This window comes from Lathyrus oleraceus, chromosome 4, assembly GCF_024323335.1.
Source record: "Lathyrus oleraceus cultivar Zhongwan6 chromosome 4, CAAS_Psat_ZW6_1.0, whole genome shotgun sequence".
NCBI classification, from domain to species: Eukaryota; Viridiplantae; Streptophyta; class Magnoliopsida; order Fabales; family Fabaceae; genus Lathyrus; species Lathyrus oleraceus.
The window spans coordinates 233,500,562-233,572,650 of NC_066582.1; the positions used below are offsets into that span (position 1 = coordinate 233,500,562).

The 72,089-nt window shown below is 37.5% G+C and overlaps 2 protein-coding genes across 10 annotated transcripts; one reads left to right on the top strand and one right to left on the bottom strand.

The window, feature by feature from the left end:
* Positions 1 to 59: 59 nt before the first annotated feature.
* Positions 60 to 915, top strand: LOC127136826 (uncharacterized). Its single transcript, XM_051063344.1, has 3 exons — positions 60 to 284; positions 327 to 446; positions 532 to 915. The coding sequence occupies exons 1-3, from the start codon at positions 60 to 62 to the stop codon at positions 913 to 915; spliced, it is 729 nt and encodes a 242-aa protein (XP_050919301.1).
* A 12,953-nt stretch (positions 916 to 13,868) lies between these two features.
* Positions 13,869 to 50,976, bottom strand: LOC127074777 (protein GET1). Of its 9 annotated transcripts, none has more exons than XR_007786110.1 (9): positions 50,621 to 50,976; positions 49,185 to 49,264; positions 47,803 to 47,873; positions 46,552 to 46,610; positions 46,383 to 46,464; positions 46,096 to 46,145; positions 35,988 to 36,123; positions 34,235 to 34,303; positions 33,899 to 34,146 (listed from the first exon to the last, which is right to left on the bottom strand). XR_007786110.1 is itself a non-coding variant. In XM_051016132.1 (7 exons), the coding sequence occupies exons 1-7, from the start codon at positions 50,732 to 50,734 to the stop codon at positions 36,040 to 36,042; spliced, it is 540 nt and encodes a 179-aa protein (XP_050872089.1). In that variant the 5' UTR covers positions 50,735 to 50,976; the 3' UTR covers positions 35,612 to 36,039. The 9 variants fall into 9 exon arrangements, 1 of the variants encoding a protein (XP_050872089.1); XR_007786112.1 differs by having other exon boundaries at positions 34,235 to 34,309; XR_007786114.1 differs by lacking the exons at positions 33,899 to 34,146; positions 34,235 to 34,303 and adding an exon at positions 13,869 to 14,244.
* Between the last annotated feature and the right edge of the window lie 21,113 nt (positions 50,977 to 72,089).

A 72,089-nucleotide genomic window follows, 5' to 3' on the forward strand; every position in this document is an offset into this window, starting at 1 on the left:
CAGAAGAGGCTGGCTTTGGAAAGGGAATTAACTCAGAATGTCCTACCTGTAAGGATATTATGGATCTTATTCAAGAGGCTGGTTTAATGAAGACTGTGACTCAGTTTTCAAAGTACTATGAGATGTTGGTAAAGGAATTTATTGTTAATTTGTCTGAAGAATGTGCTGATGGCAAGTCTAAGGAATTCAAGAAAGTGTATGTGAGAGGCAAGTGTGTAAAATTCTCTCCTTCAGTGATCAACAAGTATTTGGGAAGGCCTGATGAAGCTCAACCTGAGCTTGAGGTGACTGACAACAAAATCTGTCAAGTCATCACTGCTAATCAGGTAAGGAAGTGGCCTCTCAAAGGAAAATTGGTGGCAAGTAAACTGAGTGTCAGGTATGCAATGCTGTACAAGATTGGAGCTGCTAACTGGGTGCCCACCAATCATAAATCTACAGTTGCTGTAATGCTTGGAAATTTTATATATGCTGTTGGAACCAAATCCAAATTTGACTATGGCTCCTATATTTTTTTATCAAACTTTGAAGCATGCAGAAAGCTTCAGTGTGAAGGGTCCTATAGCCTTTCCTTCTCTCATCTGTGGTATTGTTTTGAATCAGTTTCCAAACATCTTAATTGAGAATGATTTTGTGAAGAAAAGAGATAGGCCTATGTCTTTCAATCATAAGTTGTTCCTAGGTACCCATGTCCCTGACATTGTCATGACATCAGGTGAGACATCACGTGTAAGCAATCAGCCAGGTAAAGCTGTTGTCATTGGAATGCTCAAAGAAACCTGCAGGGAATTAGAGGCAAGGAAGCTGAACTTGGAAAAATTGATTAGCTCTTTGGAGATGACTGAAGGTGATGTGCTAGCTGATGGTGGAGAATTTGGTGAAGCTGCTGCTGTTGCAGAAGAAGCTGAAAGATAAGGTGAAGAGGGAGAAGCAGATGCCAGTCCTGCTGATGGCACAGATGATGATGCTGACTCTGAGTCAGATGACTAGAACATTTCTTGTGTTTCTGATAATTGCTTGTATTTTTATTTTTATTTTGTCTGTAATATTAAGTGTTGCTTTGCAACATTTTTGACAAAAGGGGGAGTAACACTTGTACCCCAGGACAACAGATTTCTTTGAAGTTGAAGGTCCTCTAAACAAGAGGTTATGTTGTTGTTTGCTCTCTGCTTGATCTTCTCTTGTGCTGCTGCTGTTTGAAGTTTAACTTCTATGTTTGCTAAGTGTATTAGCTAATTTGATTCTCTGCTTGGATGTGTGCTTTCTGCTGCTGTGAACTCTGTTATGATGCCAAGTTATTTTAGCCAAAAATTTACCAAAGGGGGAGTTTGTATATGTTTTTTATTGGTTTCATTTTATGTTAAAACACTTACTGTACTCAGATGTCTTGACTGATGTCATGACATGCTTAAGTAGTATGCTGCAGGATTAGCTAATACAGGATTTACTGGATGTCAAACTGAATGTTATGACATTCATTCATGACAGCATTTTCTGGATGTCAAACTGAATGTTATGACATTCATCCCTGACAGCAGATGCAAAAGTATAGGCTAATTTTTCTGTTATGTTTCAGTATTTATCTCAGGCTGATTTTCAGGAAACTAAACTGTGCTAAAATTAAGAGACCTAGCATATAGCCTATTTGTTAGCACCCTAATGTGTGGAAATTAGGTTAACTTGCTTAACCCTAGTTTTATGAAATTAAAGTTCAAGGCCCAAGTACTGCATTATAAAAGGATGACAATCCTACTTTCAGCAATTCAGCGATTTGAAGCGTGAAGAATTCAATATATCATTATATATCATTGTTGTACTTTCATTGTGTCTTGAATTAGGTTTTACTTGTGAGCCAAGCAATTATCACCTAGATGATTGCATTGGACTAGGGTGTTTATTGAGTTGTAATTGTTGTGTCACTCTAAGCTTTTAAGCGTGAGTGATGTTTTTCTTGATTAAAGCTTTTAAGGACAATCAAGAGTTGTTTGAAGTATATCTTCACCACTGACTTTAAAATTCTTAATGGTTAATGCTGTGATTGAGGGGGAGTGAGTAGGTACTCAGGTCTTAGTTTAGATTGAAATTGCATTGGGTAGGTCTTAAGTGATAGGATTAAACTGGTGGTTTAAGTCCTGAATTAATACCTCTTATAGTGGACTTCCTCCCTGGCTTGGTAGCCCCCAGAGTAGGTGTGTTTGTCACCGAACTGGGTAAATAATTCTCTGTGTCATTTACTGCTTTTTACATTTACTTTCTGCATACATTACCTGTCTGCGCATAATTGGATGTCATAACATCCAATGTGACATTGATAGTCTGTTACTAGAATTTCATATATATATATATATATATATATATATATATATATATATATATATATATATATATATATATATATATATATATATATATATATATATATATATATATATATATATATATATATATATATATATATATCTATATATATATATAATACTTCATACATGCATCATTCTCTGGTAAGATTTCTATAGTGAGTAAAACCTACATGAATCCGGGATTTCAAAGCATCTAATGATATTCAATTCAATCTATGCATACATACAATCAATTTACACATAATCATTTTTTGATTGGGTGCCATCTAGATTAGGATTGATAAAATCCAATTAGGTTTGTTGTACCGAGAATATTGGGTTGAGATCTTTGAGGGATTCAAATCAGAAAACTAAGGTGAGATTTTCCTTCGAGATCTTTAGGGTTTGAAGGTTTTGGACAAGATTGTGTAAATCGAATCCGATAGAGTGAAATCCTTGGGACTAGGTGTGTCGTGCAAGGGATAGCGTGAAATAGTGGATCGTGTTGACAAATATTGGGTCCAACAAGTGTGTGTGGGATTAATTCAGTCGGATGAAATCCTTGAGACAAGGATGTCGTACAAGGAAGTAGCAACAACAAGTGAATTGAAGTGGCATTGTTGGTGTCTTGATCAATCTTTGATCAAGGGTTTTCGAGGTGTTAGAGTCAAGAACAAAATTAGGGTTTATGAGATTTGATCTCTCATCTCTTGTATACATACATTTGCAAAGTAAGATTTATTATAATAATATATCAATTCAAATTAGAATTAAGGGCAGACATACCCATAGCGAGGTCGATTGGAGAACTGCCTAAACAAATCCTTGTGATTCCTTTTAGCTTCTTATTCGGACATCTATTCACGATATATGTTGCAGTCGACACAATCTCACCCATAGTTCATTAGGTAAATGCTTGTCGCTTAGCATACTCCTCACCGTGTTCATGATGTTTCTATTCTCCCTCTTTGTAGTTCCATTTAGATGCAGAGTGTAAGGTAGCACAAACTCATGCATAATCCCCTCTTTCTTACATAATGCATCGAAATCTTTTAGCATATTCTCCATCACCACTAGTCCTCAAAGTTTTAAACTTTTGACCACTTTATCTTTTCACCATATATTTAAACATTGTGAACACCTCAAGCACATCGGTTATATTCTTGATTAGGTATGTCCATAGTTTTCGACTAAAATCATCTATGAAATATGCTTAATTGTTTAATTGTAGTTCTTGTAGTTCTTAGAAATTTGGTAGTGATTTCTATGTGATTACAGGGTTTGATCTTTTGATGTTTGTAGTAATCACATACCATTTGGTAGTGATTGGATTTCTAAGAACTACAATTACTTTGATCTTTTGATCAGTATTGTTTGGATGATAAGTTTTGAATCATCTATGAAATATGCCTAATTGTAAACATTGGAGATAGACTTTTACTATTGTAGAGTATTCAATGAATTATACTTAATTGTTGTTGATTGACTTGTGGATTATTATCATAACATTGACACCTTTACGCATATACAGGCTATTAAATAGTAGGTTTGGTTAGACAATTTTTGATCCAGGAAATATTTGAAACTTGCTTCCGCGCCATAAATTTTTCTAAGTCAAATTTTCGGATGAATATTTAACTTGGATCTTTTCACCCCTCTAGATCTAGACCTATTGTCTAACAAAAACAAAACAAGAATAGATTCAGCAAAGATGCATGAAGCAAGTCGAAGGAAATTCTGAAGTCATATATTCAGATGTGTGTGGTCCTATCTAGGTAGATTCGATTGAAGGTAAACGATACTTTGTCACATTCATAGATGATTTCAGTCGAAAACTATGGACATACCTAATCAAGAATAGAACCGATGTGCTTGAGGTGTTCACAATGTTTAAATATATGGTGAAAAGATAAAGTGGTCAAAAGTTTAAAACTTTGAGGACTGGTGGTGATGGAGAATATGCCAAAAGATTTCGATGCATTATGTAAGAAATAGGGGATTGTCCATGAGTTTGTGCTACCTTACACTCTGCAGCTAAATGGAACTACATAGAGGGAGAATAGAAACATCATGAACACGGTGAGGAGTATGCTAAGCGACAAGCATTTACCTAATGAACTATGGGTGAGGTTGTGTCGACTGCAACATACATCGTGAACAAATGTCCGAATAAGAAGCTAAAAGGAATCACACCAGAAAAATGTTCATCTGGTGTCAAGCCTAGCTTAAGTAATCTAAATATGTTTGGACTTATAGCACATAGATATGTGTCTGATCGGTTGAGAAGGAAGCTTAATGACAAGTCTACCCAATTGATCATGATAGGATTTCATTCAACTAGTGGATACAGACTGTTCAATCCCTTGAACAAGCAAGTTGTGATCAGCAGAGATGTGATCATAGATGAGCTGAATGAGTGGGATTTGAAAAACAATGTCAAGAAGGATTAAGTGAGAATCCTATGTGATGAACCAACTAGTGATGGTTACAAAGAAGTTCGACAAGAAGAAGCCAGAGGTCAAGCAGACCTCAAAGAACAAGAAACATGCCTACAAGGTTGCAAAAATATGTGATTACATCAGATGATATAGTCGATGATGAAGGAAAACTTGTCCAATATGATTTCTCTGCAGATATTGAGCCAATAAATGTAATTGAGGCATTGAAGGACTCGAAATGGATGCATGCAATGAATAATTGAAGTCAATAGAAGTTAACAATACCTGATCACTGGTGGAATTTCCACAAGGCAAGAAGGAAATTTATGTGAAATGAGTATATAAAGTGAAGTTGAATCCAAAAGGAGAAGTAACCAGACACAAAGCAAGACTTTTAGCTAAAGGATTTCTTCAGAGAGAAAGAATCGACTTTGATGAAGTCTTTTCATCAGTTGCTAGGATCGAAACAATCAGGTTGGTTATTGGTCTAGCAAACATGAATAACTGGTATATGTGTTAGATGGATTTGAAATGTGCATTCCTATATGTCTCTATGTCGATGACCTATTGATAAAATATACTTGCAAGAAGGAGATCGAAGACTTTAAAAGCGATCTGAGCAAGGAGTTTGGAATGTATGGTCTGGGAAACATTTCATACTTCCTTGGTGTCGACTTCTACAAGAGTAGTAGATGCTTAATGATGCATCAAAGAAGATATGCAAGCGAAATACTCAAACAATTTGAGATAGAAGACAACAATGCAACTTCGACACCTGTTGAACCAAGACTGCAACCGTCAAAGGATTAAGATGAAAATAATGTCGATCTTACATAATATAATATAGAAGACTCATTGGATTATTAAGATACCTTTGTCACACAAGGCATGATCTAGCATACAATGTAAGTATGGTGAGCAAATTCACGCAGAAGCCAAAGGTACCACACCTTGCAGTCACAAAGAGGATACTAAGGTATCTCAAAGGAACTCTCGACTATGGCATTTTGTTTCCTGCCGCAAATGAAGGAAAATAATACAAACTAGTGAGATACACCGACTTAAGTTGGTGTGGTGATGTTGAGGATAGAAAATCCACAGTTGGATATGTGTTTATGTTAGGTGGTGCACCAGTTGCTTGAAGCTCAATAAAAGAATCAGTAGTAGCATTATCATCATGTGAGACTAAGTACATAGATGTCTCTCTTTGTTCATGTTAAGCAACGTGGATGGTGAACCTGATCAAGGAGATTTCAAGAGAATACCATGGAGAAATAATCAAGAAGATCGATAACATGTCTGCTATCAACCTAGCCAATAACCTGATAACACGTGGAAGAAGAAAACACATTGAAATGAGGTTCCATTATCTTCGAGAGCAAGTAGGAAATGGGAAACTGATCTTGGAACACTGCAGAACTGAGAATCAAATTGCAAACATCATGACGAAGGTTGTGCAAGTCTAATTGTTCAAAAGATTGAGAATTGTGATGAATGTAAAAAGCTTAGACACAATGAATTAGGTGGTGTGTTAAATATATAATTCTTTGTGTTAAGCATGTTGTAGGATTTGACGGAGTCAAAGTCGATTGTATTCGATAGTCAAAGTAGAAAGTTGTCGAAGGAGTTAACCTCGACAACGTTAAACTTAGCTTTTATCTTGTTTTTTTAGTTAGTTAGTTAGATATTACTTGGTGTGCAAGTAATCTCGTCTATAAATAGGGAGACACCCAATTATTGTAAGTACACAGAACAAGAGAAAGTTAGTTAGAATAAATGCAGAGAGAAACTATGTAGAATTTGATTCATCTTCTTTCTTTTCTCCCAAAACCCTAATTTCTCTTTTCTTCCTAAATTAATTCTCACGAATTTCTTTTCTTCTCAAATTATTGTGCGGCAAAATCATCTTGCAACCAAGGTGTAGTTGAATCACTCGAGTGAAGAGTGAAGAATGATCAATAAAAAAGATTGATTCTTATTCATTAAAATTGATTTGAATTATCTTTAAAATTGAGAATATTATACACGATCATAATTAAATGTGTTAAAAATAAATAAATAAAAAATTGAGAATTAACATACAATCAGAAAATGATTACCATGTATAATGTGTGATTGCTTGGAAATTACATAGACAAGTTATTATCAAAGCAATTATCATGATTTAACATTATATTAAGAATAATAAAGTACGGTAATATAATACACTAAATTTAAATATTCCATTCGTTTTAAAATGATTATCGTTTTAATAAATAAAATTAATTTTAAAATAATTATCATCTCATTTTTTAATATAAAAATAAAAATTAATTTTTAATTATTAAATTTTATACTATTTCTAATACATATTATAATTTAGTAAAAATATTTTTAATATCTTTTAACAATATCATTACCTTTTCTTAATCTATAAAAAAAAATTTAAACAACAGTAATAATATTTAAACAAATCAAATCATAATGAGAGAATGAAATAAACAACGACGGGAACTACAGATCATAAGAAACGTGTGCCAATGATCTATGATATTTTATAAATAAAAAGAAATAGTCGGACCATGCATAAATCGGCAACAGATAACATCATTAATACACAGTTTTCAGTCACATACAACAACACAAGCTGATTTAAAGAATAAAATAATAGAAAGAATCCTTATATTAATCAAAATAATGTTTGTCACCATTATAGTACAGCAAGTATATGTGTTAAGGAAACAAAACAAAACAAAATTAAACCTTTGAATAATTTGAGAAATTACGGATCATCCAACAACATAACGTGGTGGTTACATGGGCATTGCTGTTATTTTCTATTTTAATTAGAATTGTGTTGAATTAGGGTAACAATAAACTGTTTTATTGTTTTATTGTTCCGGTTTTAAAATATATTTCCGGTAAACATGATTTCTAAACAATTTATAAGAAAAAATCTTTTAAAATTTATGATTTCATGATAGTATTATCAATTGATAGATCATTAATTGATTGATGAAAAAAGTCACGAATAAATAAATCCTTTATAATTAATATAGAATAAAAGATAGGCATATTCATCTTTTATAATTAATATAGAATAAAAGATAGGCATATTCATCCTTTATAATTAATATAGAATAAAAGATAGGCATATTCATCGTTCATATTAACATATTTTTCAGGGATGAAAATTGATAGGATTTGGATAAAGTCCTATAATACTCATCCTCATATCCATGATTTAAAAAATCTTTGTGTTCGAGCCCATATCCGTTTAAGTGTCAAAGTAAGCACTCGTACTTGTGTTCTATGGGTATATAAGTATCCATACCCGTACACATGACTCGCATTCCTTATTAAAAATAAATAGATCAATTATAAAATATCATATAATTTAAAAAAATTTAAAACATTCAAAAGTTTTCAAATAATTTATTGTTGAAATGAACGAACATTTATATTAAATACATAATAATTTAACATTGATATATGTTTTATAATTGATAGACATACATTTTTATATAATAATATAAATAAAAATATATAAATATATAGTATGCGGGTATGAGACGGAGTGGGTACCAAGGTGCCAATATCCGCATCCATACCCGCTTATTTTTGTGGGTAATTACCCAGGTCCATGCCCGTACTCATTTTTGCGGATTTTTACCTTATCCGTTGTGTGTAAATTTTCTGGTGCCGATTGAGGATGAGTCAAATTGTCATTCCTAATATTGTTTCACAAAATATATTCCAGATGGTAGCAACATCAAACAATAGTTATATCAAATATATTTAATTAAGCTATGATATCAATGGAGGGATTTGATATTTAGATTAAATTAAGAATTTAAAGTTATACGTTATAGCATATTGTTATTTTAAAAAATAATTAAGAATGACGCGTATCTCCTAGGATTAGAAAAATTGCTATTAGAAAGAGTGACTATGAAAGGATTACTATATCTAGGATTTTTGAAGTATATTAATCGTCTAATAAAATAATGTTTAAATAGTTAAACAGTTGAGGGTAGAGACTTTTCATTTGGTTCAATTGAATTGTTCAACACATCAAAGTCCTTTCAGGCACAAAACTCAACCAAATAATTATTTATAATTAGTAGTATTTGTTAGTGCGTGAGACACTTTTGTGAATAGAGAAAGAGAGAATGTGAAAAATAGGGATTACTATTATTGAAGAATGACTATGTTCCAAACTGATTTACATATGCATGTATTAATATACAAAGTCACTTGACTACTAAGTAATAAACTATAACAAACTAACTAACAAACCTTAAACCCTAATTATCTTTGAGCTTGGACGACACATAACTTGAATTATATCTTATATCTCAACATACACCCCCTATAATCCAAGTTGTCAAACATCCTAATCATAGTCGATCTGAATTATTCATAATTTCTTTCTCAAATTCAAAAATTTGTCGATCTTCAATCCTTTTGTGAAAATGTCGGTCAACTGTGTTCATTTGAGCAATGTTTCACTTTAAGTTCACCTCAATTTACATTCTCCCTAAGGAAATGAAATCTAGCTTCAATGTGCTTACTCCTTCCATGTAAAATTGGATTCTTCGCAAGATTTATGGTTAATTTGTTGTCGATCTGCAACACCAGAGGTTTCTTCACTTCGACCTCAATTTCTTCAAGCACATATCTGATCCAAATAGCTTAATACGCATCATATGATCCTGTTATATATCCAGCCTTACACGATGACAATGCCACCACAGGTTGCTTTTTCGAGCACCATGAAATTGGGGCACCAAACACTTGAAAGAAATAACCGGTTATGCTTCTTCAATCTTCCTTATCTCCACACCAATCAGCATTTAAATAGCAAGTAACCATAGCTTATTTGCTTTCAGAGTCTCGTCGAAATAGAACTCCATAGTTTATTGGTCCTTTTAAGTATCTCATGATTCTTCTTGCAACCTTCAGTTAGTTCGTCAACAATCTCTAGCTTTCCTATAAGAGGGTTACTTGCAGGACCGACTACAAAGTCTTGGACTTAGTGTTTGAGCGTATGGTGTTTTGGTAAGCAATGTCTTTGAAAAGTTAAAAAGGCATAAATATAACTCTTGATGAGTTAGGGATGTAGTAAAAAGTATGACAAACAAAAATGTATTGAAAGTAAAGTAAGAAAGTAAAGGCAAATTTGGTAAGTTTAAATGACTTATGAATGTAAATGAATGCAAAGGTGCATTTTTGTAGGGAGATGACTATTTTCTCGTAAACACTTTGGTACTTCAAGTTTACTCCTACTGCAAATGCTAAAAATTCCACCCCTAGAATCATCCCTAACACTTGTTTAAATACTAATAAAAAGTAACTGTCGGGTGGTTACGAACCTATCTTGCGATGACACGTGTCAGTCCATTTCCCCCATGTCTGTAGATAACTACCCACGTTCTTTGGCTGTCCACGATCGCCCTCTCCATTCAGGCATTTTGACTTCGACTGGGACTGTAAGTGTCGACCCATGGATTTGTTCAACTTCCTTTCGATGATGTTCTGACGGGTTCCTTAGTTGAAATGATTTTCCTTTTTTGGCCGAAATTTGTCAGCTAACAAATTGCCCCCTGAAAAGGCTGGTTTCGACATGAGCTCGTCGATCGAGGAACTTGCCTTTTGATTACCCTAATTTCGGCTAGCCGTCTTATCACTAATCATGACCTAGCATGTGATGATGATTTTTCGGCTGTGCAGTTCCCCAGACACTCCACCATCATTAGCAGCTATCCCTAGGTCGTGGGATTCCAACCGAACCCACTAACTCTTCTTACTACTTTCTCGCCAGCCATTTGTCAATCGACCAGTGCCCGACTGTTCATCTTGCCAGCCTATAAATAGTTCTTTCTTCCCCCTCAAACATTTTCTGCTTCCATAACCACGCATACTTCCTGCTCATTTCTTCAAGCAACTTCTGCAGTGCAAACTGTCACCCAGAATCCTCAAACTCCAAACATTTGTTTCATCTCTAAATGGATTCTTCTTCCCACGTCAAATAACTCACTACCTACGCTACCGGCAACAACCCCATTGCCTTCAAACTCACTGATAAATAGGGCATAAATCGCATTCCTCAACCTCAATCTTCTGATGAAGCATTGATAAAGAACTGGCAACGCCAGATGTTGATTCCTTTTGTGGTTGATAGGAAACTATTCGTGTTCCACGGGCCTCTCGCGGATCAGAAATCTTCGCCGAAGGCTGTTGCAACCTTTTTCCCTGGATACAAACTCGCTGCTCCTCCTGCCTTCGACAAATCTGTCACACTTGACGTCAGATTCATGGAGGCTAAGGCCAGAGTTTTCAAGTCCATTCCTACTCCTGGAAACAAAGAGTATATGGCGTGGCTTAACAAATTCCAACGAAAATGCCAAGATCAATGGCGGAGTGCATGGATCTACGACCTTATTTAGATATCGAGGTACGCTCATCGCGTTAATCCCTGTATGTTGCTGGCGTCTCTCAATTTCTAGGAAGGTTCTACCAACACATTTCAGTTGCCTTGTGGGATGTTAACACCCACACTCTTCGATGTGGCGTCGATCACCGGTCTTTCTCCGTTGGGGGAAGTCTTCGACCCCACACTTTCGACGAAGAACACCTTCACGTTCAATCGAGCCAGTCTCCATAACTACATCGAAGATCATTACAACAAGGACTCTGTCGAGGTGTCCGATGAAGAACATATATCCTTTCTTACTTTATGGATTTCATATTATGTATTATGTCCTGGCTCTTTGCAGATAGCAAAAAGCTATATTACCCTGGCGATCCAGATCCATGAGGGTCGACAGGTCTCTTTAGGTAAACTGCTGCTAGCCTCCTTATACCAGTCTTTGGGGCTGGCAGCCCTGAAACTAAATTTTCTCTCCAACATTCCTAAGGCCTTGAATCTGTCGGGTCCTTTATGACTTTGACAACACCGGCTAAATGCCACTTTTGAGTATCAGATGAGATACCCCGTGTCGGACCCCATCGTGAGGCTGACTGAAGATCGACCAATCGAAGGGGCCAGGTTGGCTCTGACGACCTGCCAAGAGACTCCCAACACACATCTCTTCATGAAGTACTTGAATATGTTCATTGAAGCAGATAAATTCGCTCCTGGTATGACGTCGTTTACTGATCAACCCTTTGGCCCTAAATGGTTCAAAGATCCTTTTCCAGGTGACTCTCCACAGGCTGCAACACAATCGAACGCCATATGGAGAGCCTTTTTGACTCCTACCTTGTTGTCCTATAGAATTGAGCCAGGGTTGAAGGGGTTCGGTTTCATGAGCTATCAACAGAATCTGGTGGCTCGCTAGTTTGGTTTAAGTCAGATGGTTTCTAAGCCTCTGGTTTTGCATGAATCGATATTGTATGGTCTGGTCGAATATTAACCGCTGATGATCACAAAGCCTGTCTCCGTTTCTGTAAATCCACTCACCGTTATGAACTTCCGGTGTTGAAATTTCAACAATATTTTTTAACAACAATTGATTTCGATGAGTGGTGGGGTTCCTACCAGAGTCATTCTTTCCCCATTGACCAATTTCTCCAGAACATGGTTGACGCTCTCTCCACCATCACCGGTGAAGTACCGCCTCTGCCTCCATCCGTTAATGCTCCCGATCCAAAAATCCAAACTTCTCAAGTTGACGAAGCCCCCCAAAAGGTACATGTCACTGATTTCATTTCCTCTTTTCTTGGGGATGTACAACACTAACAGTTTCTGCTTATCAAGGTCGAAAGAGGGTCATCCCCTCTATTGAGCCGACTCTAGCGAAGCCCTCGAAGAAGCAACGAGCGCCTTCAACCCCCACTTCGCAGGTATTACATATCCACCTCATGAACATATTATTTAACTTAGCGTTTTCCATTACCTCTTCACCCATTTTGAGATTCAGGTACCTGAAGAAGTACTTGTAGTGGACGATGAGGACTCTGACGGGAGTGCACACTCACACATTTTTCCACGTCGAAAGCACCGCCCAAAATGCCTCTCACTCCTATGCAGAGAAAAAAGGCTTAGGCCAAGAAGACTCCATCAAAGGTGGCTCCAACGACTTCGACCCCGTCAATCCAAGGTGACCTCGAGGATGCTTTTACTCCTTGTGATTCATAGAGGACCCATACCGCTTCTCCAACCCTTGTGGATCTTCAGGTATTCGTCGACATTTATCTCCACCAACTATGGGTTTCTTTTCATCGTGTAATCTAATAATTCTATCTTTCAGGGACCTGTGGGTTCTCCAATTGAGGTTGAAATTGTGGTCGAAGATAAGACCGACCATCCTTCTACCGACATTGTCTTGAGTCCCTAGCGGCAAGCTGAGTTTCAAAGCGCCTCTCCAGTGGTTCCACAAATTCTTATTTCCCCGCCAACTCTAAATTCGCTGAACACTATCAACGAAAGTGTGTCGACAGGTGTGTTAACTTTGGGAGAAATAAGGATTATCAAGCAACGGAACCCTGCTGAGGCCCTTCGGAAGTTACAACAGATCCGTCGTCTCTCAACCGATGCGCCACTTCCCTTTTCGACCGTCGTTCCTTCTTCGGATCTAAATACTGAGGCCACCTTCATACTTCAACAACTGGAGGTGTCCCTTTTCGAGAGCGACTTTTTACATGCTCCTGAGACATAGGAAGGGCTAGCTCGCGATATTTTCAAATTCCTGGACTCACTCGCCCTTCAAGATCTTCCTACTCCAATGGTCAAGTATTTTGTCAAGTTTGAGACCTTCTTCACCCAGTTTGTCAAGGACCTTAACCTTCGTCAAAATGCTGACCTTCAGATCAAAATGAAACTTAACGAGGTGAGGTTAAAATGGGACTCCAATGAGGCCTATGAACGAAAGCTCGACGAGTTTGAACACAAGAAGGAGGAACATCTTCGTCAACGGGAAGCCTTCGACCAGTAGATCTCTGACTATTGTAACACCCCTTTTTCTACCCCAAAATACTTAACATATAATCAGAGTAAATAAGCACGCATATAAACAAAAGGGCATCACATCGACGTTTTCAAAAACTAAAAGCTTTCAAAAACCAACATCATTCATCATCAATACACAATACACCTGGTCATTTAAAATAACACATTTCAATTATCATGAATATTCAAGAATATGCGTTCGCAGCGGAAAATAATGAATACTCATGCATTTCATAAAATGATCCATGTCCCATACCATGATCATCTCTCAATAATCTCCTCAAGAAAAAATAAAATAATATCCAGAATATTTGGCACGATGGCCTCTCCAACAACAATTGCAATCAAAAGCGTTCACAAGTAATAACGTAAAGCATATCCAAATAAGATATGAGTTCAATACTAACAATCTACCCCGTGTTACATGACCAGAGGATTGACTCATTACCTAGTCCTTAACTAAAATACGAAAACTCTCCGGCTAATCTCGAGTGAGCTACCGTCCACTTACTTCAGCAATACTACTCCGGAGTATCTGCACGATGCCGTGTAAAGCATCATTCCAACAAAAGGGTGAGAATTCAAATCATTATGAAGAAGTATAATAAGGCACAATTATTAAATCAACAATTAAAGGAATTCATCACACTTCATATAACCATGTAAATAATACTAACCAATATTTATTTCACATGTTTCAAACATCCATCAAAACTCAAGAAGTATAATATTCAAATCCAATATTATATTCACAAATATACACACAACTACAACTATAACATAATCACATATTTTGCCAAATTATGTATCCAAACATCACCAAATTCAATTACTAAATCTCATACGCACCTCACAATCACATCAATGCAAACATTCAATTATCACACGACTCTAATGTGACTCAATGCAAGACATGTGACTCTATGCATGTGGTACCGCAATGTGAACCCAACGTTTCACCGCTTTCCGATTCAATATCTAGAATCCAAGCCACACTTCCGATCCGGACAAGATCAAAGCCACTACGTTTATTTCCAATTAAGGATCAACGTCTACTACGCCTATTTCCAATTAAGGATCAACGTATGCTATGCCTATTTTCAATTAAGGATCAACGTCTACTACGCCTATTTCCAATTAAGGACCAACGTATGCTACTCCTATTTCCAATTAAGGATCAACGTCTACTACGCCTATTTCCAATTAAGGATCAACGTATGCTACCATGTGAACCCACAATTTCACCGCTTCCACCATGAAGCCGACCATGCCATGAATGAATGTACAAATACCAACACATATGCAATTAAGATCATCTCTACCATCTTAACATTCCACATATCACCATAATTCAACTCTATGAATTATCCACCAATGGTATATATACACATTCATAACAATATATCATTCACAAATATAGGCTAATTATCAACTACGCACACTAGATCTCATTGCAAATGAATATAACTTTTTAAAATCTCAATTTTTCATTTTTCAACAGTGGTAACCGGTTAACGCTCGATGGGTAACTGGTTAACACAAAACAGAATGTAATTTCCTAGCAATTTTCAACAGTGTTAACCGGTTAATGTTTTTGGTTAATCGGTTAATGCAAAACAGAACATAATTTCTAACAGGTTTTCAACAGTGTTAACCGGTTAACGCTTTTGGTTAACAGGTTAACGCAAAACAGAATGCGTTACCACAAAACAGAATGCATAATTTTTGGGCAGATTTTTAGCAAGTAACCGGTTAACACCCCTAGGGTAACCGGTTAACACAAAAACAGGATGCAAAATTTTCTGCGTTTTTCATCGTTGGAGAACTTTCGGACATCCGATTTCAATTCTGTAAAAAGCCAAACGTTCAGAAAATTATAACTCACACAATACTCTAAATATATAACGTTAATTTGCAGTTTTAACACAATCAATTACCACAATTCAAGAATACTTATCAAAACCTAACAATTCCAAACAACCATACAAAATTAGGGATTTTAACCTAACATACTTCTACCCATTGACCCAATCATACTAACCCATAATAATAAGGATTCTCCCCTTACCTCTTCAATTTCCTGGAAACCCTAGCTTCTCTCTTGTTCTTCCCCTCTTCTCCTTACTTTTCCTCTTTTCTTTCTCTGTTGCCGTCAAATGATCAAACTAATCCTACTCCTCACTCTCCTCACCTCTTATATACTAGTATTATATTTGGGCTTAAAGAATGATACCTCTAATTTAATTAATAGGCCCAATAAGACCTAATATTTAAATATCTCTAATTAGTTTAATTAAATTAAACTAACACAATATGCACACCAAGTTAATTAATTCAATTATTCATTATATCTCATATCAACTAAATAATTAATTAACACACCAAATTAATTAATATAATCAATTATTATACTACCTAACAATCAATTAATTAATTAACACTCTAATTAAATAAAATAAAATTAATAATAATAATATAAGAAATAATTACTAAAATTGGGTTGTTACAACTCTACCCCACTTAAAAGATTTTCGGCCTCGAAAATACCTCAAACGAACAACTTCGGATACGATTCCTTCATCTTATCCTCGAGTTCCCAAGTAATATTGTCATTGGCGACTCTGCCCAATATCACTTTCACCAAAGCAATCTCCTTACCACGAAGCTTCTTCACTTCTCGATCTTCGATTCGCATAGGTGATGTATCAACCGTCAAATTATCCCTCACTTGAACATCATCTAATGGAACAACATGCGATGGATCCGCGATGTACCTCCACAATTGAGACACATGGAACACATCATGAAGATTAGAAAGTGATGATGGTAATGCAATCCGATATGCCACTTCACCTACCCTCTCGAAAATCTGATAAGGACCAATGAAACGCGGCGTCAACTTACGCGACTTCAAAGCTCTACCAATACCCGTTATTGGCGTAACTCGAAGAAACACATGCTCATCTTTATCAAACTCAAGAGCTTTCCTCCTTTTATCATGATAACTCTTTTGACGACTCTGAGAAGCCTTCATCTTCTCTTGAATCATCTTAATCTTATTCGTAGTCTCTTGAATCAACTCGGGTCCAACCACAACACTCTCTCCCGATTCGTACCAACACAAAGGAGTTCTACACCTTCTACCATAAAGAGCCTCAAAAGGTGTCATTCCAATACTCGAATGGAAACTGTTGTTATACCTAAACTCGATCAAAGGAAATAAATTATCCCAATTCCTCCTTGTTCCAAAACACAAGACCTCAAAAGATCTTCAAGTGACTGAATAGTCCTCTCCGTTTGACCATCAGTTTCCGGATGATATGCCGAACTCAAACGCAACTTCGTACCCAAAGCACTTTGCAAACCTTCCCAAAATCTCGAAGTGAACCTCAGATCTCTATCCGAAACAATGCTCGACGGAATACCATGTAAACACACAATCCTTTCGATGTACAACTTAGCAAGTCTCTCCATCGAATAATCCATCCTCATCGGAATAAAATGAGCACATTTCGTCAACCTGTCCACAACGATCCAAATCGCCTCACAATTACTCAATGTTCTAGGCAAACCCGAAACAAAATCCATAGAGATAATATCCCACTTCCACTCGGGAATAGATAACGGTTGCATCAAACCAGACGGCTTTTGATGTTCAATCTTTGACTTTTGACAAGTCAAACTTGAATACACAAATTCCGCTACATCCTTCTTCATACCTTGCCACCAAAACATCTTTCTCAAGTCTTGATACATTTTAGTAGCACCAGGATGAATACTCAGACCACTTCTATGCCCTTCCTCAAGAATCCTCTTTCTCAAATCTGCAACATCCGGAACACAAACTCGATCACGACACCTCATGATACCATTCTCATTAATCCGAAAGTCACCACCTTTGCCTTGATTAATCAATGTCATAACATCGACTAATTTAAAATCTGACTTCTAACTTTCTCTAATCTCGTCAAGAATGCCACACGTAAGCTTCAACATACCAAGTTTAACACACGAAGGCGTCGCTTCACAAACCAAACTCAAATCTCTAAATTGCTCAAACAATTCAAACTCTCGAATCATCAACATAGACATGTGCAATGACTTCCTACTCAATACATCGGCTACAACATTCGCCTTTCCAGGATGATAATTCAAACCAAAATCATAATCTTTCAAGAATTCCCACCATCTCCTTTGCCTCATATTCAATTCCTTCTGATCAAACAAGTACTTCAAACTCTTGTGATCACTAAACACATCAAATCTCGATCCAAATAAATAATGTCTCTAAAGCTTCAACACAAATACAACGACAACCAACTCTAAATCATGTGTCGGATAATTCCTCTCATGAACTTTAAGTTGCCTTGAAGCATAAACTACCACTTGCCCTTTTTGCATCAAAATACCTCCCAAACCCAACAAAGAAGCATCACAATACACAACGAAAGTTTCTAATGGATCCGATAAAATCAAAATAGGAGTCGTAGTCAATCTTCTCTTAAGCTCTTGAAAATTCGCCTCACACTACGAAGTCCAAATGAAAGCTTGACCTTTCCTCGTCAACTGCGTCAACGGTAACGACAACTTAGAAAATCCTTCAATGAACTTCCTATAATAACCAGCCAAACCAAGAAAACTTCTAATCTCAGCCACAGACTTAGGAGCTTCCCACTGAGATACAACTTCAATCTTCGTAGGATCTACAGAAATACCACCACTCGAAATCACATGTCCAAGAAAACTTACTTCACTCAACCAAAACTCACATTTAGAGAGTTTAGCAAACAACTTCCTCTCTTTCAACACCGATAACACAACCTTCAAATGCTCGGCATGATCCTCTTCCCTCTTAGAATAAATCAATATATCATCGATGAACACGACAACAAACTTATCCAGGTAATCATGAAAAATTCTATTCATATACTCCATAAATACACCAGGTGCATTAGTCACACCAAAAGGCATCACGGAGTACTCGTAGTGACCATACCTTGTCCGAAAAGCAGTCTTTTGAATATCCTCAGCCTTTACACGAATCTGATGATACCCAGACCTCAAATCAATCTTGCTAAACACACAAGCTCCAACCAGCTGATCCATCAGATCGTCAATCCTCAGAAATGGATACTTGTTCTTAATCGTCACTTTATTCAGTTGTCTATAGTCAACACATAATCTCATAGAACCTTCTTTCTTCTTGACCAATAGAACAGGTGCACCCCACAACGACACACTAGGATGAATAAACCTCTTCTCAAGCAAGTCTTCAAGTTGACTCTTCAACTCTTTCAACTCGGAAGCAGACATCCTATAGGGAGCCATCGATACAGGACTAGTATCAGGAACTAAATCAATCGAAAACTCAACCTCACGTTCCGGCGGTAAATCACTTATATCTTCAGGAAATACCTCCACAAACTTACAAACTATTGGCAATTCTTTAATCGTCCTCTTCTCACGAATATCCAAAGTTGCCAACAATATAAACAACTCGGCACCATCTTGCACCGATTCAACAACTTGCTTAGCAGACACAAACCAATCTTCCTTAGCACCAACCTCAGGAAAATAACAGTCTTCTCAAAACACCAACCAACACCATCCTCGAATCCGACCTCTCTTCGGGTTCAGGAAAAACACAACATTCTCAAAACAGGTTAACTAGCCAACACTGCACTCTTGCATGCAACAACATAACGTCCAAGCTCGATACAATTGGAACATTCAAGATAAGCAGACGCTTCTCCCCCACTTATTTCATTCCCAACCTGCCAATGTAGAATAAAACAAGCATCGACAGTGTTCTCACACACATGTCGCATACTCGGGAACAAACATAATTAAACAACCTGGCCGGACGGACCGACCTGCTCTGATACCACTAATGTAACACCCCTTTTTCTACCCCAAAATACTTAACATATAATCAGAGTAAATAAGCACGCATATAAACAAAAGGGCGTCACATCGACGTTTTCAAAAACTAAAAGCTTTCAAAAACCAACATCATTCATCATCAATACACAATACACCTGGTCATTTAAAATAATACATTTCAATTATCATGAATATTCAAGAATATGCGTTCGCAGCGGAAAATAATGAATACTCATGAATTTCATAAAATGATCCATGTCCCATACCATGATCATCTCTCAATAATCTCCTCAAGATAAAATAAAACCATATCCAGAATATTTGGCACGATGGCCTCTCCAACAGCAATTGCAATCAAACGCGTTCACAAGTAATAACGTAATGCATATCCAAATAAGATATGAGTTCAATACTAACAATCTACCCCGTGTTACATGACCAGAGCATTGACTCATTACCTAGTCCTCAACTAAAATACGGAAACTCTCCGGCTAATCTCGAGTGAGCTACCGTCCACTTACTTCAGCAATACTACTCCGGAGTATCTGCACGATGCCGTGTAAAGCATCATTCCAACAGAAGGGTGAGAATTCAAATCATTATGAAGAAGTATAATAAGGCACAATGATTAAATCAACAATTAAAGGAATTCATCACACTTCATATAACCATGTAAATAATACTAACCAATATTTATTTCACATGTTTCAAACATCCGTCAAAACTCAAGAAGTATAATATTCAAATCCAATATTATATTCACAAATATACACACAACTACAACTATCACATAATCACATATTTTGCCAAATTATGTATCCAAACATCACCAAATTCAATTACTAAATCTCATACGCACCTCACAATCACATCAATGCAAACATTCAATTATCACATGACTCTAATGTGACTCAATGCAAGACATGTGACTCTATGCATGTGGTACCGCAATGTGAACCCAATGTTTCACTGCTTTCCGATTCAATATCTAGAATCCAAGCCACGCTTCCGATCCGGACAAGATCAAAGTCACTACGTCTATTTCCAATTAAGGATCAACGTCTACTACCCCTATTTCCAATTAAGGATCAACGTATGCTACGCCTATTTCCAATTAAGGATCAACGTCTACTACGCCTATTTCCAATTAAGGATCAACGTATGCTACGCCTATTTCCAATTAAGGATCAACGTCTACTACGCCTATTTCCAATTAAGGATCAACTATGCTACCATGTGAACCCACAGTTTCACCGCTTTCACCATGAAGCCGACCATGCCATGAATGAATGTACAAATACCAACACATATGCAATTAAGATCATCTCTACCATCTTAACATTCCACATATCACCATAATTCAACTCTATGAATTATCCACCAATGGTACATATACACATTCATAACAATATATCATTCACAAATATAGGCTAATTATCAACTACGCACACTAGATCTCATTGCAAATGAATACAACTTTTTAAAATCTCAATTTGTCATTTTTCAACAGTGGTAACCGGTTAACGCTCAGTGGGTAACCGGTTAACACAAAACAGAATGTAATTTCCTGGCAATTTTCAACAGTGTTAACCGGTTAACGCAAAACAGAACACAATTTCTAACAGGTTTTCAACAGTGTTAACCGGTTAACGCTTTTGGTTAACCGGTTAACGCAAAACAGATTGTGTTAACATAAAACAGAATGCAAAAATTTTGGGCAGATTTTTAGCAAGTAACCGGTTAACGCCCCTAGGGTAACCGATTAACACAAAAACAAGATGCATAATTTTCTGCGTTTTTCATCGTTGGAGGACTTTCGGACCTCCGATTTCAATTCCGTAAAAAGTCAAACATTCAGAAAATTATAACTCACACAATACTCTAAATATATAACGTTAATTTGCAGTTTTAACACAATCAATCACCACAATTCAAGAATACTTATCAAAACCTAACAATTCCAAACAACCATACAAAATTAGGAATTTTAACCTAACATACTTCTACCCATTGACCCAATCATACTAACCCATAGTAATAAGGATTCTCCCCTTACCTCTTCAATTTCCTGAAAACCCTAGCTTCTCTCTTGTTCTTCCCCTCTTCTCCTTACTTTTTCTCTTTTCTTTCTCTGTTGTCGTCAAATGATCAAACTAATCCTACTCCTCACTCTCCTCACCTCTTATATACTAGTATTATATTTGGCCTTAAAGAATGATACCTCTAATTTAATTAATAGGCCCAATAAGACCTAATATTTAAATATCTCTAATTAGTTCAATTAAATTAAACTAACACAATATGCACACCGAGTTAATTAATTCAATTATTCATTATATCTCATATCAACTAAATAATTAATTAACACACCAAATTAATTAATATAATCAATTATTATACTACCTAACAACCAATTAATTAATTAACACTCTAATAAAATAAAATAAAATATAATAATAATAATATAAGAAATAATTACTAAAATTGGGTTGTTACAACTATCACGCCCAGATAGATGAACTTAATAAAAAGATTGCTGAGGTGGAAGCACAACAAGCTTCCTTGGATACGACTGAGGAAATTCTGGCGCGAGAAGCTGTCGACCGTTAGGTCCTAAAGGGGATATCCCATGGGGAAAAAGCCCTCAAGATTGAGGCCGACATAAAACACTTGCGTGGGAAGAAGGTTTCTCTAGACAATAGGATTATTCATGACATAACCTCTTTTGAGGACTTCAAGTCTAAATTTCATGTTTAATCCTTTTCTTGTTTTTATTCCTGTAAGGAATGTCGACCACGTTTTGTAATGTCCTTTGGGCCATTTTACGGAATCAAAGAATTTTGTTATGTTCAGATTTGGACCTATTTTAGCATAGGTTTATATTTCTTTAAATATTTCCCATTTACTCTACCAAGCTCTTTGATCTCATAAGCATTGTTGGTGAATGTTCGGATTACCTGAAATGGCCCCTCCCACTTTGGAGACCATTTACCTAGAGTTCGATCTCGACGATCCATAAGTAATATTACTTTCCAAACATAATCATCAATAGTAAAGGTTTTTTCCCTTACCTTTCTGTTGTACACTTTGGCTACACGTTCCTTTTGTCGTGCCAGCATTTCCACTGCAGCCAATCTTTCTTCGTCCAAATCGACTTGTTCGTCGAACATCATTTCCCAATATTGCTCCGACTGGAGATCATTTTGGCTTTGTACTCTGACGGACTACAAACAGATCTCTAATGGTAATATGGCGTAGTGCCCAAATGTTAGTCGAAAAGGTGTTGAGTTTGTCGCTTCCTTTGGGAATGTTCGACAAGCCCAAAGGATTTGGTCCAAAGTCTTGTGTCAATTCTTTGAATTTTTGGAAACATATTTTCTAATCAAACTTATTATCACTTTGTTGGCTGCTTGGACTTGGCCATTTAGTTTTGCGTAGTAAGGCGTAAAGGTAACCAACCTGAAACCTGTTTCGCTAGCGAACTCTTGCATCCTTTGCCCCACAAACACCGACCCTTGATATGTGGTAATGGTCTCTGGGATGCTGAATCTATATATTATATGTTTTTGAGTGAATTCAATCACCACCTCCTGATCTACCTTCACTAGAGGGACAACTTCGATCCACTTAGTGAAGTAGTCTATCCCAACTAGGATGAACTTCTGTTGCTTCGACGAGGCTGTCCGGATCTCTCCAATGACGTCTAACGCCCACCCCCTAAAAGGTCATGGCTTAATAATCGCATGCAACTCACTCACCGACATGTGTTGAACACATGCATGCACCTGGCATTCTTGGCATCCCTTGGCGAACTCGATGCAATCCTTCAAAATACTTGGCCAATAAACACCCTGACGAAACAACAATCACTTCATCTTATGGCATGCTTGGTGTGCGCCACATGCTCCACTATGTACCTCATATATAGCTAAGTATGCTTTGGTGTCCCCCAAACATTTAAGTAATATCCCTTCTGGTGTTTTCTTCAGCAACTCGTTCCCCAATAACACATAGCTCAAAGCCCTGTATTTGATTCTCCTATCAGTGCCTCCGACTGGATTCTCTAAATATTCCACGATTGGTTTCCTCCAGTCCGTTGGTGATGAACCGTTGACAGTGAAAACTCCATGTCCCCAGGACTTCTTGAATCCACGGGCTTCCTGACATTCTTCATTGAGCCCTTCATTACAATTGTCATTCTTGTTGAGGATATCTTCCGTCAGTGGCGGTGAGTCCGACACCATCTTTTCCCGAACTTCAATCATATCTTGGAGTTTCTACTTAGACATCTTATATCCGGAAGCGATCTGGGCCAACTCGCTGGCTTCTTGGTTTTTTCTTCTCGGTACATGTCTTATGTCTGAAACCTCGAAGTGTTCCAATAGTTGCATCGTAGTCATAAAATACTTCAACAGACTTTCCTTGATGCACATGTACTCGCGTTTGACTTGCTTGATTACCAACTCCGATTCTCCCCTTAATTCAATTTGGCTGGTTCCTAACCCTTTCAAGAGTTTAAGACCAATTATTAAAGCCTCGTACTCGGCTTCATTGTTGGAACACTTTTCGCTGATCTTGCACTTAAACTTTATCGGGTCATCCTGTGGGGATAATATTAATACCCCTACTCTCGTTTCGTCCTTGTAACTCGACCTATCAAAATACAAACGCCATGGTTTGGTGTCAACCACGTTTAGAGATGATTCGACCATGGCATGGCCCACTATAAAATTTGCCACGATCTGGCCTTTCATAGCCCTTAAAGGTTTAAACGTCAGAGAAAACTTTGTTAAAGCCAATGCCCATTTTCCAATTCGATTGTGCAGAATAGGTTTAGACAACATATGTTTAATAATATCATAATTAGACGAAACATAAACATCAACTAGTTTTATATATTACTTTAATTTCATACAGGCAAAGTACAAGCATAGGCACAGTTTCTCTATGAGATTTTACCTAGTTTCAGCATCCACTAATACTCTACTGATGTAATATATGGGTCTTTCGACACCACTAATATCCTTTTGCACCAACATACTCCCTATAGTCGTATCTGATGCAACAATATTTAAACTCATATTTTTCTTCCTACTAGGAGGTAACAAAATATGAGGCTTGGTAAGGTAATCCTTGATTGCGTCGAAAGCCTCTTGTTGCTCTGGGCCCCAGTAAAAATCAATTTCCCTCTTAGACTCGATATGAACCTTCTTAAGAAGTTTATCTTCCCCAACAAAGATTGGAGTTGCTTCTTTATCGATGGGCTTTTGAGGTCTAAGATCGCCTTTGTCTTATTCTGATTGATCTCGATGCCTCGTTTGTGTACCACAAACCCCAGGAAGTCGCATGCGTGCATACTAAAAGCATACTTTAATGGATTAATTTTCAATCCATATTTCCTCATTCTATCAAACGAGCATCGAAGGTGATCCAGATGATCTCCCTGTGTTGACGATTTTATCACGATGTCGTCAATATACACCTACATAAAATTTTCAATGAAGTCATGAAATATGGAATTCATAGCCCTTTGATAGGTTGCTCCTGTGTTTTTTAAACCAAACGGCGTTACGACCCACTCATACATCCCTAAAGCTCCAGGGCATCGAAGCGCTGTCTTAGGGACATCTTCTTCGGCTATAAGAATTTGATTGTAGCCAGAGTAACCATCAAGCATGCTCAGGTATTCAAAATTTATGGCCGCATCGACCAGCATTTTTGCCACGGGCATCGAGTACTCATCCTTTGGCGTGACGTTATTCAGATCTCTGAAATTTATACAAATTCTAATAGTTCCGTTTTTCTTGATGACGGGCACTATCTTGGCGAACCATTCGACGCACCTCGCCGTTCTTGATGACGGGAACTATCTTGGCCAACCATTCGATCTCCTGCTTGATTTTCGAGGTGACGTCTGGTCTTTTTGTGATCCCATCTCCCAGATCGATCTCTTCAAGGGGATCTTGTGCTTGCATCTTCTGGGACTCATTTAATGGGTTCTTTTCGAACCCTAAAGGCTCGTTGTCATAAATACAACCAAGCCTCCGGCTTTCTGAAGCTGTTGTTTGGTCTTGCCAACCATTTTATAAACCTTCGGCCTCACATGCCAAATCCTGAAGCCCCTCCTTTTCCAGAATTGACTTCCTCTTGTTTTCAGCCAAATAGGTCAAAACTTGAGCCAAGCTTTCTGATTCAGTAGTCATCCTCATCGACTGGAGGCCACCTCGTAGGTGGAATTCTCGTCTATGATCCTGTGTCTTCCTCGTTATCCCATATGAAACTATGATCAAGGTCTAAGTTCAAAACTCGACCAGTTTTGACGGAAGTATAGGAGCCTATTTTGTCATCACATGGTGCTATATTCGCCAAGTGTTGGTCGAAAGACCTCTTGGCACCCCTGTCGTCGACCCAATAATAACTTTGATCGGCCTCAATGTTTTCCATGATGTCGTCTCTTCTTCAGATTATAAGTCTCTGGTGAACCGTCGATGGTACCACTCGTATCCCATTGATCCATTCTCGACCCAAGAGTAGATTGAAATTGGCTTTGGAGTCTATTACCATAAACAATGTTGAGTGTGTAGTTGTGCCCATAGCGAGATCGACCTGGACAACCCCCATTATATTTCTACTTTTCCCTTCATAGTTTGACAGGACCATGTTATGTTGTCGAAGGTATTCGTCACCCTTTCCCATTTTCTTAAATAGAGTATAGGGCATCAGATTGACTGCAGCGCCTCCGTCGATAAAAACCTTGTTCACCGATATTCCGTCGACCTTTGCTCTGATGAACAATGGCTTTAGATGATACATCATCCCTGGGTTGGGTCTCTCAAACATGGCTTTCTGTTCTTCCACCACACAGCTATTCATGACATAATAGCACATAGGTTTTCCTCCATTTGTCTCGTCTAGCACACAATCTCCCTCTGTTTCAGAGACTTCGAATACCATGTCATATTCAGCTAGCAACACCGATACAATGCCACAGTTGATAACGAAATCATCACCATAAATGTTATCATTGTTTTCGTTGTACATGTCTTCGTCGAACTCCTCATCGGACTGGGGGAGTATTCAGGCTCTTCTTCCTTTGGTTGGGGGGAATACTCGGGCTCTTCTTCCTTCGATTCTCCCCCGCTTATTGGCCGCTTCTCGACCTCTGACGAACATTCCATGTTTTGAGTGGCTATTACTTCTTTCTTTCCCATTGAGTCGACAATCATGGCCATTGTCTGGTTGGCCACCATTTTTCCTTGTCCTAAGATCTTTGGTATCTGTTTCTTTTGCCAAGAGGTCTCTGAAGGTTTCAACTGTGGAGTGGTAACGTCCTTCCCAGCTTTTTTGTTTTGCTGGTAGCGTCTCTATTGTGTCCTAGTCATCAGATTCTTTCCTTTGTAGTTAGGATATACTATGTAGCCCATTTTCTTCTCTAGAGATGTTGTTTCCTTCTCTAGCACTCTCCATTTTGTTTTTTCGCCCCCTTTCTGGTTGACAGACTCTATCCACTTTTCTCGTGGAACATCTATCGGCAGAATGAAGGTCTTTGGTCGGGAACGCTGAAACTGCCTTCTATAATCCTCGTTCTATTGAGGTACTCCATGCTTGTCAAACATAAATCGTGGGATAATAAGTTTCTCCTCTCTCACAACCTTGTTGTTGGCCTCCAATTTCTCGACGGTTTTCTCATCGAACACCACACTGCATTTTGGGCATATCAGAGCCTTTGACCCATTTTATTTATACTTCTCTTGGAAGTCTGATAAACTTTCGCATGGTTAGGGATATGCCGACTCAGATTTCCTTTCGGCCTTATTTCCTAAACCCTCAGTAGTTTCGACCATCAGGACTTCAAAAGATTTAGCTAACGAGGTTGCTTTGGAAACATCCATGAGACCATCAATAGTCTCGACCATCATGCATTCGAGAAGCTCAGAGTACAAAGCTTCAGCCACCTTTAGAGGATCGGAGTCCACCTGCATTTTTGGCCTTTCCCCAAACTGGAACATTCCTTCTTTCAAAGCTTTTTGCACCAAATCCCTGAAAAGAACACATTGGTGAGTTTTGTGACCAAGGAAATTAGGAAATTTACAGAATCCCATTTTCTTCTTTTGTTCTATGGGGGATCCTTTAAGCCCTGAGGGACAATAATCTGACCATCTTTTACTAACAAATCAAAGATCTCATCATACTTAGACACATCAAAAGTATAAGTCTTAACTATGTATTTATTTGTTTTTTCGGCTTCGACTGGGTTTTTCCCATTCGAAGGTTTTAAGACCTTACACGCATACGGAGGTACGGGCTTAAGTTCCGCCACATTAACCTCACTCCTATCGATTATATCCTCGTTGTCGGAAGAACAACCTTTGACTGCGATATAAGATACTTTTTCTTTCTTATGATATCTACCCGTCTTGGACTTCACAACCTTCAGGCGTTCGATGCGTCGAACCCTGTCGGCCAATTGGGCCATATCTCTAAGATACTGAGTATCCAACTTTTTCCTTGTAGAATAATCCAAACCCCCAATAGATATCTCGACTAATTCATGCTCAGGGACTTGAGTAAAGCATTGCACTTTCAACAGTCTAACCCTGTTTAAGTACTGATCTACCGATTCAACAATTTTCCGCTTAATGCTAGCTAGTTCTTTGAGGCTAATCTTTGATTGTCCTGTGTAGAATTGTTTATGGAACAGTCTCTTCAACTGTGTCCACATTTGGATCGACTGTGGAGGCAGCGTCGTGAACCATGTAAATGCATTCTTCGTAAGAGAGCTAGGGAAGTATTTTAACTTCAAATCTTCATTGTTCGCTTGGCCACGTGTTCGACGGTGGACTCCTCATTATCCCTAGCGAACTTGGTAAATTTCGGGACTTTCCACCCACTAGGCAGTTCTGTCAGTAAGACAAAATCTGGCAAGGGTGAAGAGTAAGTCGGCCGTTGTAAGCGTGAACTTATTTTGTTTCGTATTATGATCCATTTGACGATAGCTTCTAGGTTTTGTTCCCCCACGACTACTTCGTGTCGAACTTGCCTGACCACTTGGTCAGGATCCTGGTTACGGTTAACCATTACCACGGGGGACCTTTGTGCCACCCTTGGGATCTATTCGAATTCCTGATAGTCTTGTTCGACAGTATCGTCTGTCATTTCCTCTTGTCATTTGGGTTGCCAATTACTGGTAACTCCGCGTCGAATGTTGGATCAAATGCCTCAATATGGTACCCATTTGCTGGGTTAGCATGTGTAACATTTCATGATTACTCTCGTCCATCTGTTGTCTCATAACGATGATAGAACTTGATGTAAAAGTTGGGAATGACTGAGACGTCAGTCCGAAACTTGGGGTTCGACCAAATGAGGTTGCCAAAGGTCCAAACCTCTGGTAACGAGGAAATGACGATGATGAGGTTTCGCTGTAAGTCGAACTGAGGTTGTGCATACTTGCCATAAACTCAGTTGACATTCCCAATGTTCGGTGCATGGGGATCGTGAAACTGGGCATGTGTTGCCCATTAGTTCCCATGGTTGTTGGTGTCAGCATTTGTGGCTGACACGGTGTCATAATTGGCCCTACAAATGTTGTCGAAATCGCCGATGCCACGCTAGAGCCGACATCGTCCGCTCGGGGCGTCGTCGTGTCTCCCGCCGAAGACTTTCTTCATGTGGTCTAGGAGACGTCATTTTTCCACTGCACAATTGCATACACCTAACATTGTCGAGGTCCCACCAGGTGTGCCAATTTGTTGGTTCGTCAACAATCTCTAGCCTTCCTATGAGAGGGTTACTTGCAGGACTGGCTACAAAGTCTTGGACTTAGTGTTTGAGCGTATGGTGTTTTGATAAGCAATGTCTTTGAAAAGTTAAAAAGGCATAAATATAACTCTTGATGAGTTAGGGATGTAGTAAAAATTATGAGAAACGAAAATGTGTTAAAAGTAAAGCAAGAAAGTAAAGGCAAATTCATAAAGTTTAAATGACTTATGAATGTAAATGGAGGCAAAGGTACATTTTTGTAGGGAGATGACTCTTTTCTCGTAAACACTTTGGTACTTCAAGTTTACTCCTACTGCAAATGCTAAAAATGCCACCCCTAGAATCATCCCTAACACTTGTTTAAATACTAATAAAAAGTAATTGTCGGGTGGTTACGAACCTATCTTACAATGACACGTGTCGGTCCACTTCCCCCATGTCTGTAGATAACTACCCACATTCTTTGGCTGCCCACGATCGCCCTCACCATTCAGGCATTTCGACTTCGACCGAGACTCCAAGTGTCGACCCATGGATTTGTTCAACTTCCTGTCGATGTTGTTCTGACAGGTTCCTTAGTCGAAATGATTTTCCTTCTTTGGCCGAAATTTGTCAACTAACACCTTCATATGTGACACCTTTGGTTCACTCATGTATATGCTTACTAATCTGACTGAGAAACCTATATCATACCGACTATTGCACACATATCTCAGAGATCCGAAGATTTGTTTGAACAAAGTTGCATCGACTTTGTCTTCCTCTCCATGCTTCTCCAACTTCAAATTTGGTTCGACGGGTGAAGATGTAGGAGTCTAATCATCCATCTGAAATCTCTTGAGTATCTCTTTGACATACTTTATTTGATGTAGCACCATACCTTGCTTCGACATTTGAAATTCCATGCCTAGGAAATAAGATAAGTTTCCCATATCCGACTATCAAATTCCTTCTTCATCAGCTCTTTGAACTTTGACAAGTTCTACAAGCTACTTATAGTTACTAACAAGTCATCGACATATAAGAAGATGATTGTTATATCTTGTGCCACAACCTGAACATAGACATCATACTCAGATTTGCATTTGACGAATCCCAATTCGACTAAGTATGAGTCGATCTTCTTGTTTCATGCCCTAGATGCCTGCTTGAGGCTATAGAGCGTTTTGTGCATCTTGTATACTTTCCTTACTTTCTCCTGAATCACAAAGCCAATAGGTTGTATAACATATATCTCTTCATCTAGAGGACCATTGAAAAATGTTGATTTCACATTTAAGTGAAAGGCCGACCAGTCTTGCTTGTGCCAAGGCAACTACTAGTCGAACAGTCTCCAATCTTGTTATTGGTGCGTATACTTCAGAGTAGTTGATTCCTTCTCTCTGAAAAAACCTCGAGCTACCAATCTCGCATTATGTATTTTTATCGACCCATCAACATTGTGCTTCAACTTGAACAGCCACTTCACTTCGATAACTTTTGTATGTGCTGGAAATTCGACTAACTTCCATATGTTATTTCTTTCGATTGCTTGTAACTCATCGACCATATTTGACTTCCACTTTTTATCGTTTAAGGATTCTCTATAGTTGATTCGTTCAACACCTACAAGTAAGGTGAAATGAACTAATTCTCCATCTAGTATGACTTCATCATCACCAATTACTTCATAATCTTGAAGTCTTATCAGACGAGCTCTAGTTCTTTGAGGTCTTTGACTAGTACTAGCTACACCATCTTCGACTTCGACTGTGTCGGGAATGTCAACAATTACTTCGACGTCGACTGGAATGTTGACAATATCTTCGACTTTAACATCATTACTTGCTTCGTCGAAATCATAGTTCATAAATGGTTTGTCAATTGCATCACTATTCCAATCCCAGGAAGAACTTTCATCAATCACAATATCTCGACTTATCATGATTTTCTGATTAATTGGGTTAAATAGCCTGTATGCACCATTTTTATAATATCCCACCAGAATCATAGGTTTACTCTTGTCATCAAGATTCCTTCTTCTAGCATTAGGAGCATGCTTATAACAAATAGAGCCAAACACCTTCAGATGACTCACTGGTGGTCGTTTGCCACTCCAAACTTCTTCAGGAACTTTACTCTTCAACTTCTTGGTATGGCACATTTTCATAATATAAACAGTTGTGGAAACAACTTCACCCCATAAGGATTTTAGAAAATTCTTCTGCTTCAACATGCATCTCGCCATGTCCAATATGGTTATGTTTCTTCTTTTTGTTATTCCATTATGTTTAGGCGTGTAATGAGCAGTTATCTTATGATCAATACCATGTTCTACACCAAACTTTCAAACATCTTGGATGTGTATTCGCCACCTCCATCTATTCTTAGAACCTTGATCTTCTTTTCACTATAGTTTTCGACAAGCATCTTGAATCTCTTAAAGATATCAAATACTTTGTCCTCTCGCTTGATCACACAAATCCCCAACTTTCTACTAAACTCATCGACAAACAAAGAAAAATACATATTTCCACCAATGGTATGATCCTCATAAGGGCCACATACATCTGAATGTACAACTTAGAGTATGCAGGAGGGTCACATTGGCATAGTCAAAACGAAAGACTTTATGGATTGCTTTTCGACCAGACAACCTTCACAAAGTTTGTCGAGCATCTCCGGACTTGGTATACCAATTACCATATCTTGAGTAATCGGTTGATTGAGTGATTGAAATTTCAAATGTCCAAACCTCAAATGTCACAAACAACTATTCTTGTGGTCGACATCGGTTTTTAGACATTGTACTTCAGTCGAACTGATCATGGTCTTGAATGTCCTATTCTTGAACAAAGGGGATTTCAAAACCAAATTATTCTAAGTGTCGAACAATTCTAAGGCTCCATCTTTTCATAATCATTGAGAAACCTTTTTAGACCAGTTGTCCAACACTTGGCAGGTTGCATTTCATTCCATGTACGTAGAGTACATCTTTGATCATAGTTTTTCCTCCATTGCTCCTTTGAAAAACTATGTCGCTAGTACCTTCTGCTTGTAACGCCCTATTATCAGCAAATTTGACCTTGCTCTTCTTCGACGAGTCGAAATCTGCTAACCACATTTTTGGACCAGTCATGTGATTCGAGCATCCTCAGTCGAGAAACTAGATCTTGAATTCGACATGGCCATATGCAACTGCAGCCATAACCATCATATCTTCATAATCATTTAAATTTTAGCGTGCAGGGTTTGCTCATTCTTCCTTGCCTTTTGTCGATCTCTTGTCATTATTGTACCAATAGTTCTTGGCCACGTGACCCCACTTTTCACAGTTATAGCATTGCACACCTTTTTTCACTTTATTTTTCTGATAGGAGTTTCCTCCTCCTCTTTTCGAGGATTCGGAAGCCGTATCATCGACCTTGTGCTTTTTATGGTTCAACCAAGACTTCTTGCTCTGATTCTTGTCTCCTTTATGTTTGAACTTGTCGGAACCACCATGCTTCTTCGAAGCCTGAGCTTGTAGTGCTTGTATCGAATCTTGAACCCATTTCTTTTCGATAATCCTAATCTCATGCGCCTCCAACGAACCAACCAAGTCTTCCAGTTTCATGGTTTCAAGATTTTTGGATTCTTGAATTGCCACGATAATGTGATCAAAGTGAGAGTTCAACGTACGCATTACCTTCTCAACTATCATTTTATCAGTTAGGGTTTCATCATAACCCTTCATAAGATAGACGAGATTCTGCACCTTCGACGCATAGTATGTAATATGGACGAGATTCTGCACCTTCGACACATAGTATGTAATCTTTTCATTTTCTCCCATTTGCAGCAATTTATATTGTCGTCGCAAAGTCTGCAATTTGACGACTTTGACTTTCTCACCTCATTCATAGTACTTGACCAGAATATCCCATGCCTCCTTCGCCGAATCAGCATGAGAAATCCTATTGAAATTCACTGAGTCTACCGTCGATTGAATGCAAAACCCAACCTTACAATCTTTCTTCTTGGCCTCCTTATTTGCGACCCTCTAAGCACAAGTTGCGTTCTCATCAAGCTCAGGGACGCCATTGATAACCACTTTAAGGGTTTTATGAAAGGCAAATAGAGATTGCATCTATTTTCTCCATCGAATCCAATTTTTGTCGTCAAGAATTGAAAGAGAATTCGGAATGTCGTTGGTGTCATTCATCTTTGCAGAAAACGCGATTAACAAACCACGATCCCGGAAGCACAATCACTAATGTGTGATTCTTAAAAACACGATCAAGAATCTAACCGAAGCTTTGGATACCAATTTGTTAGTGCGTGAGACACTTTTGTGAGGAGAGAAAAGAGAGAGAAAATATGAAAAATAAGGATTACTATTATTGAAGTATGATTACGTTCAAAACTAATTTACATATGCATGTATTTATATACAGAGTTGCTTAACTACTAATTAACAAGCTATAACAAATTAAGTAATAAACTCTAAATTATAATTATCTTTGGGTTTGGGCCACACACAACTTAGATTATATCTTATATCTCAACAATATTTAATATCAATGGAACATAATATAATTTATTAAATTAATTATGTCAATCTATGTTTGATTAATTAAATAATTAATCTAACCGGTGCATTCCAAAATATACTAAATACATGCGTAAGTGAACCACGCATTCATTTTATAAAATAAAACACATTTTCAAAAAATTATTGCCGGTTTTCTCCTAAAACTTCTCTCTGAAGATGAAGATTCATCCATTTTAATAGAACCTTTTCATGAGACAAATTAAGAAACTCTTCAATGTCCTGAATCCAATATAAAGCAAGATTAATCGATTATTCAATTTGGAATAGATTTAATATAAAAGAAAAAAAAAGCTAAACATCTCATTACTCGGCTATCATCAACCAATTCTACAAGTTAAGGTGTCTTCTTGAGGCTGAGATCGGTCAGAAATTGGATCTGAAACTACCGGAGTGAGAAAAAAAGTAAGAAATAACGAATAATTAATTTGTCTCCTAGAATAAGATGAGGCTGCAACATAAACAATCATAAACAATCAGACAATAATGTCATTGACTATAAGAAGCTGGAGTAAATATCAATAGAAGATTATTTGGAAGGAAAAAAAATTCACTCTTTCTTCAACTAAGAATGTTAATGTTAACGATTGTGCAATCAATAGTCTTACTGTTTTTAAATAATCATTAGATGGACAAGTAACGAAAAGAAAATTTTCAAAAATGTATTTCCGATTTTTCAAAAATATATTTCCAAATTATTTTTCACAAAATTAAGATATGATTTAATTATATATGTATTTAGTATATTTTATGTGGGTCCGAAAATATATTTTCAAGGACATTTTCAAATTTTTATAAGTTATTTTTCTACTCCATATATGGGATTAATATTTTCCTAATTTTTACTATAAGAAAGATAGATTATAATCTTCATTCTAAAAAAGGCAAAAACGACAAACACCTTAGTACCTATGATCTTCATACTAGTGAAAATTAAAATTAGAAGAAAAAATTGCATTATAACTTAGTATTCCCTCTTTTTTTTTTACAATATTATTCTTCTTATTTATATCTATATACAAAAAGAGAGTGCTCGATTTTAATGTGATTTTTTTCTTCTAATTTTACTATTCAGTTAAATTATGTCTTCATTGTTATAGCTAGTAATTTGGTTGGAATATTAAAAGTTATGTCTTCATTGCTAGAGTTAGTAATTTGGTTGGAATATTAAAAGCATCTCTTTTGCTTTTGTCCCTATGCTCAACACTTGTGGAATTGGTTGAATTGTTTGCATACGATTTTTTCAATATCCTTCAGTCTCCCACATCTTCAGATAAGGGAATTACGATGCAAATAAAATGGCTAGTCTTGATTTGTCTATTCAATGTGAATTTTGGTGAAATGACATTTGTACCTTAATTAGAGAAGACTTTACCTAATATCCTTAAGTCAGTTTAATTAGTAGTTATATAAGAATCTCCGACCTCCCATTTATTAATTTTTTAGAATGATAAATTTTATCCACTAGACAAATGCGGAATTTTAAAATACAGCACTTTTTCCTAAGTTTAAATAACACCAAAATAATTTTCAAAAATATTAGTAGTGTTTTTGATGGGCATGTCATTGGTATAATATATCCGTTTTGCCGATAATTAATCTCTATTGAAGAATTTGACTGACCACCAAATACAAAATCTCTTCATCTAATCATGATTTCTCCATCCACAATGTTTGGATTTGAGACTTTGCTAAAGAGATTCGAGTCAAAATCAACTCAAATCAACATAATGTTTATATATACTCTTTAATTTTACAAGCACAATCAGTTCTCGGTTGAACAAGCCAATGCAGTATTTAGAATATTGATTAAAGCCTTTCACATTTCACTCTTCTAAATGTTCAAATCTGCTAAAACACATACTTTTGATAGTGTATTTTATGTTAAACCTATTAATTCAACACCAAAAACAAATATAAATAAATCTCCTTATTTAAAGAAAACAAGTTCTACCAAGTATCCAAAAAAAAAAAATCACTAAAGAAACAAAAGAAAGCACATCCACTAGATGAAATGGATACCATATAACAAGCAGGAGGGACTAATTTCAAGATGTACAAACCTAATAACTTCCTGTTCTTTCCATTTTAAATCCAGGACACCAGTCCAACCAGCTACCAATCCAACCAGCTATGTGTGAGTTTACAAATAAGTTTGCTAACCCTGGAAGTTACTGCTAGCCAAGGTATTATGCCAACCTGCAATGATATATATATATCAGATTGAATGACATTCAGAAACAATTTGGCACTTTCATATATGTTACACCGGCACCAAAATATTGGGGTGGGGGAATTGCTCTGTATACTAAAGAAAATTTACACTAAAGATAAAATCAAAGCTGAGAGGCAAATTCTCATTGAAGATTCGAAGAGGAGAACTCTTTAGCCCAAACTCAGACTATAGACAATACACCAATAACTCAAAAGTTTGAGTCATTGACCAATAGTCGGACTCTATGGTTGATCTTGTTGCTGCATTTTTCTTCTTGTTTCTGCGAGGGATCAAATTTCCAATAAGGAACATACAATAATTGGTTTCGTTTATTGATTGATAGGACATCAACCCTAGTCTGCATCAGAATATCCCACGACTTGGAGCTCATTTCAAATAAGAGATTTGGAAAACTGATTTGCAACAAGACTAAAGAGGAGATGATACAAACGGATTTACAACACTTAATGGGAAAGCAATGTCTGGCTGGACATGTCTCAATGAGATAATTGAGTATTATAGAAACTCCTGTACCTTTCAAAACCAAATCCTTTGAAATGAGTTTCACATTTTAGTGTCGCAATGTCTGGCTGGACATGTCTCAATGAGATAATTGAGTATTATACCCAACATGCTAATTTGAAAGGAGAACAAGAGCATATTTCCACTATGAGAGGAAAATCTCTTTTTAATTCCTACGACGTGCTTCAAATGGCCTAGATTTTCTGTTGGTTTGAAAGAGGCTCTTGAATTCTGCTATGCCAAATGTGTCGTCTCCAAACTATTACTATGTCATCAACATAGACTACCAGAAGTATAGCCACTCACTAATGGATTATTGATAAAGATTACATGATCATAGCTAAATCATTTTTTTCGGTAACTTAGACAGAGAGCTTTTGACAATACATATTAAAACAAAAGAAATTATTTCCTCATGACTAAGCTTAAAGAATCCTGATAGTACTCCACTTAAACTCTCAAACCAAACATGGGGAGATTATTTCAAGTCATATGGGAGTCATCTAACCAACAAACCTTCCCACACTTCGCTTACTCCATATAGACTTCTTATGGTAGATCACTATGGGGAATGGTATTTTGGCACAAAGTTGTACCAGCCAATGATGATATGCTTGCAACACGGTAAACAAACGAGCAAAAGCCAACTTAGAGCTAAATGAGAAGGTTTAGAGTAGTTGACATTGTAAGTCTATGAAAAATAAACCTCTTACAACTAGCTAACCCTTGGGACATTAAATTAATTCATCTGGATAGACTTTAAGGCTCATTTGGTAATCAAGACAAGAAATGGAGAATAGGGTAAATATCCCATCTCATTATAATGCAATGTTAGCTGAGCCACTAGGATACGAGAAGCCTTTCCTAGTGGCTTATCCTATTCTATTCATTGATGTAATATTATTTAGAAGAGGAAGCTGGATAAGATAGAGATTTTTTTCCCTTTTCACCCTAGCCTGCTACCCTTCCATTTTGCTCTGACATCACCTACCATGACACACCGCCATTGCTACCCCACAGCCTCCATCATCATAATTGCCTAGCACCCTCCACCATTGCCTCTCCAGCCAGACACCATTTGCCATCACCATCCAAAACCTATTCACTGCCACCGCCAAATACCCAACCCACTATTTCCGCCTAACACCCTCTATCATCATTATATGGCGCTGCTTGTCAGTATCACTGTCACCTCGAGAAACCCTCCACCCCTGCCTCCACTGTCAAGTAGCTGTTTGGCATTCTTCACCGTGAACATCAGGCACCCTTCCCCTCACACTTTCTGGTATTCTTCACATTCACCGCTAGATAGTTGATACCCTACGCCGTCGCCTCTTGGCATTGTTCATTCATTACTACAACCGCCACTACTGGAGAACTTTTGCCATAACCCCTCCCATTTGCCAACATTGTTCATCACTACCACCACCGCCCCCACCATTCGTCACTATTACTTCGACCACTGGGTACCAGTATCATCGATAGGGGAAGGCCAAAAACCCACCATATAAACACACCATAGCAGCCTATGGCCCCACCATGAGGAGGATCCTTTCACAAATTGCCTATGGCGATTGTCAAATCATTCTGCCATGACTATCATTTGACAAAGTTGAGCATCCTCTGCCATTGTGGCAACTATCAGACATGCTTTGCCATGACCGTCATTTGACAAAGTTGGCATCCTCTGCCATTGTGGCCACTATCAGACACGCTTTGCCATGACCACCATTTGACAAAGTTGAGCACCCTCTGCCATTGTGGCCACTATCAGACACACTTTGCCATTATCAGCAATGTCGCCACTGTTACAGTCTCCTACCATCCTCCACCACCATGAGGACCCTATCATTACTGTCATGTCATTTGCATAGAATTAACATTGTACCGTGACATTATTAGTCAACCTCCTCAAACATAGGATAGGATAACATTGATCTTGTGGATTATTCGGTGTGCATCAAGCATTGGATAGGATAAGATCTTATTGCACTTATAAGTTTTATCTTATCCTATTCGGTGTTTTATCTGATCCTCACCCTATCTTGGTCACCAAATAAGCCACAATAGTGTTTACACATTACCAACCAACAGTATTCTTGAGAGTCCCATATTGAATGAGTCTCCTAGGAGAACTTCAAGCAGTGGCACACATGGCACTCATAAGACGGCCTTAACTGTATTGGAAAATAGAATAACCAGCCGCCAGCAGACCCACAAAACAGATCCATTCTGAGACATCATTCAAATCAGATGTATGAACACTACCTGATTTCAAGAACCTGACCCAGACTCACCACTAGCCACAGTCCACTCAATGCTGACCAGCCATAAGTGGCCAGATACCCCCAGTATCTTGCTGGAAATCAAAAGTACTATGCCGGGCTGCCTAACATGAACAAAAATGGCCTGACCCGAGTGTTTGCGTCGGAAAGAGGTGAGCTGTGGTTTCTTTTACGTGTGTAATTTTTAGTACAGGATGAAAAAAGTTAAAGAGGCTCGTTATTCCTTGTAAAATGAAGAGATGTTTGGTAAACTATACCCAATGTGGATGCAAGTCTCTATTTATGTTGTGATTTAGGCTAGCAGTTCAGGGTATTGTCATATTATACAGATAAAAATTACTCTGTGGACATTAATCATATGTATAAACACTTTAGTTCTCAACGGCCATGGTCTCCTTACAATAACTACAAAAATATAAGCCAATACGATATTATGTTAGACTTTTCATATGACTTAGCAATTATGTTTTTAAATAGCAATTATTATATTATTAAGAGTCGTTAGTGGAGACTTAGGATGCTATTAAGAGTGGTTATTAGCGCAGAGAAATTTGTGTTTATGTTTAGAATATATAAGGGAAAGATAAGGAAGAGTTTATCATCAGGGAATTAGTGAGTGGTTATTGGGAGAGACCCAACTCTCGAACATTTGGGAAGGGAGAGATCCAAAACTCTTGAATTCTCGGAAGGAACCAAACTGAACCCTGTCATTCTGTTTGTGTTATTTCTGTTTTGTACCAATAAATATCATAAATTGTCCCAATTTTATTTTGTAAAAGAACCAGTTTCTATCAACTGGTATCAGAGCACTTCTGATCATCAAGAATGGAAGGAATGCTTGATCTTGTTGATGAAGTGTTGAAAGAGATTAGAGATTGGAGAAGAGAACTCAAAGAGTTACAAATAGAAATATCAATCTTTGAAGGAAGAGATGTTGTTGGATGGATGATCAAGATTGAGAAATATTTTGATGCAGGAGGTGTATGTAAAGAAGAAGACCAAATACTAAAAATTGCACAGTGGATGAGTGGTAAAGTCCTCACATGGTACCAATTATGGATTTGGGTCAATCCAAGTTCCACTTGGGAAAATTTTAAAGATGCAATTCTCAAAAAATTTGGGTCAGAAATTGATCCAATAGAGAATGAAAAACCAAATGAGAGGACACTACCCAAATGGTTATACTTAGGCCAACAACCTCCATTGTCAAAACCACCCGACATCGGCACGGTAGTGTTTATTGATATTCCTAAGATTAAGTCTGGCAACGAAAAAGTCCCACTGCTGGTATCACCATCACACCAACAACTGGTCACGAGAGCACTGCCATTAGCAAGCAAATTTGATCCTAAGGAAAACTTTCCTATTTCATGTACAACTCAATTTTTCTATTTCAAATTTTAGGATCCTGGAGGATATATTTTTCTACTGTGTATTTCTTTCACCTTGAGGACAAGGTGAATCTTCAGGCGGAGTATTGTTAGACTTTTCATATGACTTAACAATTATGTTTTTAAATAGCAATTATTATATTATTAAGAGTGGTTAGTGGAGAGTTATGATACTATTAAGAGTGGTTATTTGATAGGAATGAATCGGACCCCATAAGTGATGATAGGGATGTATTAGTTAACAAAGATAAGTTTGGGCCTAAACAGTGAAGGGTATATGTGAGAAAGAATAAGAAAGGCCCAGTTAATTAGTATTCTCCAAATAAATAGGAGTCTCATTTAATTTGTTAGTATTTTCCAAATAAATAGGAGTCTCAGTTAGTTTGTTAGTATTTCCAAATAAATAGGAGTTAGTTTAGTACTCCCCATATAAATAGGAGTGTATGGGGCAGTAGCTAGGTATGCTATTATTTTCTGTTTTTCATATTAGGGTTTGGGCAGTGAGAGAATTGTTTTCTCTAACTGAGGAGAAGTAGCTCTGGAACTTCTTTTTTGTTTTCATATTCATTAATAAAATAATTTTCTCCATTCTATTCTACCTTTCCTCTGTTCTATCAATTGGTCCGACCTACCGGATTCATGCAAACCAGAATGGCAGAGAGAATTACTGCAGTTGAGGAACGCTTGGGACGTGTGGAAACTAGTATTGAGGATTTGCGTACTTTCATTGTTGCGGAGATTCAAAGGGCGATGATGAATCGTGAATCACCTCAGTCAAGCGGTACAACGGTTACCTCACCGTTGGATGAGTTTCGTTTGTCCGCAAAGAAGGTGGAGTTGCCAGCATTTACCGGCGACGATCTGGTGGCGTGGATCACTCGTGCTGAGACATACTTTGAAGTACAACGAATCTCTCAGGATGTTCGTATTCAGTTGACAGAGTTAAGTATGCAAGGCCCTACTATCCATTGGTTTAACCTATGGCGTGATTCAAAAGAGGAATTGTCATGGGAGAACCTCTGTGAAGCAATGATGGCGAGATTTGGAGGAGGGCGTTTGGAGAACCCCTTCGAAGAACTCAAGGATTTGAAGCAATCTGAGACGGTGGAGGATTACATCGCCGAATTTGAATTGTGTTCATCTCAGTGTGGAAGGTTACCAGAACAACAATTTCTGGGCTATTTTATTGGTGGTTTACGTCACGACATCCGTTCTCGGGTAAGAACATTCAAGCCGCACAACCGATATGTGGCGATGCAATTGGCACGTGATGTGGAACGTGAATTTGCTGAAAATTCAGGTCATGGATCTGGTTCACGTTACAAACCGGGTCATGGCTCTTGGACAAAATCTCAAAAACCTAATTGGGCTTTTCGCGAAGGGGAAGGAAAGGGATCTGCAATTCAGACCCAGACTAATAACTATTTGGGCAAAACCCGTACTGGTTCGGGTTCGGGATCTCAAACCGGGTCAACACGCCCTACTAATTCAACATCATCTTCTCGCCCAAATTTAGGTGACAATTTGCGCCGCCATTCTCGTGGTGTCCGCCATCTACCAAGTGCAGAGGTTAATGAGCGGCGTGCGAAAGGACTCTATTTTCGTTGCAACGAACGATGGGATCCTCTCCATCAATGTGCAACAAAACAGTTACGATTGATTATCTTGGGGGATGATGAAATTGTCAACGATGAAGGAGAGATTGTCGTGTTAGAGACTGAGTCGGAAGAAGAGCTCACACAAGAGGAATTAGAATGTAAAACTATGGGACTGTTTGGTGTATCCACTAATCTAAACCAGGTCCGGACGATGAAATTGGAGGGATGTTTACAAGGTGCATCTATTCTGGTTCTTATTGACAGTGGAGCCACACATAATTTCATATCCCCTAAGGTGGTGGAAACCCTCGGATTGCCTATGGTGCCTTCTAATCCCTTGGGTGTTAAATTAGGAGATGGTCATCGTGTCCTAACTAGGGGTAGATGCAATGGAATTCAGCTGAACGTGGGAGCGGTGCAGATTTGTTTTGATGCTTATGTACTGGAGTTAGGAGGTGTGGATTTGATTTTGGGAGTTGTGTGGCTGGAAATTTTGGGGAAGGTGACCATGGATTGGAAAGAAATGTCCATGGTGTTCAACCATAAGGACAGTATGGTGAAATTACTTGGTCAAGCTGTAAATGATACGATGGCTACATTCCAAAGCATTTTTGTGAAGGAAGTGGTTGGATTACATGGAATTCCGGAGTCTATTCTTAGTGATCGTGACCCCTTGTTTGTGAGTATCTTTTGGAAAGAGTTGTTCAAGTTAGTTGGCACGGTGCTTAAAATGTCCTCGGCATACCACCCACAAACGGATGGCCAAACAGAAATGATTAATCGTTGCTTAGAGGCCTATCTACATTGTTTTATTGCAAATCAACCTAAGACATGGGCACACTGGATTCCGTGGGCAGAACTGTGGTACAATACCACATTCCATATGTCTACAGGGTTCTCCCCTTTCGAGGTGGTGTATGGCATAAAGCCTCCAGTGTTGGTGCATTTTTTAGAGGGCGAAACCAGAGTAGAAGCTATAACGCAGGAGTTAAGGGACAGAGATGAGGCGTTGCGTCAATTGAAAACTAATTTACTCAAAAAGCCCATGAGCACATGAAATACCAAGCTGACAAGAGACGCAAGGAAGTGCAATTTGAGGTTGGTGATTGGGTTTTCCTCAAATTACGTCCTCATCGACAACACTCGGTTGTGCAAAGAATCCATCAAAAACTGGCCCCTAGATTTTTCGGACCTTATCAAATCGTGAAGAAGATAAGACAAGTTGCTTATAAGTTAAAGTTACCACCAACATCTAAAATACATCCTACCTTTCACGTGTCGCAATTGAAGAAAGCGGAGGGAAACTATACTACTACTACTACTAGTCAGCTACCTATCAGTTTAGAGTCAGAAAAAGGGGACATTACTCCGGCCAAGGTTTTGTCATGGAGGGATAAGTTCGATGGTGGACAGCACAAGAGAGAATGGCTGATTCAATGGGAAGGGATGGATGTTGGAGATGCTACCTGGGAAGAGGAACTGTTATTGAAGAGTCAATTCCCTGATCTGCGCCTTGAGAACAAGGCTAATGTTGTAGGTGGGGGTGATGATAGGAATGAATCGGACCCCACAAGTGATGATGGGGATGTATTAGTTAACAAAGATAATTTTTGGCATAAACAGTGAAGGGTATATGTGAGAAAGAATAAGAAAGGCCCGGTTAATTAGTATTCACCAAATAAATAGGAGTCTCATTTAATTTGTTAGTATTTTCCAAATAAACAGGAGTCTCAGTTAGTTTGTTAGTATTTCCAAATAAATAGGAGTTAGTTTAGTATTTCCCATATAAATAGGTGTATGGGGGCAGTAGCTAGGTATGTTATTATTTTCTGTTTTTCATATTAGGGTTTGGGCAGTGAGAGAATTGTTTTCTCTAACTGAGGAGCAGTAGCTCTGGAACTTCTTTTTTGTTTTCATATTCATTAATAAAATAATTTTCTCCATTCTATTCTACCTTTCCTTTGTTCTATCATTATTAGTGCAGAAAAATTTGTGTTTATGTTTAGAATATATAAGGGAAAGATAGGGAAGAATTTATCATCAGGGAATTAGTGATTGGTTATTGGGAGAGACCCAACTCTCGAAAATTTGGGAAGGGAGAGATCCAAGACTCCCGAATTCTCGGAAGGAACCAAATTGAACCCTATCATTCTATTTGTGTTATTTCTGTTTTGTACCAATAAATATCATAAATTGTCCCAATTTTATTTTGTAGAAGAACCAGTTTCTATCAACTAAGTTGATAGAAACCAACTGATATATAAAAAAATATAGGGAAAATCCCTTTGAATTACACAATAGTACCGCAGAACTTCGAGGGTCTGCACCTCCTAATGCCAAAATGACCCCTTTTCCTATCCAATTCCAAGATGATCAACTCCCTCAATGTCTTTCCCTATTTATTCTAAACCTAAACACTCTTAATTAATAATATAATAATTCTAATAATTATCCACCAACTCTCCTAATAATTTAATATCAGTTACGAAACTCAAGAGTCTAACAATACTCCCCCCTAAAGATTCACCATGTCCTCAAGGTTTGAAAGAATACACTGTAGGAAAAATATATCCTCCCGGATCCCATAATTTGTAAAATAAAGGTTGAGTTGTACAAGAAATAGGAAATTTTCTTGCTATGGCAGTCCTTTCGTGACTAGTTGTTGTGGCCACAGTGGCACCGGTGGTGGAAATTTCTTGTTTCTAGACTTTATCTTAGAAATAGTAGCAAACACGAACAATAGTGAGTCTTTTGCCTGTGATGAAATAGCCGACTCTTCGTCACTTCTCTGGACCTCTGCTTCACTGGCAGTCATCAACGAATCTGTATTTTTCACTTCGTCGCCCACGCAATCAGATTTGATATCCACTTTACAAACTTCTTTATCACTGTTTTGTTGGATTTGGGAGTGTTCACCTTTACCACCAATCTTTCCTTCAGTTGGAGATGCTATTGGTTCTTGAATTTCATCGCTGCCTCGGATTTCCTGTGTTTTGTTTTCAGACTCCAGTAGACAATCCCAAACTTCTGGTTGAAATTTCTTGAGAATGGCCTTTACAAAATTCCACCAACAAGTATTTGGATGACTCTCCTTCCAAGAAATCCACCAATCAAGAGCATCTCCTCTCAATGAAAATGCAACAGCCCACTCAAGCTTCATCTCCTCACTCATTCTTCTTGACCCAAAATATTGCTCAGCCTGGATCAGCCACCAATAGGCCTCCCTTCCATCAAATCTTGGAGCCATATTCATGCCAAAATTCCCAACACAACGGTAGAAACTTCTTGGATCAGAATTGCTCTGATACCAGTTGATAGAAACCAATTGATATATAAAAGAATATAGGAAAAATCCCTTTGAATTACACAATAGTACCGCAGGACTTCGAAGTCCTGCACCTCCCAATGCCAAATGGCCCATTTTCCTATCCAATTCCAAGATGATCAACTCCCTCAATGTCTTCCCCTATTTATTGTAGACCTAAACACTCTTAATTAATAATCTAATAATTCTAATAATTACCCACTAACTCTCCTAATAATTTAATATCAGTTACAAAACTCAAGAGTCTAACATATTATTCATCTTATTCTTAGAATTTGGATTAGACTCAACCCTTACAAACCGACTTATAAAGTGAGAATTGACCACAACTTATAAGCAAATTTTCAGGTCGTATCTCATCCAATGTGGGACAAATAAAACATACCCCACACACCCAAGACTGGACATCTAAAGCGTGATCTAAGTGACCTGATAGCATGCGACAAAGCGGATCTTAGATAGACTCTAATACCATCATAGAATTTGGGTTAGGTCTAACTCAACCCTTACAAAAGCGGCTTATAAGTTGAGGACAAGCTACCACTTATAAACAAACTTTTAGACTATATCTCATGCAATGTGAAAATCTTAACAGCCATCTTATTGGAAAGCTTCAAATCTTCATCTGACACCAATGAAGTTTTTTAGATCCACAAACATTTGACTTATTCATGATTGTCAAAACTCACAAGCTAAATCAAATCCTTGCTCAAAAGAAATAGCTCAGAACAGCACATTCAATGATTGGGACCTCAATAGGCAGTATTTGCTTCAAATTGCTTCTTTTATACAAAAACTTCAAATATAATACAGACAGATACTAGCAATTACTCACCATAATATTGTTATTTTGCACTCCTCCAGACCTCCAAGATAACAATCTCCCTGAAGAAGAACGTAAAGTAAGTTCAGCGCACGCACACAAGAAAAAGTGTCTTCTTCTTTCAACATTAAAAGGAAATAAATCAGTGCCATTAGTCTGCTAGGTCATTTGTACAGAATCCCAAAAAAAAAAGACGGACAGACTTTTGTATAGCAATCTAATCAATCCAGCATGCCTTATGGTGGACAGAGTTTATAGTGTAACCTAGTAGAATTGAAGTGTCAATCTAATTGCATTACCAAATGGTTGCACGAGTTGTTGAGATATGCTAGCCACAGGAGAACTCCAAAACCAGATAAGCAAAATTAAATATGTCAAAACCTACAAGGCACAACCATATATGTATCTTATCAGCCTCAGCAAAGAAAATATGTAAACCTAAAAATCAAATTTTAAATCAGGAAATACCTTAGAGATGAACAGAACTTTTGAATACAAAGTTGTGTCCCTGGCATGTAAATCTTGACCTGGATATTAAATATTTAAATGTAACTAATTTATTTGTAAAGCAGGAAAGGCAGAGAAACTAGAGTACTGCTACAATCCCAACGTTGTTTTAAGAACTATTATGGATGTTGATTTGTGCTACGACCCAGATGAGACTGAGAGTGTGGGCACAAATAGGCAATTAGCTAATTAGTTGCCCAAGCCTAATATGTATGTAGGGAGTGATGTTACGAAAATATAGGAAATGGGAGGAAATGAATGGGACGTGTGTGGCAGAGAGTGAGGGCTGAACAGAGAGAGAGAAAGATATCATTGATCATCTTTCACTTAGAACCTTAGAGATTGTGCAGATGGAGAACTACCTCTTCTCTAAGGAGCTTTGCTCTAGGATTACAGAGGTTCATCTTTTGTCTGTAATAGTTCCACTTTTAATCAATAATATCATATTTTGTTCTTTCTTAATTCAGGTTCCTATCAATTTGTAGTAAGAATTGATGTTGAGATTACTGAAGTTCTATTAACTATCTTTTTCTCTATTTTCTCATCTATTTGTCTCTCCCCGCAAAATCCTCCCCTACTGTTCTGTTTGGCTAACATGGCATAGGATAAGGATTAGATATCCTCCCAAAATAAAGACAACCGGCAAAAAGATCAGAAAGAAAAAACAAAAAAACATCAACTCAAGAGGAGCACTCCTATCATTGCTGCATGTGATAAAGAAACTTCCCTTAGAAAAACAGAAAAAGGATCAGCTTAAAAGAGCGACTCACTTAGCTTTTCTTTCATATAACATCCATCCCTTGTGCAGTATAGCATAAATGAGGATGTTATGATAGGTAGGTGGTCACACAGTTGCCGCGATCAGAATGTAGCCATAGGTAAGTGGATATACAACTCAAGATATGATTAAAAATGAAATTAAAACAAAGTTGGGGTAGCTCCTATTGTAGAAAATATGGTAGAGTTTTGATCTTATTTAGATTGGGCATGTGTTAAGACCCATAAAAGCACTAGGAAGCAAGGTAGACTTGATGAAAGATAGATAGTCCATTAGGTAGATGGAGACTAAGGAAAACTAAATTTTTTTTATTTAAGTAGTATAGCATCAAGTTTATCTTCATAGAACACTCGAATTGATAGCTATGTAAAATGTTAATCCACATTTATATAGAATGCAATACGTGAAATGACTTGCAACAGGAAATAACTCACACTTTGCAAGTTCCCTCTCCTTTGCAGCTGCCTGTCTTTTGAGTTTTGCAGCTTGTGCAAAGGTGGATGGCCTGAGAGGACAAAAAAATTATTCATGTACTGTATTTCTCACAAATATACAGCGGTGAAAATAAACGGTGTTTCAAGTTCCACTAAATAACTTGGTTGAATATTCACAACAAGGGCCACCTACATCTAATAGCAAAACATATATATTTCTGTTGTATTGTTTGATTCTATACTCTTCAAGTCTGAACTATGTTTCATGATTTTAATGTATTCTTGTTTTTAATTAAAGTCACGTCAATGTCTGAGTACCATGCATCTTCCTCTGTAATCATATTAAAAGTGATACCTCACCGCTAGACTGGCATTAATCCCCTTCAATATTTCATCCTCGATACCTATAGTTTGACTTCTAATTTTACAACCAAGATTTCTGAAACATAGGACATAATGTGCATTTGGACAAAACCATTGGTTTACCCTCTAACTTTCAATGACCAGTTGACCACATACTAACCTGTAATCAGCCTTGAGCAAGCTCTAATACTAAGACCAATATAAATAAACCATAATTAACCCCTATCAACTTGCAAACGTACACATATAACATGTAATACAGCGTAAAAAATATTGTATTCATGATAGTTGCATATTTGGAATGGGGTTTTATTTTCATTGGGGAATGGGGGGAGGGCTCTACCGTTTGATACAGATCATATACTAGGGTTTCATATGCAGGAGCGCTGTTGGAAACACACTCTTTTCAACACAAACTCTTTTATTGGTTGAAATTCAAATGTATTCCACTAAACCAAGTAGACCCCACACCAAATTAATGGGACTCATAAATTTCAACCAATAAAAGAGTGACTGTTGAAAATAGTGTATTAGAGTGGGTTGCTAGCATAATTTTAAATACGTATATCACTAACAATGAACAAATGCAACATAATGGAAATTAGGCATGGAATAGAATTACCATATACCATCGTTATGATATTTCATGAAAATGAGGAAAATCTCCATTCCATTGTATGGGAAGTAAAGTTACCATCTTTAAGTTAAATAATAAGTTGGTTTAGTCCCAAAACACCATATTAGGAGGAAGAAAATTAAGGAATTGGTTCCACTTCATTTCACCATGTTTCAAACAATGGAAACCAATGGCATTCCATTTCATCTCTATATGGTAATCTAAACAGCTCATTTGCTTTAAATAAAGTCGAAGAAAATTGGTCATTTCAACTTTTGAATTAAAAAGTTGACACAAAAAACAATTAAACAAAAATAACACGACCAACTAAATTTGGAATCCATGCAAGTCCGGTTCCTTTTCATGACGGGGGATAGTGGTTGCTAAAGCACAGGTTACTTACTGCGACATGGAGTTTGCCTCCTTCAAAAGTTGTTTTATTTCTGCACGCAACTGAGTTTCTTTTTGCTTCTCAGATCCACCCTGTAACAAAAGCATGTGACTAAAAGAAATTAGTAACATAATCACTGGTCAGTATCTTAGAGAATATCTCCTGCTAAGCACGACAAAGCCAATAAGCACATAAAATATTACAGCAGACAATCACTAGGGCATGATGCAAAGGTTCAATTTTGTCTCGTTAAACTATAAGAGAAACTATTAAAAAAGATATCGAGATTAACAAATTGGATAGAAACATGGTCTTTGATAGAACATTATGGCGGAATTTGATCCATGTAGCCGGATCCCACTTAGTGGGATAAGGCTTGGTTGTTGTTGTAAAATTAAAATAACACAATTTTGTCATGGATATTCAATTCATGGCATTTGAGTGTGATATGGTAACCAAGGTATTGAAAATCAGAAAGGGGAAGTAAAATCGTAAATTGTGGAATTGTAAGAAAACCATAAATCACTTGAAATACTTGAGTAAATTTAAATTCATAAGCATAGCTCACAAGTAAGATATAATTAAAACCTTACATCACACTTCAAATACTTATTTTAATTTAAATTTACTCATAAGCATAATCGTCTAAACATTTCAAAGATCGTAAGCTTATACAATTTAATGATTAACAGGACGGATTCTCCCAGATTCCACCAAAATTGGATTATGCGTATAGTCATAATCGCTGAGGGCAGCGTTATCTTAGAATCATGGAATTTTACAATTCAAATCAGGATTTTAACTACCATGCTGCTGACACAAACATTAACATATGCAACAGCCTATCTCATTGAATGATTCACCCTAATGACAGATATCTTCATTCTTAGAAAGTAGTTTAAGATTTGATGACAAAAAGCTAAAAACTACCCCCATAAAGTTTGGTCTCACAACAAGTCATCATCTTCCAGTACCACATAAATAGTGAAAATCCAACATTAGGGAATGAGCTCCAATTATGGAAAAATCATTCAACTCGAGTTCAAACTAGAGTTGGAACAGTCCTTGGTCAAACTTTACTTACCTCTCCATCAAACTAAGGACTATTCGAGCCTTTCCCCCGAGAACCAGAGGACTAAAAACAAAAACAAAATAGAAACATCTATAGCCTAGCAGAGTTCTAACAAATCACTATTGTTCTGCGTTGCGGAAAAAATGTGTATTTAAATTCTGCTCAACAGTGCTGCTATATCACTTTACATATCAATTTTAAATGATCAATCCACTCTAAATCAATTCTTTTCAACGCAGAACCAAACATACGCATGAATAAATTATCATGCAAATCAAATAACCAAAGTTCAAATTGAGCAAGGTGAACCACGCAAACATCACATACAAACACACACTATAAGCATTATCATAATAACTTGTAAATTGAAGATAACCTTCTTGAAGTGATCAATCCAATAGGAAGCAAATTGAAAAGCGAAAACTATGAAAAATATGAGAGGAGCTGCGAATGATCTTTGATGATCTTCACTGGCATTGTCTCCCATCATCGATTCAATTCGAAAATAGATATTCAAGGAAAGAGAAAGATCAATGAAATCTATATGTGAAAGATATAATGATTTAGGGCTTTTGTGATAACGGGAATCAAAAGTGGGATAATGATATTAATCAAAAGCTGAAAACGAAAAGAGAAATGTAATCTGGGAATTGAGGTTCATTCATAGACCGAATTAGGGATTGTAATCTGGTAGAATCCGCATGATCAACGGTTGATATCATCACCAATTTTTATCTTAATTATATTGTTTTTTTATTAATACTATCCTTTTGATTCATTTCCGAATTTATTTTAATTATTTAATTTTAAAAAAATTGTTGAACTCTTGGTTGTGAATTTTTTATTCAAATAATCTAATTTTAAAAATAAATAAATTAAAATGACTCATTTTTTAGATTATTTTTCAAAATACCTCACTTTGAAGAGGTGGCGTCAGATGAATTGGCGTCTGCTCTTTAACTTAGAGAGGTGGCACCAATTGGATTGGTAGTGCACCTAGTGTTGTCAATCCAATTGGCACATGTGTGTTAATTTACAAATGAGACATCAATTGATCTGACACTTATGTGTGTTTCATATTATTTTTGTTAAATAGTGTACATTTTAAATAAAAACTGAAATCAGACTAACTGATATTAATATTAATATGTGTTTACACAAAAAGACTAATGTTGTTGACCAGGATGACCTAACCGACCTCCGGTCCCATATCCCCTAGCTACTTGAACCTATGGCCTTAACCCATGTTGATGATTCACCCCATGTGTTTGAGTATCTGAGGACCCTGGAACATCATCACCACCTGCAGAAGATTGCCTAAGATATTCAGACAAATCTGCGCAGTCTTGTGTATGCATTGAAGCGCTACCGCCATAGCTGAGTTTGTGACTCATGCCAGAGTAGTTGGGATGTGTTTGAGTTATTAGAGGGTGACCAGGACAATTGAAGGGCGACATTGGTGTGAATGATGCATCGAGGAAAGGTTGAAATGATTGTTGTGGTGTTTGGTAGCCATATGGTTGTTGCATATTTTGGTTTTGTGATGTTTGTGCTTCTTGACTATAGTAGAAGGAGGGACGGTTGGTGTAAAATGATCGTTGGGTGTTTTGGTTAAGGCGATTATGGTAGGGTGATGTGTTGGGTGCATAGCGATGTTGGGTGTCTTGATGATGATTTACTTGTTGGTGGTGATGCATGGTATGCTCTTTGTATTGTGGTTGGGTGTTTGGCATGTTAGGGTCATAGGTTTGTGTGTTTGTAGGTCATAATTTTTTATGGATATAGGGATGTGAGTAACCGATCTGACAATGTTGTTATGGGTTAGATGTTGAACATTCTTGTGTGTAAGTTACCTAGTGTGGGTCGTATAGGTACATATCCTCGGCGAGGAACTCAAATTCAACCGATTTGTACCAAGTCATATAATTACGACTTGGTTTTTATTCGGTTGGTATCACAACATCAGTTAAGACATGGTCTTGACGGTGCTTCCATTTTTGACACTCAGATCTAGCGAAGCTTTGCCAAGGGTTAAAGTTCCATTGGTCGTTAACTTTTCGTAGATGTCATTCTCCGAGGTTTGTCGGGGGTTCTGGGATGTGTTGAAGCATATCGAACTGCAATTTAACATGATCATTATGGTGCATCTCCACAGTGGTGAATCTTATGATCGGTGTGCATGCAGTCGAAGCGGCTGCATCTTGTTCGTTGATTTCATGGTCATGATCCAAGTTTAGATATGGACGCCAAAGGAACTGAAATGTGAACATATATTAGATTATAAATTTGTTAGAAGAAATTAACAAATTATTACGAGTTAATTAGGTTAATGGCAATACATCTGTTGGTCGAAGGTGATCCAAGAGATTGTGATACTGGGTAATACAGTGTCTAGGACATATGTTGTAACTCATACCACGTGTCGACCATCTGCGTCATAAAAGTAAATATATTATTTTGAGATAATAATCGGTAAAGCAAGTAAATATATTCCATTGTTAAGAACTTACTTTTATGCTTATGGGAATGTGAACGGATTGTGGTTGACGGGCGCTAGGGACGGTAGTTTGGACCAACCCCATGCTTGGAGTAAAACAACACATCCAAAGAATGTAGATGTGTCTTTATGTGCATTTTTACACAAAGAGCTATAAAGATAAGCCAAACAAGCGGACCCCCAACTGTTACTTCTTACTCTATCTACATGTCTTAGTAAAGGTAAATACATAACATGCATACTAGAACCACTATCTTCGGGAAATAAAAATAAACCAATTAAAAGCATAATATAACACCTAGTTTTTATTATTCGAGTCTCTTCGATAGAATTTTCATCTAATTGTAAGTTGTTGTAATATACCTTTAAGGCATGAAAGGAGTATACCTTGACCTCTCGAGTTATCATCTAACAAGTCATCATCCAAGAGGTCCATGCAAATTGAATTCGCATAGTTGGTTTTACCATTTACCGTCTTACCCTCGATAGGCAGTCCCAATAACATGTAGACATATTCTAACGTCACGGTACATTCACCGGTTGGAAACCAAAATGTGTGTGTCTCGGGACGCCATCTTTCACATGAAGCAAGAATAAATTTAGTATCAACCGACCAAGACATTATTTTGCTTACATGTCCAAAATCGGCGAGTTCGACATAAAGTTGAATCATCGCCTCCATGTGAACAAATTCGTGGACACGAGTTCGAAACCTAGAAACATCCTAAAAAATAAACAACAAAATAAGTTACCGCATAAAAAATTGTGTTAGAAAAATAATAGAATAAATAAACACTTACATAAGTTGTTATATTTGCAACTGGGCCTCTATGCGATTCACCCATAGTGAGCAGAGACATCGTGTCGTAGTGTTGCAGATGAAACAGTGGTGGTTGTAGATGAAAGAGTGGCTATTGCAAATGTGGAAGTGATTGTTGCTGATGAAGAAGTGATTATTGCATGACTATTTATACTGAGAGACATGCATAAGTTTGCATGCATGGAAACTTGAGCATGTATGTTAGCGTCAATTGATTTGACGTGCACATGTACTTGATGGAAGCTAGCGCCAAATGGACTGGCGCTTCCTAGGTCATGGCAGGTTTCATGCATGGTCTTTTCCCTAGTCTGCATGGCTATTTGCATGCAACGCAGAATCTCGAGGTCTGCACATACAAGGCGTTATATGGATTGGCGTCCATGTTCAAAAAATGCATGCAGGCGCCAGGTGGAATGGCGCTAGCTCTTGCATGCATGTCATGTCACATTCTATTTAATTGTCTTCCTCATATTTCCTCATAGCAACACAAATTCAAATTCATCCTCAAACCAACACCAATTCATTTGCACCCAAATATTACTATGTCATCTGCACCCAAATATTTTATCAATGCTCACTGCAACGGTGAGACATATGAGTGTGATGTATATGAGTTTTGTTTTTGAAAAACCGATACTATCCAATTTACGATCAAGAGAAATTCAAATTCCTTGCATTTGAAAAAATGAATAGAATCATGCCTAGGATATGGTCTTGTGTCACAAATCACATACCAAAATCCAATTTATTTCGAAAACTATCAATGTAAATTTTACTAAAGGTACGGGACAATGAAAATGTTGAATATATGTTTGTTAGTCACGAACATTCTGGTTGCAACTATATTGAGTCATATGTTAATCTCCAACAAAGTAGATCATCTCAACAATCTCAGATAACTAATCAAGCTGAATCTAATGAATTTGATTCAAAAGACTCAGATGAAGTCGACCTAGAAGCAGAAGTAGAAGTCAACGTTGTTGATGAAGAAGAAGAAGAAACCGAGACACATGTCGATCATATGTTGAACAACAACATTGAAGATGATGATCATCCAGCGCCATCATCTTTAAGTCATGTATATAATCCACCGTAACATATGACAAACATGGACTTGCATGACGATGAAACATCCAACAGTGGTGAATACAGTGCAATAACCATGATAACAGATGGCATAATCCTCCTTCTACTCATGTTTATTGCATTAGACATATCACACAAAACTTCATGCATGCAATCAAAGACAAAAACCTTCCCAAAAAAATGGTGAATGCAGGATATGCTCTAACTCAGTCAATATTTCAATATTATCGTGACGAAATTAGATTGTCTAATGCAGAAGCAGGGAGATGGGTGGATAACATACCATTAGAGCAATGGACAAGGGCATTTGGTAGAGGTTGTCGATGGGGCCATATGACAATAAATCTTGTGGAATGCATGAACGATGTATTCAAAGGCATTAGAAATCTACCAATACCGCATTGGTTAGAACAACCTACTTTAGGTTGGCATCTACATTCACAACCAGAGGTGAAAGATGGAGTGCAGTGTTAATGACATGTCAATTATTCAGTGAATATTGTATGAAAGTGATAAAAGAGGAAACTATTAAAGCTACCACACACGCAATTACAATTTTTTACCGTCATAGGCAAAATTTTAGTGTATAGGAAATGATGGACCACAATGAGGGAATGCTAAATTTATCCTATGTTGTCAGACTAAATAGAAGTTTGTGTGACTGTGGAAAGTTCCAGGCCTTTCGTATTCCTTGCTTCCATGTCATTGCGGCATGGGCACATACTCGCCAGGATGCTTACAGCCATCTATCTGATGTTTACAAGGCAATTATCGTCATGAATGTGTATAACGAAAGCTTCTCATTGCTAGCAATGGAGGAATATTGGTCTCCATATGAAGGGGACATAGTTTGGCACAACGATGAAATGCGAAGAAAGAAAAAAGGACGGTCAAACAACACGCGTATTAGAACAGAAATGGATATAACTGATAAAATGATAAGATTATGTAGTATATGTCATCAGCCCGGACATGTGTAAGAATAAATGTCTCAATCTAGGAGAAACCTCTGCATCATAATTTAGTACCTCCTTTCAATTTTTGTAACCTTAGATTTTTATATATTAATAACTTTTTGTTATAACACATAAACACACTTAAAACCGAACAAGTCTAAATAAACAACACAAACAACAAATATCGAATACAAATGAAAATACTTAACCACAATATTAAAAAATAACATTTCTAACTGATTACAACAATCAAAATGATGTCATCTGGTCCAAACATCATTTCCCGAACATCCTTATTAGTTTTTACTCGCACTCAATCAAATACACTATCGAGTCTCTCAATACTTCTAACTTTTTTCCCTTCTTGTATTTTTCCATCTAACCAACGAATTAGTTCCCTCTTTAGTTGCTTGAAACGACATATGTTCCAGAAGAGCATCTCCATCAGAGGCTTGTCTCTCGAATAAATTACTTTTTCATAGCGTCGACAAATACGAAACATGTTTGCAATATGATGCAAAGAGGTGTGAAAAATGAATCGCACAACACCTCTATTTATAAAAAAAATTGCACATTACACTGAGGCGTCAGACCAATTGGCGTCTCCTCTCATATAGCATACATGGGCGACAATTGGATTGACAACACCATGTGTTGTAGCCAATTCAACTGATGCCCCCTCTTAAAAATTAAGAGTAGGCGCCAATTGGTCTGACACATATGCCTTAATAATTTTTTTTTGAAACTGTGATAGATTGAAAATTTATTTGAAAACTGAGTTATTTGAGGAATTTGTTTGAAAACAGAGTTGCTTTTAAAAAAATTAAAAATATAAAATATTTGAGTAAAAAATTCCTTAATTATATCATGTCAATAGTATTTTTCATTTAATTAACAACAACAAAAATTTCAAAATCAATAGCTAAATTCGTCTATATTTTAAAAAGTTAAAGAATTCATACAAATTTTTGTTAAATTAAAGAATCAAAACTAACTTCGAGTTAATATACTATACCATCAAGAAAATTAACTTTTTTTTTTCTTGACCATGCAGAATTGCTTATAATTTCTACTGATCAAATATAATAGTAGTATCATGTTAAGTGGTCCAATAAACGGATTAGTATCCTACTTCAATATCTTTGCCTTTTAATAAACATCATTATATTCGATGTATATTAATTTCAATATTATTGAACTCTTAAAGAATGTTTTATAAATGAGACTCATGTCATTATGTAAAAAAATATAATACAAAGATTTTGGTTTCTCCCTTTAAACTTTATCTTTTTACTTTAGTTAGTAACAAATTTTCGATTTTTTTTTAAATCATCAAGTATTTTAATTTTATTTCTAAAATAACCACTATTTTAAATTATTTATCGAGATAATCATGTTTCATGTATACGTCTAAAACATATGTCAGTTGGACGGGCGCATGTATTTTGTCATTGAATGCATGCTCCATTGCATATATTTATCTTTTATTTTTATATTTTATACTTATAACTAAATAAAATAAATATATAAATGAAAAATAATTATTAATATTATGATATAAAGTTAAAATACATAACAATTGACAAGAAAATTAATGACCCGCCCGATTGATACATCTCGGTGAGTTAGCCTGCCTTCGAGGTCTCCCACGATTTCCCTAAGGTGTTTGGGGTCTTTGAATGCTGACATGATGCAATGGTGGTTGGTGTGAAGGTCTGGTGGAAGGTCTGACGGTATTTGATAAATTTGTCATCATTTCTCCCCAATAGTTGAGGGTGTTGCCGCCAACGGCGTTGCCGTAATTGAGTTCGGTGCCCATGTTGTCGTAGTTGGGCCATTGTGGTTGGGTGGTTTGTGGACTGTATGGTTGCCCGAATTGGGACATTTAATCATTTTGGAAATGAAACAATGGTTCGTGCGGTGTAATAAAGTCAAACAATAGTTGGGTGTTATGACGATGAGATGTTTAGGTGTTCATAAGTGGGGGGCTATGATGGGATGAAGTTGAATCGTATGAATCATCTGGGCTATAGACAGATATGGTGGTTGCGTATGATTGTTGGTGGTTAGGGTTTGGTTCCTGATTTTGAGTTTGGGTGCGTGACATGAATTTGTTGCGAGGTTGGGTGTTTAGTTGTTGGGTGTACATGGTAGGGTGATGGTGTGAGGTTGGTTGTTGGGTTTTGGTGGGTTAACATTGTTCTTGGGCGGGGATTTGTTATTGGGCGTTTGATGACGAAGCTCGTTGGTGTGGATCAATAAAATACCTTGCCTCAGACACAAACTGTGGGGTTGTAACCGACCTAAACCATGCCATATAATGTTGAGTTGGTCTAGCATCATATATGATTGGTTCGTTTAAGATGTGTTGTCGTCGATTCCTCCAATGATGACACATCTCTTTTGCGAAGTCTCTCCAATCAGAATAATCTCATTGGCTATCGACTCTTTATTGATGGCAATCTCCCAAACACGTCGGAGGTTCTAGAATTTATTGTTGCATGTCGAACTGCAGCTTTACACGGTCACTCTGGTGCATCTCCACATTAGTGAACCTGATGATTGGTGTTTTTGTTGTCCAAACTGCATTATCATCATGGTTAACCTGATGATCAAGACCTAGATACGGCCTCTATTTTGGTTGAACATTGTATCAAGCCATTGAATTCTTCTGATCCTTTCACCATCTGCAATGTCTCCATCTAACCAACGGTTCAAGGTCCTGTTAAGATGTTTGAACATATTTACATTCCAAAGTCGGATCTTCATCGGAGGCTGCACTGTTGAAAAGATTAAATCGGCATTTCTCCAGTGAATATAAGGATATAAGTATGAATATGAAAACATTTTAAAGAAAATTGAAGGAGATTGAAAGAAAATGGAAGGAGAGGGTAAGAAGTTGTGTGAAAAATTATGGGAGTGTGATGTTGTGTATTTATAGATAAGTGATTGAGTAGTAGACACACGCATTGACGCATACATAGAGTGGATTATGCATGCGCCATTGCATGTGGCACATACACATACATGCACCACTCCTACTAGCGCCTTGGCCATGGATGCAAGGTGTAGGATGATAATGATGGATTTTGGCTTGAAGATTGTCTGGACAAGTTATGGAATGGGATGCCTTTTAGTGTAGGAAATGTAAATTGTGAATGGGATTCAAGATTAGGTTACATGTTAGGTGTACTTGCCTTCTTTTGGATTTTGCTCTTTTGTAACATGTGATGGATTAATATGGATTATGTACATAAATTTCCCATGAATGAAAGTTATATTTGAATGCATTGAAAATTGAATGGAAAATGGAATGCAATTATATTGATGTTTATGACACCTTCGTGAACGGGAATGAATTATGGAAATTGAATTTGACTTGAATGCGCCTCATAAATGAAAAGAATGAGATTAGTGGTCAAACCAAATGTGAAACTTGAAGTAAATATGAATGATCAAAATCAAATGGGCCTATAAAATGGATGGTTAACTTTGGTCAACTAGTTGACCAAAAAGTCAACAGTTAACCAAAGTCAATTGTAAGGCCTGAATTAGGGTTTTCACATGTAATGCAAACAAAGCATGATTCACATGAAACAAAGACTAATGTTTAAGCCATAATGCATGTATCAATGGAACTGATACATGAATGACCAGTCACCCTTGACCATATGTACCACATGAATTAAATGAATCAAGATATATGAACCCATGCATTTGCAAAGACCAAGAGACCTAAGTCAATGGCCTATGAAATGTTTGAATCATATGATATATCAATCATGTAGGCATGTAGATGATGGATGATGCATGGTATGATAGTCAAACATCTCTCCCCAATGAATTAGGGGTTCCAATAAGCACAAGATGAAAAGTTAATCCATAAGGCACATTAGGACCACATCTTCCTTGATTAAGGTTTAAATGAGGCATACCCTTCAATCAAGGACTTTGAATGAATCAAGATGCTTCACAAGCAAATTTCTAATGTATGAGCCCTCCACTGGGGTTTTGATAGCCAAGACAAGGCCTTCGGAGTATCCACAAGGTCTCATAACCAAACCATTAAGAAAATAGGGTTTGATTGCCCTGAAGAGTGTCATGATAAAGTCTTCTTGCATCCACATCTCAAAGATCCGGAAAATTAGGGTTTCACTTCCCCTATGATCAGATGAAGAACCAAGCCATACCTTGGAGGTTTAATCCACACACAAACCTTAGCTTTGCAAGCCGTGGAGTTTTGAATATATAGTGATCAATTATTAAATATCAATGAATGAATGATGCATATGAATGAAGCATGAATGTGTGCAGATGAATCTCAAGTCAAAGGTTGAGTGAAAAAATGAAAAAGAGAGGGAAAATGGTTAAGCTATATGAATGATATGCACGAGTGAAACGAAGTGGTTTATGCATGATGGTGATTTATGCAATGGTTAAGCCAGATGCCCATATAGAGTGAGGTGGGAATTTTGGGATAGGATAATGATCATACATATGTGATTCTTCGACACCTACTTCAAGATCGACAATTATTGTCGCACCTCTGAACTATGATCTAAAACATGGAGAGAGCTCGTACCTGCATAGTCTGCCTCTACCCCAGTCTGCTGAGTATCTGCATATTGCCCCAGTCACAAGTTATGGAGTAGTCTCATCATCTGAAGATTTCAAACTAGCTTTCCCCAACATCTTGAAACTGTATCCTCTTGATTAACCATTTTTGAGAGTGATTGACTTCTCGTGCTCTTGGGGTGGCCTGCCTCAATATGAGCTTTGAAGTAACTTTTCCCATGTCTGAATGATTCAGAGAGATTTTTAGAATCTCGACATGGTTGCCCCAAATTGACTGAAATCATGAAGAGATATGAGCTATGGGATATCAGAAGAAATATTCAATCTTCCCATTATGTAAGCTTTCTTGATGTCAAGTGCTTGTTCGCAAGTAAGAATTCTCATTTTGAAAATGATAATTGTAATGTCATGCTCATGCAAGTTTTGAAACTCAAGTATGTTCACTAAGATTATGACATATAATAAGTGAAACACTATCTAAAATGTCATATCATTATCAATAAAAATGACAAGCAAATCTTTAGGAGTCAACTTTGACACGATCTTACCATAATATGCTTTCGAAATAACCCTTCATCAATTAGGTCTTTTGAGGGTTGTAACATGGTCTGGTTCACGGTTTCAGAAAGAAAGGATATAAGGCTCAAAACCTATTCTAACCCCCACATTCTCCATGATGTTCTCCAATCCTATGTTCAGTTAGCTTAAAACAACCGTCCATCTTTCAGAAAAGGATTTTGCATATCAGCAATGATGGTTATGGAACCAAATGAGAGTCTGGAGTGAAAATCACTCACCTTATACTTTTGTTTACAGCCACACAAATTTTCTCTTGTTGAGGGTTTTGTTATTGATCCTATTTTGTCTTTTGTTTTACTTTCCCTTACTTTTGCCTGAGCTGATCCTTTGGGTCTGCAGCCCACTGGGATGCCTTAACTTTTGCCTGAGTAAACTTGTTTTCAAGCTCTTGACTTAGCGGACTTTTCATTCCATTTCTCATTTTTATCTTCTTTTTTTATTGGAACAAATCTTATGACATTTGCTTACTTGATTTGTTGTAAGGTTTGTGACTGTATCACTCCTTTTGTAGGTAAGGGATAACCATTATGAATTCTTGATTCCATCCTCTTGAGAGTGATATGATATGATTGATCACTTGATGAGATATTCTCTTTCTGAATTTTAAACGCAAGGCTAAACTAACTGAAGACTACCCAACCCCTAGTTAAAATGGAAGGTTTTATGTATGTAAAGAAAGAAACTCATACTTCAAGGACCAAAGGGGTTGACTAGGGATTAACTTCCTTATATCTCTGGTGTTTAGGGATTTGAAATAATTCCTTACATCATCAACACGATTTTATCCAAAAGCATAGAGATAACGATCTTACTGTTTTATTCGCATCATTCTCTTTTGATTTTGCTTGAGAAAAAGATTTGATATTGATAAATAAAATATGAGTGAACACGAATGCATTTAATCAAAACATGCACGTTTATTTCATTAATATTATCATCTGAAAACCAGATAAGTTTTACAAATGAACAAAAATTAACAAACAAGGAAAGATTACAAATGCAAATGATTGAGTTGTTTAATGCTGCGAAGTCTGACAGGCTCGATATGTTTAGGAACAATTGCCCTAACATCAATCAGTATAGGTAGCAAATGTGCATAAGACATGGGAACTGGATCATAGCGAGAACGTCACTCTTCTTGATCGTTGCTTCCTTTGCTGATTTGTTTATGCTTCAAATTCTGATTGCCTTGGGCATGCCTTTGATGTGGCAGGAGATATTGTTCTTGAGGAAGAACTCGTTGAAGGCTTGCAGTTGCAATCTGTATGTTATCCCTCTTCAAACTGTTCTCGATTCGTTCATCAATTGCAACGTAATATGGGAAGTTTGTTGTCATGCTATCCAAGAATAGCTCCAAGACCATGTCAGCTTTGTCAATGCTCTTGCCCTTTTCCGTGACTCTTCAATGATCGGTGTTGGTGAATCATTGTATTTCTGACAGAGGAATGGGTAAGGTGAATGTTTTGGTTGACATGCATGAGATACAAATGAGTGAATGAATATGTTGTAGATGGAATGCAAATAATTATTCAACACCCATGGATTCAAAGTATTGATAGCATAATAACTTAGGTTCAGAAGTCTGACATATATATAACAATGCAAAAATGGTATGCAATAGCACATCATAAACTGGATAATCTGTATATACTGCCCGATGCAGAATCAAAGGTTCGGCGTATCCATGAGAATAAAGGTATGTAGAGTCTATGATTTCCTGCAGAAAAAACCCATATCCCCATCACAGGTAGGTTCTAATCTTCAGAAGGTGGTTCCTATAAGGTCTCCCAGAGTCATCAACTCGAAATGAAAATACCCTGTCTTAGCGAATTCTCGCAAGATAAAAGTACTTCCAAGTGAATCTAGTATGGGTGTGGATCTCGTGACAACTCAGTGCGTGAAACGCAAGTGTACACGACTATCCATGAGTCTATCATGTGTATGTACTCATCTCATGTAGTGTAATTTATCAGTCACCATTTTCACCATGTTTTCAATACTTATTCGATGAGAAACCAAGGATTCTGTAACACTTTATGCACATTATGGTACCTATAAAGTTAATTTTCTTCTCTGTAAGTTATTTAAGCATTTTATCAATTATTAGTTTTATTATGTGTTTTCGGGATTTTATGTGTTGGTTGTCGGTGTTTATGTCCTCCAGGTCCAGGTAGAAGATCCAACAGATTCAATGCCTGAAAGTGGGAAGTTCCGGCGTTCGAGGACAAAATAATTCTCAACACAAGAGGCGTGACACAGCCACCCGTGTCAACTAACACGGGCCGTGTCAGGAAGAAGGCAACTCAACCACCAGGAAGGGCCAAGACAAGGGCCTGACACGGCCGCCCATGTCAACTGACACGACCCGTGTCAGGTAGGAAGTGGCAAGACAGAGAGCTAACACGGGCCGTGTCAGCCCAGGCGCATATTCTTCCAATTTTTAGGCTTTTTACCCGGGCTTTAGATGCAAGGATGTTTTGGAGATTTCCAACCTTTGCCAAAGGATTTTTCACTATTTTAGGAGAGTTTCTACAACAGAAGAAGACATATTGGAACGAGGAGAGCATAGAGAATTGTCAGACGATCGAGAATTACAGAGATCAAGGAATTCGGAGAGCGCAAGATTTTCATGAGCGGAAGTGATTGAAGATCCAAGTCATCCAATTACTTGTAATGTGTATTTTTTTTTATCTTGAATATGTTTTGAACAATATGAGTAGCTAAACCCATCAATGCTAGGGGGTGTCCCTAATTTAGATCTGTAATGACTTGAGTTTACAATTGCATTTATAATATTATTTTTACGGTAATCTTTTGATGTGTTTAATGCTTTCTCTTTCGGACCAATCGAGATTATTATATGGTTATCAATTAGGATGGACCTCCATTGATAAGGTTTTCATAAGATTACTCGGCAGTAGATATCACCTAAGACTAGGGATACCCTTTATGAATCAGAGCATTCTTGATATAATAAGGCTTAACTTCACCATAATTGCCTATGGACATAGAAATTAAGGTAGAATGATTAAAGGTTTTCTCACCAAGGACTTGGGAGAAAATACCCTTGATAAATTCACCATAAAGGTTTAATTGAACGATAATTTGAACTCGATATTAACTTGCAGTCATTGAGATCGACATTCGGGGAATTTCCCCCTATTACTATAAAAGGAGAAATAGTACACTTGTTATTTTTCCAATCAAGTTTTTAGCGCCGTTGTCGGGGACTGCCAAAATATAGAGTTTAATTTTAGTTCAATTAAAATTTGGTTGCTCTGCAATAAAATTATTTTTCTATCACTTATTTAATTTAATTTACTAATTTGTGTATGGGGGGAGAGCCCTCAACTGAATTTATTTTTGATGCAGAAGTCGAGAAAACCCTTCACCAGAGATGCAGAAACGTGAGATTGAATTCCAAAGAAGAAGTTCCCTCTTATCACTCAGATTTAGAAAAAGAAACTATGGCTAAAATTCCTCCAATTCCACCTCCTCCGCCTCCGAAAAGACTCCTAGATGACTATGGAGGTGCAAATGCGTCGGGTGGTAGACTGGCCATTATCAACCAACCGGTGAATGTGACCAATTTTCAGCTGCATCTTAGCACAATCAGTTAACTTGAAAGAAAACCTTTCACCAGAAAGGTTAATGAAGACGCCAACAAGCACTTACAAAGATTTCTGACCATGAGTACTACTTTGAAAATTGATGGTCATACTGATGAAGCAAAAAAGTTAAGAATGTTCCCATTCACTTTAGCTGAAGCTGCGAAAGAGTGATTCTACTCTCTCCCGACCGGTAGTATTACATCATGGGAAGAGATGGAAACGACGTTCTTAAATGAGTATTTTCCAGCATCAGTATTCTTGAGAAAAAGGTATGAAATCTTGAACTTCAGACAGAAGGATGGTGAGTCTTTAGGAGATGCCTAAAAAAGATTCAAAAGGGTATTTGTAGCTTGTCCAACTCATAATATGGATCAGACTGAACATATGCAGATATTTGTTAACAGGCTGAAAATAAAGACATAATAGTTGATTGATACAGCAGTTGGTGGCTCAACAATTTTCTCAACAGCCACCAGTATTAAAAGGATTATTGAAGCGATAGCTGCCAATGAGCATCTAGAATTATACGACAGGTGTACAAGCAAGCATGAATGAGTCATTGATCTAAAATTTGAAGCTAATAAAATCCTCCTGGAAGACACAGTCGCTGTCGAAGTGGAAAAGAAATTAAAGCTATGAATATAGGTACTTAACAGGTAGCTCAAGTTCAACCAGCTTAAGCTATCACTTGTAAAATCTATAATGGACCTCACCGTACGGTGCATTGCTTTGCAACTCCTCAACAAATTGAAGAGATAAAGTTCTTGAAGCAGAATAACCCCTAATCCAACACTTACAACCCAGGTTGGAAGAATCATCATAACTTCTCTAGAGAGGGAATGTTCCACAACAGAGTCAAGGGCAATATCAGACCCAATATCAACAATAACAACAATAAGCTCCTAAAAAGGCAGATTGGGAGATTGCCATTGAAAAATTAGCCGCTCACAATATTCAGTTCCAAGAGGAGACTAGAAACAATCAAAAGAACACCACTACCTCAATAGAAAATCTTGAAGTTCAGATGGGTCAGATAGCACAACAGTTAACTTCAAATTCTCAAGCTCCATGCACCTTGCCAAGTGGTACAGTGACAAATCCGCGTGAGCATAATAATGTTAACACTGTAGTGACCATAAGTGGTAAGTCAACTGAAGAACCAGAAGAAAATAGTATGGACGAAGATGGGTTGTTAGAGGTCGACTTAGAAATAAAAAAAACCAAGAACCAAGAGGAAGAAGTTGTGATAATGCCTGTAAAGGAGAAAGAAAAAGCTTTTAAACCAATCATCAAACTCCCTTACCCTCCACGATAAAAGAAGAAAGATCAACATGAAAAAAAATTGAGAAGTTTTTGGAAATGTTTAAGAAACTTGAAATAAACATTCCATTTTCTGAAGCTCTAGAACAAATGCCTATATATGCCAAATTCATGAAAGACATCATCTCCAAAAAGCGCTCCACAAATGTAGACCCGATCATCCTCACTGAAACGTGTAGTGCTATTCTCCAAGGTATGAAAATTCATGTGAAAAAGAAAGATATGGGTTCGGTTACTATTCCTTGCACTATTGGTGATAGAAAATTCAAGAAGGCTCTGATTGATTTGGGAGCTAGTGTGAGTTTGATGCCATTGTCCATTTACAAAAAATTGGGCCTTGGCACCATTCAAGACACTAGGACGACACTTCAGTTTGTCGATTGCTCAGTTAGGCGACCCTATAGAATAGTGGAAGATGTTCTAGTAAAGATAAATAATTTGTATTTCTGGTTGACTTTGTCATTCTTGAGATTCCTGAAGATGAGGAGATCCCTCTCATATTGGGCAGACCAATTTTAGAAATAGGGCGATGTATGATAGACATAGAAGAAGGGACAATGACTCTCAAAGTCTATGAAGAAGAATTGAAAATTGATGTTCAAAACACTATGCAATACAAATATGATGTTGGCATGAGTCACACTGTAAAGGTAATAGATCAAGTGATTGCTCAAGAAATTGAAAAGAAAACACCTCAGTCACCGTTAGAACGTGTTTTGAGCTTATCAATTTTTGAAAGTGATGAAGACGAGAGAGAGTCAGAAGTGTTAGCCATGATGGAGGAACAACCTCAGTGGATTAGATCTAAACCACAATGGTGGGAAGATTTAAGACCACCTCCACCATCAGAAGATACTCAAGAGCTCAAAAAGGGGGGAAATCTGAAACAATTACCGGCGAATCTGAAATATGTGTTTCTTGATCCTGAAAAGAAGTGCCCAGCTATTATCAATTCCAGTTTAAAAAGTGTCCAAGAAGTAGAAATCATTCAAGTACTAAAAAAACTACAATAGTGCGATTGGATGGGCGATTGAGGACTTGAAAGGTATTAGCCCAACAGTTTGCATGCACAAGATTTTGATGGAAGATGATCATAAGTCGGTAGTTCAACCATAATGACGACTTAATCCAGCCATGAAAGAAGTGGTTCGCAAAGAGGTTGTAAAATTGTTGCATGTGGGGCTAATTTACCCCATATCCGACAGCTCATGGGTTAGTCCAGTGCACGTGGTACCTTAAAAAAGGGGAACTACCGTGATAAAAAATGAGAAAAATGAGTTAATCCCAACTAGAACTGTCACAGGTTAGAGAGTATGCATTGATTACCGAATACTGAATCTTGCAACAAGAAAGAACCACTTCCCTTTGTCATTCATTGATCAAATGTTGGAAAGGTTACCCGATCATGATTACTATTATTTTCTTGATGGGTACTCTGGGTACAATCATATTGTTGTGGCCCCTGAAGATTAAGAGAAGACCGTCTTCACATGCCCATATGGTATTTTCGTATACAGGAGAATGCCATTTGGGTTGTGCAACGCACCTGTCACATTTCAGAGGTGTATGACATCCATATTCGTGGACATGCTTGAAAAGCACATGGAAGTGTTTATGGATTTTTCTATTTCGGTTCTTCTTTTGATAAATGTTTGGCTAACTTGTCCCTTGTGCTAGAAAGATGCCAGGAAACAAATTTGATCCTAAATTGGGAGAAATTCCATTTTATGGCACGTGAAGGGATCGTGTTGGGACATAAAATTTCCAACTGAGGCATAGAAGTAGACAAAGCAAAAGTGGGGGTGATAGCTAATTTACCGTCATTGGTGAATGAAAAAGGCATCAAAAGCTTCTTGGGACATGTAGGTTTTTACCACAGGTTCATAAGAGGCTTTTCTAAAATCTCCAAACTATTAACAAGCTTACTTATGAAAGACACACCTCTTCTTTTTGATAAAAAGTGCAGTGAAGCTTTTGAGACCCTAGAGAGGGAATTGATGTCTGCTCCTATTGTAATTACCCCATATTGGTCTCTCCCTTTTGAGATCATGTGTGATGCAAGTGACAATGCAATGGCAGCAGTGCTAGGACAACGAAAGGCGAAGCTCTTGCATGTGATTTACTATGCAAGCCACGCATTGAATCCCGTCTAAATGAATTATGCAACCACTAAAAAAAGAGTTGCTCGCGGTTGTTTATGCTTTTGATAAATTCAGATCTTACTTGTTAGGATCAAAGGTAATTGTTTATATTGACCATGCAACTTTGAAATATCTTTTTGCTAAACATGAATCTAAACTAAGGTTGCTGCGATGGGTTCTACTTCTGCAAGAGTTTGATTTGGAAATCAGAGACAAAAGGGTAGTGAAAATACTATTGTTGATCACTTATCTCGGATGTCTCCGATCGAAGAAACAGAAGAGAAACACCCAATCAAAGATGAGTTCGCTGACGAACGTATCCTAGATGTTACTGGTGTTCCTTAGTTCGCTGGTTATGCGAATTATTTGGTGGGTGGAATATATGGGTTGGTTCGAAGATGTGTCCCAGAGGAAGAATAAAGGGACATCCTTAGAGCTTGTCATGACTCGGAATATGGAGGGAACTTTGGTGGGGATAGAACGGCAAGAAAAGTTCTCCAGTCTGGGTTGTACTGGCCTATATTGTTCTAAGATGCCCAAGGCATAATAAAAGAATACGGCAAATGTCAGAGGACGTGCAACATTTCAAAGAGAAATCAAATGCCTCAAAATGCTATGTTGGAGGTAGAACTATTTGATGTATGGGAAATAGACTTTATGGGACCCTTTCCACCGTCATTTGGAAAGCATTACATTTTGGTCGCTATTGACTATGTATCAAAATGAGTGGAAGTCGTGGCATTGCCCACGAATGATGCTAAAGTGGTGGTCAATTTCCTAAAAAACTACATTTTCTCTAGGTTTGGGGTACCAAGAGCACTCATTAGTGACGAAGGTACTCATTTTCTGAACAAGTTAATGGGGAATCTGTTAAGGAAATACAATGCCAGGCATAAAGTTGCCACATCGTATCATCCTCATACAAGTGGACAGGTTAAAGTATCGAATCGGCAAATATAGCAGATTCTGGAAAAGACTATCAGTGCTTCACGAAAGGATTAGTCAATCAAGTTGGAGGATGCATTGTGGGCATACAGAACAATGTTCAAAACCCCTATAGGTATGTTCCCTTATCAACTGGTTTACGGTAAAGCATGTCATTTACCGCTCAAACTCGAGGACAAGACATTTTGGGCTTCCAAATTCCTGAAGTGTGACCTTTCCAAAGTTAGGGAATTCCGGATTCTTCAACTACATGAGCTAGAAAAGTTCAGAAATCGGGCTTATAAAAATGCAAAACTATACAAAGAACAAACGAAAAATGGAATGACCAACGAATTCAGAAGAAAGAACTTCGGGAAGGACAATTAGTGTTGTCATTTAATTCCAGGTTGAAGTTGTTCCCTGGAAAGCTAAGCTCGAGATGGTCGGGACCTTTTGTGATACACAAAGTATTCCCACATGGAGAAATTAAGCTAAAAAACCCAGCAAATTAGGAGACTTTTAAAGTGAATGAGCAGAGAGTAAAGTCATACCTCCAAGGGCAAGTGTAATACCCCAAAATTTACCCTTCATTTTTCCTGGAAGCATACGCTTTACACCTCATGCATGCATTCATTTTTAGGTCATTTAGCATTTGCATTTCATCATGGCAATCGGAATCGGATCCAAGAAGCTTCAACATCATCCAGGACACTTTGTGGGCTCTATTTAGATGATCAGTCAACACTAGGGAAAGACTTGAGTTACTTCCAACAAGGGTCTATTCGTCAGTCAAAACGGAGCAAAGGTTTCTTCATGAGCTGTCATGCTCGCTAGGCGAAGCCCACGTGTTTTGAAAAAAAAAAACGAAAAAAAAAACGAAAAAAAAAATAAATAAAAAAAAATAAAAAAAAATAAAAAATAAAAAAATAAAAGAAAAAATCTTGGACTTGGACCTCTCTCATTTGAGCCCACAGGTCCACAAAAATCAGGTTATAAATTCAGAGTTTCAGTGAAACAAAATTTCATTCTATTCCTATTACCCTGGCTGGAAAAAGATAGTGAGAGAAGAGCTAACGGAGTTCAGAGCAGCCTCCAAACCCTGAAGGGAACTCAACTGCACTGAATCACCTCTGCCTCACATAAACCCTAAAGATTGTTTTGTAAACCTCACGGGTACAACTCAATTTCAATCAAGCTCTCCAATCAGGTTTGCCCTTATTCCCATTACCTTTGAGCTTTGAATTTGAATACTCTGAATGTTTGAGGTATTATGGGTGAATTTGATACCCTTTTGATGCATGTCTTTTTTGTGAATTTTAATGGCATGATTCATGTGGTTACATTTTGATTTGGGGGCAACCCTTGATTACCCTATTTTTTTGTCTCTAACCTGTTTGTTGAGTTTTTGTGAGGACTCACATGACTTTTGTAGGGATAACTTGTGTGGTTTTCCACTTTATTTGTGGGATACCGCTTAGAGGTTTCATTCCGATTACCTGTACTGACTCACTTTCTTTGATGGTGTTTAGCTGGGAAGGATCCCTGGGTTTCCCATTCCTTTAATTGTTGTTACTTCGGATCTTTATCCGTGTGGTACTTTTACATTTTTCCTGCATTTTACTGCTTTCCTAGCTGGAAGACCTCGATAGGAGGCAATGTTTTTGTGTGTTTATTTTTTTTTACAGGTTCCTTCGTCCAGGACTCCTTTTGCATGAGCATCCCAAACCCTAACCCTTCATTGATTTTTCTTCTCCTAAACACACGTTTACTCCTCCTACTACAAGTGAGTAAGTCTCCAAAGGTCGAGCATCCGGTAGATTGCGTAGTAACGTCGTTCGTCCAAAACCCAATCCATAACCCCGTAGTTAGCCAAACTACGGCTTGCTCTGATTCTCATTCCAGATGAGATACGTAGGCATAAGACGCGATGTCTTAGCGAGCACAATTACCCTTAACCCCTAGGTAGCCGAGCTACGAAGACTCTGATTCTCATATTCATATGAGATACGTATGCAGTGGATGCGACATCCGTGCAAGTCATTTTCTTTTGACCCCTTTTTTTTAGTAAATAACACATTAGATAAACCCACACCCTTTAGACAAGAACTACAAAAGTGGATCCCGTAGAGTACTAAGGATGCGTAGGGGTGTTAATACCTTCCCTTCGCATAATCGACTCCCGAACCCAAGATTTGGTTGCGAGACCCTGTCTTGTCCTTTCCTTTTTCCAGGTTTACTTCGAGCGTTTCCTTTCCCTCCTTTGGGATAAATAACGCACGGTGGCGACTCTTCTGTCATTTTCTTTCGCCGGTTGTTTTTTCGCACACTGTATTTTTCAGGTTGCGACAGCTGGCGACTCTGCTGGGGACCCGGTTTCCCTAAGCGAGTCCCTCCTAGCTTTTGTAGTTTGTTTGTTTATTGGGTGTTCATGCTTTTGTACAGTTATTTATTTACCTGCTTTACCTTATTGCATTGTGTACATATCATTGCTGTATCTGTTGGCTGGCTATGGCTGCTTGGTGATCTTTGTGAGATGAGTTCTATACCCGAACTCGAGTGCATTTAGGATAGGAGAATGGCATAGTCTTGTCGACTTGTGTGGAGTTATTCCTTAGCAAGTTGACTTGCAAGCCCATTCACTTGGTGGAGATCATGTTGAGATCAATAATGTCACACAAGTAAGTTGTGGTTAGACATTACTTTTTCCAATATAGACCTTAGAAGCCGAGGAACTTAGTTTACCAAACCCATCTTGGCCTATTCGTAGGACGTAGTGCAAAAGTCGTTCAAGTGTAAGATTTGATACGATTGTTACGCGATACTATACTCATAAGAGTCTCTCTTGAGAATATTTTTGGAATACGAGTAGTCGTTCCTCCGATTATATCCGAAAGATGGGATTATGACTATGGGAACCTTTTGTAGAACATGTTTGGCAGGTTTAAACCTTAGTACACTCCTTTTAGGTGGTTCTTAACCTAAACTCCATGCTCGTGACTTGAAACAAACCCTTGATTCATGGTTGATCCGATCAGGTATCCTTAATATCAATGAAACTTGGGTGTTGATAAGGTGTAAACCATAATCCACCAAAATGGGTGGTTGATATTAAGGATAACATGATCCATCCCATGACCTTTGTTTGGTGTGCTCTTAATTTCTCTCCAGACAGTGCAACCTGACACATGTTCAAGCAGATACAGCGATCCTGATTCCCATGCCACTGCACTGCATCACATCATTTTGCATTCATAATCATTCACACATGTTTATCCATTTCTGTGGGGTTTATATCTTCTACTTGATTCTAGTCGGAATTTTCTTGGTTCTCATCAA

What these genes read in the sequence shown, in the direction of transcription:
- LOC127136826 (XM_051063344.1), top strand. Translation starts at nt 60, where the DNA reads ATGGATCTTATTCAAGAGGCTGGTTTAATGAAGACTGTGACTCAGTTT. An exon ending in AAGCTCAACCTGAGCTTGAG is followed by an intron (nt 285 to 326) that starts GTGACTGACAAC and finishes ACTGCTAATCAG; the next exon opens with GTAAGGAAGTGGCCTCTCAA. An exon ending in ATCATAAATCTACAGTTGCT is followed by an intron (nt 447 to 531) that starts GTAATGCTTGGA and finishes CAAACTTTGAAG; the next exon opens with CATGCAGAAAGCTTCAGTGT.
- LOC127074777 (XM_051016132.1), bottom strand. Translation starts at nt 50,734, where the DNA reads ATGATGGGAGACAATGCCAGTGAAGATCATCAAAGATCATTCGCAGCT. An exon ending in AAGTTCTGTTCATCTCTAAG is followed by an intron (nt 46,465 to 46,551) that starts GTATTTCCTGAT and finishes TGTGCCTTGTAG; the next exon opens with GTTTTGACATATTTAATTTT. An exon ending in TGCAAAATAACAATATTATG is followed by an intron (nt 36,124 to 46,095) that starts GTGAGTAATTGC and finishes ATATCATTGCAG; the next exon opens with GTTGGCATAATACCTTGGCT.